Source organism: Hesperophylax consimilis, chromosome 17 (genome assembly GCF_061612785.1).
Source record: "Hesperophylax consimilis isolate HC1 chromosome 17, BYU_Hcon_1.0, whole genome shotgun sequence".
Taxonomy (NCBI): domain Eukaryota; kingdom Metazoa; phylum Arthropoda; class Insecta; order Trichoptera; family Limnephilidae; genus Hesperophylax; species Hesperophylax consimilis.
Window position 1 is genome coordinate 33,846,768 of NC_142852.1, and position 72,089 is coordinate 33,918,856.

Below are 72,089 nucleotides of genomic sequence, written 5' to 3' on the forward strand. Positions count from 1 at the left end.
CTAGATCTGCGAGCCATTTTAGGGCCTCAGGCGTCGCCATGTGGACCTCATCAATCCCGCCGGGGAATGAATGGAGCGGGCATTCGTTGACCACATGTTCGGTAGTCTGCACCGCACCACATTCACACATCGCCGACTCTTTAAGGCCCCATCTGTGCATCATGTGGGCACAGCGGCTATGAGAGCACCTTAACCTATTGATGGCGGACCAGGTTTTGCGAGGCAGTGAGAACCCAGGCTGTCTCTCGGTGGGGTCCTGTATGAGATGGGCATTTCCCACGTTGGCCGTTTGCCACTCAAGTTTCCACCTATCTTCTGGGGTGAGAGGTAGTCGGAGGAGCCTCTCTCCTTCCGCCCAGAAGGGCTTTCGGGACTTCAAGCGGCATGCCGGGTGGGAGACGACATCTTCGTGTAGAGGTATTGCGCTTTTTTGCAGCGCCTTCTTGTATTCCCTCAGTGTTGCAATTTCTCGCCTGATGTTTGGCGGGGTTATGTTTGCAAGTACGGGGAGCCAAGGGAGAGGAGTAGATTTTAAAGTCCCGCTGATGGTTCGAATTGTGGCATTAAGCTGAACGTCTACCATGGAAGTGTGGGCGCTTCTAGCCCATACTGGAGCACAGTATTCAGCCGTTGAGAAAACCAGGGCAATGGATGCTGTTCTGAGCGTGTTGGCGTCGCATCCCCAGCTAGTTCCAGCTAGCTTATTAACTAAGTTAAGCCTTGTCCTGGTTTTTTTACCCACTGTTTCCATGTGTTGCCGGTAGTTCAAGCTCCTGTCCAAAGTAACTCCGAGATAGCGGGGGTGGGGGTCATGGTAAATATTTTTTCCATCAAACTGAACACAGAGTTTGGCATCCGCTTGTGAATTGCTAAGATGAAAAGCTGTCGCAACTGTTTTCGACCCATTTGGCTTTAGTCGCCAATTGAGGAAATATTCTTCCAAAGCCTTTAGGTCAGAATTGAGGATATCTTCTGCTGCTTTAAGGGTTTTGGCTTGAGCTGTGACGGCGATGTCATCTGCGTAAGCAAATTTTCTGCCTTCAGTGTGAGGGAGGTCTCGAGTGTAGATGTTAAATAGCGATGGGGCCAGCACTGAGCCCTGGGCAAGGCCATTATTGAGGGGTATTTTTTTGCTTTTTCGCCCTCCTAGAAAAACCCTGAAGGTACGGCCAGTTAGCAGTTGCTCAATGAGTCGTACTGTGTTGCCATCCTCTATGGTGTCGTACAGTTTAACAAGGAGGCCTTTGTGCCACACCGTGTCGTAGGCCGCAGAGAGATCAATGAACGCTGCCGCAGTCTTCAGCCGTTTCTGGAAACCAGATTCAATGTGTGTTGTCAGTGCTAACACCTGATCGCAGCAGTTACGGCCTGGTCTGAAGCCAGCTTGCTCTTGTGGGACCACTTTCTACGCATTATTGCATAAAGTAAAACTTATATATTCGTAATCGGCTTTTGTTAATCTATATCAGTGTTTCCCACGGTGGGGCGTACGCCCCATCGGTGGGGCATAACGCCTCAGAGGTGGGGCATGTAGGCATTCTATATATTAAGGGGAATACTCTGCAGGATTTAGCTGTAATTGTTTTATACATAATCTATACGTATAATGAGGAAATCTATAATTGGTTTCTCAGTTAAGTAAATTCCTTAGTATGAATGCGAATGTTTCCCATTAAGCTTGACTTCTGCGAACATGGATAGTTACAGAAAGAACATGAGAAAAGAGACGGGCTTTTCTTAGTATGAGTATGAATGTGTCTTATTATGCTTGACCATGAATAATCACAGTAAGAAAATAAGAACAAAGTTTCCTTAGAATGAGTGAGAACGTGTTGCAATAACTGTGACTTCTGAGAAAATGAATAATGACAGTACGAAAATGAGAATAGTTTATCGTTAGTCCTCGTATGAGTAAACACGTATGGCCATTAAATTTGGCTTGCATTAACATGAATAATTACAGTAGCAACATGAGGATATATTTTGCTCAGTGTGAGTGCGAATGCTACATTAAGGCTTAAATAAGAAACTTACACTAAGGATTTGCGAAGAAACTAACACAAAATATCCTAATATTACTTCGCATGCCAGAAAATTATTATAACCCTTTCCCTCAACTTATTTGGTGGAATGTGGTTTTAGCGCCATAAGCGATTTACTCATTAAAAAACGAAATCGATTGGATATTACTAATAGAGGGGACCTAAGACTGAAATTAACTAAGTTAGATCCGGACATAAAATTTCTTTGTAGCAAGCGTAACTGAATTTAATTTCAGTTATAATATATGTATAAGAATAGGTTTTATTTAATTTTGTTAGGTTAACAAACATATTACAATATGATTTGAAAATTTACCTGCTGTTTAGTTAAAAAAGATGCCGGTGGGGCATCTGACTTTTGAAAAGACTACGGTGGGGCATGGCATAAAGAAGGCTGGGAAACACTGATCTATATGAACATATGTTTTTTTAGCCACAATTTACTGGAAAAATAAGTCTGAGTCACTTGGATATTCGCTTTTACCTAGATTGCGTACAGTTGGTAATACTTTTGCAGAAATAGTAGATGTATTCAACTGCACGGGATTATTAGTTACAAGAAGGCTATAATAATATACATCGATAATAGTAATACTAAATGTTAGCATAGCAATATTCTCCTGCATTAATTCTATATAATTTAAATTGCAAGTTTTACTTCATGGATTACTTGTAAATAATTTATTTAGTTTTTTCAGGCATTAATTACATTGTGAGCCGACTTCAATTTGCTACCTATCTAGCTGAAATTTGTTCTGCAAGTCGTGCCATGGATCTCCCTGCCACAGACAGTGTGACCATCAAGACGGAACCAGGGACAGGAGGGCCAGACCGAGGGGGAGTGCCGTACACGGATATGGATAGAGACATAAAGGATGATATAAAGAAGGAATGCAACGAGTCTTCCCAAAGCGTTGAGCAAACAACAGGTGCGTGGAAAATTCTATAATAAACATGTACATGTGAAAAAAAAATCTAACCAGCCCATCAGGGAAGGGGGAAAACATCTAGTTGCGGGGAGCGGGTAGGCAGCGTGACTGTCTCCCTTTCTGTGATTTGTCAATAAACCAATCTGGCAGTATACAGGCAACTCGCATTGTAATATGACTATTTTAATACTTGAAAGTAAAATCTGATAACGAATTACTAGTCCTTTTTCAATGGCGCGCAAATTGCTGGCTGCGTAAAAATTAATAAACTACAACACTGTAAATCCCAAATCGGGTAAAATACAATTAGGGCTTGTTTCCAAAATCGAATAGTTATTTTTGTGTTGAAAAAATGTATTTTAGTTTTGAAGATAATCTGTATTGAAATCGAAATAGTAATTAGATGAAATTCCCTCGATAGAAAAAAAATGCAAAGTATGATCCGCAAATTATAGAAAACTAATCTGGTTCTGTTGTTTCACATGTTATATGTATGTTTGGGGATCTGGTGAGAGGCACAAAATGAAAGAGGTGTTGATGTAACAGAGTTTTATTTGTGTCAGGTAGCCGTGATGAGAGATGACGTAGGACAGATGATGTACACTCCGGATGCAGGCGGTGATGTGTTGGTCAAGCGCGGGTCAGTGAGTCGACGCCGCTGCTGGTGACCGGACTCGTTGACGGTCAGGAATTGACGAAGAACGTGGGTCTTCAGGTACTCCAGTTCTGACGGGAAGGCCGAAGGTGCGGTGGACCTTGTAGGCGGTTGTACGGGAGGTGCGTAGACCAGAGAGGATGCTGCGTGGATGTAGCGCTGGTCAGATGTGCTGGAACCAGGGCGCTGAGATCCGGTGTAGCGCTGGCCAGGGACGGCGGCCGGGGCCAAGGCGCTATGATAATATCCCGATGGAGTCCATGGTTGATCCGTGCGGAGCCGGGAATATTGTCCTAACGCGCGGGAAGAGGAGCGGTGCGCGGGTTATCACTCGCGAGACTTGCAAATTGTTGACGGCTGATTGATGACTGACTGACTGCTCGCTGCGTCGGGCTTATTTATACAGAACGGCCGACGGCAACAGTAGGTAGGCGAGATCGCAGGTAAAACGGAGACACTCGCTCAGTCTGGGTCCTACTGGAACTTTCGTTGGCGCTGCTATTACGCATAGGCAATAGGCTAGAACCTTCTAGTGAGTTGGCGTAATGTGCCAACTCGCAACGTATTGTCGTAGGTAGCTCTAGACCTCGCGAGTAGGTAGTTCTCGATAGTAACTCGCAAGTAGATAGTTAGGTCGAGTTGTTTACTATTAGCGAGACAATCTGGATTATTCTCTCGCCACATATGTAAAAAGATCACGAGTGTTTCTTAAAATGCCACTTAACTCAGATGTCTAGAGATTTTCGTTCTATTTTAAATAAGTCATGTTTTATTAAATACAACATTGTGTTGAAATATATACATTCGATATTGAACAACTGTTTTTCTTTTGCAGTTCTTTGTAAAGATGTTGAAGAAAGTCAGAATGCGGCTCATCAGACCAGCCGCGAAGAAAAAATGCATAAAGAGAAGATTGAGGCTTCCGTTTCGTGTTCCCAATCTGTGAACCTTCATGTGATGAAACCCTCTGGAGAAAAACCATTCTCGTGTTCCGAATGCAGTTTTTCATGTTCTGCCAAGTCAAGTTTGAAGCAACATTATTGGACGCACTCTAGCGTTAAGCCATTCTCGTGTTCCGAGTGTAATTATGCCTGTTCAAGAAAGTCAACTTTAGAGCAACATATGAGGACGCACTCTGGCGTAAAACCATTCTTATGTACCGAATGTAGTTTTTCATGTTCTACTAAGTCAAGTCTGAAGCTACATTATTGGACACACTCTGAAGTTAAACCATTTTCGTGTTCCGAGTGTAGTTATGCATGTTCAAATAAGTCTGATTTAAAGAAACATTTCTATACGCATTCTGTCGTTAAGCCATTCTCGTGTTCCGAATGCAGTTACTCATGTTCCACTAAGTCATATTTAAAGCAACATTTTTTGACACACTCTCTCGTAAAACCATTCTCATGTTCCAAATGTAGTTTTTCATGTTCTGCTAAGTCAAGTTTAAATCAACATTTTTGGACGCACTCTAGCGTTAAACCATTCTCGTGTTCTGAGTGTAGTTATACATGTTCCAATAAGTCAGATTTGAAGAAACATTCCTTGACGCATTCTGTTGTCAAACCATTTACGTGTTCCGAATGTAGTTTTTCTTGTTCTCGCAAGGCAGGTTTGAAGCATCATTTTGCCACACACTCTGGCGTAAAACCATTATTGTGTCCCGAATGTAGTTTTTCGTGTTCTAGAATGTCAAATTTGAAGAAGCACATGCTGACGCACTCTGTCGAAAAACCGTTCGCGTGTTCCAAATGTAGTTATGCATCTTCAAATAAGTCATATTTAACAAAACATTTTTTGACGCACTCTAGCGTCAAACCATTCTCGTGTTCCGAGTGTAGTTTTACATGTTCTAATAAAACGAGTTTGAAGGAACATTATTGGACGCACTCAAGCGTAAAACCATTCTCGTGTACTGAGTGTAGTTATGCATGTTCAAGAAAGTCAAATTTGGAGCAACATATGATGATACACTCTGGCGTAAAACCATTCTCATGTCCCGAATGTAGTTACGTATGTTCAAATAAGTCAGATTTAAAGAAACACTTCTTGACGCATTCTGCCGTTAAACCATTCTCGTGTTCCGAATGTAGTTTTTCTTGTTCTCGCAAGTCAAATTTGAAGCATCATTCTGCCACGCACTCTGGCGTAAAACCACTATCGTGTCCCGAATGTAGTTTTTCATGTTCTAGAAAGTCAAATTTAAAGCAACACATGATGACGCACACTGTCGAAAAACCATTCTTGTGATCTGCATGTAGTTTTAGAGCTGTCGAAAAGCAATGATAAAGATTCATACATTGAAGCACATATACAAAAATTTAATAGTACACAATCGTTGACCCTGTACGCCCGCTGTTGAATTTGGCAGCCACCTCTGGTCTGAAGCCACAAAAACCCTCGAAACGGGCGGTCCGTTCGAGAGATTAAAGCACGGGATCAGATAGGAATGCTGTTCTACCGGTGTTTCAATGGAATATGCTCATAGAACTAGTGTCATTGATTCCTTCGCACCCAGTTGAAGAATGCTTTTGGTTCTCACTAGGAGTCGTGGATTGAATTCCTCGGTTAGCTAGGTCCTCTGTCATTCACAACTATCAGCTTCCGTTTTTAATGATGACGGTAGAAGTTATTCAAATATTGTCAGGTTATTCGTAACTCTTAGTAGCGAGTCTTCGTGATGTATAAGTAATTAGATAATTGTAACTAAATTAAGTCTCAGATAGCTGTCAATACTTTGGCAGAAATAGTAGATGTCTCAACTGCACGCAATAAAGTCACAAGAAGGATATAATGACATATCTCTTCAGTTTAATGTAGGTTCTAATTTGACGAATTATTGTACTATTTCACTTGGTTACATTTTATTAAGCTAATTATTTACTCTATTATTTTTACTGTAACACTCATATATTATATCATTAAAGACGCAAGAGCCCCTGATAGTACAGGCAAAATAGTACCAAAATGTAACAAATGATTTTAAGCATTAGTTAGTCGCCTGAAATATCCCTACAAATTGAAAATATCTCCCGCGTGAAAACAAATGTGCGTCGACGGGAATTTAACCCGCACCAACTGATGTCCGGGCAGGTGCTCTGGTCCACTGAGCTACGTCGCCTTATTCCCAACCCGCCAAATAATTAAATATTTGTACTTCAATCGACAATTACTGCTTATTATATATATATAGGGATGGTCTGATGCTCTGTAGGGAACCCGCTTGCACAGCGCGGGTGTAAACTGTGCAGCCTAAAGTTTAAGTTTAGACTTACGGAATTCAATATATATATATATATTTTTTTAAATTGTATTTACTCGGGAATTATTTTCAATTTGTAGGGATATTTCAAGCGAGTTATTAATGCTTATAATAATTTGTTATCCTTTTTGCTATGCATAAAAACCTTGTTTAATATACATTAGTTTATCATTAAAAAAACAATAATACCAAAATGGAAAAAAAATCGTGCATTCATGAAAGTTAACTCCTGAATTCTTCTTGGCAATATAAATGAAAATCTGCAGAGTCTGCCTAAAATAAAGTTACAAAAAATCCTTCTACTTCACCTGTAGTTATCTACTCGAGCGATTGGTTGTATACGTATATATATACATTTACCATATTATTTTATTAATATCGTTCCTCAAAATATTAATACTTAAACTGCTTACTACGGCTAGATGCCAATTAATTCACCTAAACTCCATATTTATAGTATCAATTATATGTCGAGACTTGTAAACTCAAGTCAGAGCATTGAATTTTTTGGTGCAAGTCTAAATGACTTTCAAAAAGCGATACGTAATGTGTAATTTTTCACAACTTAATCGTTATTGATGCTCTGACGTGTAGTTATTTTCTATATGTACATTTTCTATTTTACATCGTCTTTGCCCTTCACATTCATGTACTCTCCATTCACTGTCATCTATGTTTCTTATTCGTGTCAATATTATGGTTTTAATGGACATATTGTCCGTAAATTAATAAATAAATAAGACAGACGCGGAAAAGAAGAGATGATATGTCAACTAATAATAATTTAGACCGTTACCTTTGTATTTTTTCTGCGTCTTGTTCTGCTTTGTTTATATTTATTAGTATTATCTTCTTCTTCGATGATATGTTATATTAATAAGTAACCCAAATACTGCTCTCTGTCAAGAGACACTTTAAAAATATTCTGAAAAAAAAACTACTGTCACTTAATTAATCTCACAAATATCCTTAGTTTTCCATATCTTCCTTTCTTTTTTTTAAATTTAATAAATTAATATATTATCCTTCACTACTATCAAAAAAATACTACAGCAAACATACATTTATTACAATGAATTATTTAAGTACTAACTAACAACAAAATTTATGTACACTCCCCTTCCATACACAAGCAAATGCTTTCAATGGAAGAGTAGTAAAATGACCCAAGATGTAAAATGAATTAGTATCAAACAAATCAAAACAAAAAAAACAACTGAATTAAGAACATTAAATCTTGGCTTAAGGAATTACCGGAAAAAGAACTTACTAGCATATTTAAAACATCGTCGTAGAAGTTTCTGGAAACCCTTACCCAAAACATGGAGTCATACCATAGAAGTCGCTGAATAACTTATCCAAAACCTAGTCCCCCTCAGCACAGGATCTCCTAGTGAGGAGGACTATGAATATAATCAACATCTATTTTTTATATATATATTCTTATAAAAATGTAAAAAAAATGTATAATATAGCTACTAAATAAAAAAAAAAACAAAAAAAAATTATGTACCATGTAAACATATTATTATAAATAAAAAATAATTACAAAAAAAATATACATATTAAAACCATATTTCAAAAATAAAAAATAATCTTCAAAAGTTAATACAGCAAAAAAATTAAAATTAAAAGCATTTATAGGTCAATTTTTGTTAGGTATAGTTTTTAGTAAATTCTAGCTTTGTTGTACAATCCAGGTGATATCACTTAGGGGATATTTTACCATCCTATTGATAACCTATCCATTGGATAACGTATATTTTCATCTTAAAATATAAAAATTCATTTTATAAGCAATAACTATTAGCCTGAAACACTCATCCACATAAAAAATCTCCTGATAAAAGATACATGACGCCAACTGGATCGAGTTATCAAACAAAAAGTGGTCGATCGATATCGCCGAAAATTCAATGTTTGTTCTTGTTAGTGCCAGGAGTGCTGTTGATAGTGGTTGGTGATTTGAATGGTAGAAGTCGGGTACGCCCTGAGAATACTTAACGCAATCTCTGCACCGGAATCAGGTACGGAGTCGATTCAAAGTAGATGTAATGTAGTTTTTTAACAGTAACATTGTTAAAAAACTACATTACATCACAACTACATTACATTACAACTACATAGGATGATAGAAGTATGCGTGAAGAATGAGTTAATGATGAATGTAAGTAAGTCTAAAGTAATGGTGTTTGAAAGAGAGAGTACGAAAACAGTGTGCAATATAGTTGTGAATGAGGAATACTTGGAGTAGGTGGATGAATTTGTGTATTTAGGAAGTATGTTTACGAGAGAAAGGCTGACAGAGATATTGAAAGAAGAGTAAATGCAGGTAACTCCGTTAATGGAGGACTGAACGCAGTTGGCGCTAACAAAAATTTTTCCAAAGAAGCGAAGTTAGCAGTCCACAATGGAGTGCTGGTACCTACCCTGATGTATGGAAGTGAGGCATGGAACTGGCAAAGAAAGGATGAAAGTAGATTAAATGCTGTTGAAATGAGATCCCTGAGGCGTATGTGTGGTAAAACCATGTATGATCGTGTGAGGAATGTGGATATCCGCAAAGAGTGCAAGGCTGATGTAAGCGTAATGAGTAAGATGAAGAAAGGGACGCTTAGATGGTTTGGGCATGTAGAGCGAATGAGCGAAGATAGGAGTGTAAGGAGAATATACGATGCAAATGTGAATGGTAGCAGAAGTCGGGGACGCCCGAGGAAGACATGGCACGACCAAGTGAATCAGATACTTGAGTCGGGCCATGTCAAGAGTCAGAACAATAGAAGAGTATGTATGAGATTATGTATGAATGTGAATGAGGCAAGAAGTGTGTGGTGTGACCGAGTCGTTTGGCGGTCCGTCCTCTCTGCCTACCCCTGCGGTGAAACGGCGTGATGGTTAGTTAGTTAGTTAACATTGTGGTATACACAGTAGTGAATGGTGTAAGATGTCGGAGATGTCCAAGACATTGGCAACAGCGAAGCATTGCTAGGTCCACTAGTTTATTTTATATGATTGAAACTATGATTCCTTTAAATGTGATAAATGACAGCATCTTTTTGGATTTTCTGTTTCAAATTTTCGTTTAAGAATCGCTAATGTTGTCTTCAATAATTAAATATTACAATTTGAGATTTTACTCACTAAATTATTCATCCTAGAATGGCATAAAAGTCAACAGATGTAGAATAATAAAATAAAAATAGTATATATTCATCTAAGACAATGTTTAGATTTCATTTAGTTCGAGTTGAATCTTGCGATCATACATAAAGATAGCAGTCAATAAAAATGTACGATGAGAAAATAAATATAATGTTGGTAGCTTTTATTCGAAGTATAATACAGTTAAATACGACCGAAGGAGATTAGCTCAGTTGATAGAGCAGTGTCCCTCCAAGATGAGGGTCCTTGGTAAGTCCTAAATGTGACCATATCTTTTACGGATTTTTCTGTTTCGAATTTTCGTTTAAGAATTGTTAATATTTACTTCACAAATTAAATATTACAATTTGAGATTTTACTCTTTAAGTAAAATATTATATTTAAAAAAAAAAACAAGTACATTAGTCAATCAACATTATGTACGTGCATTATGTAGCAAAATAAATACAAAACAATACAAGAACAACACGTCAACTCACCAGAGATCAAATGGGAAAATAATTCACAGACTCCAGATATTTTCATATCAGAGGGTTCGGCTCGGTAGAACTTCTAACAGGGCCTATAAATCCTAATGATCCCTCAACGTAAATATTTAAAAAATCTTTCGTTATTCTACATGTATTCAAAATGACCGACTTTTGCATCTTTATATATAATTTTTTTGATAGATCTAATACGACTAAATTTTTAATGAAAGAGTAATAAATAATAAATAATTTATTAAAATATTATTATTTGTATATTTGTTTAATTATCTAGTACTATATAAGTGGTAAAATCTGAGCTTTATACCCATTGCGAATATTTATTTGTTTATTAATTAATATACGTTATCCTTTGAAGCTATCACGAATAAGGTGAATTATCTCCTTATTAATATTATGACACTGTATAAACTAGTTGTTTGGTTATCTGAAATCGTAATGTAAAGTAAAATAAATTGTTTCTGTATTTTAATATTTTTCTCTCGATTTTTTAAATATATAAACATTATTGAGATTTGTATTTATTTGCAATAAAAATGCATTTTATGAATAAAAAAGTCAGTTTTCTGATTTCCTTATGTTTATATATACATATATAATTTAAATACCATCCGTATTATAATTTTTACATTGAAAATTTACGGAAAAAACTATTAGTTCATATTAATATGTATCGTATGTACACTATGTACAGGCGCAAACAAACAATTTATCTTAATATTTTATCTCATAACTTGAAAAAAGTATTATTTTCTACAATAATTCATTTAGCGCCATCTATGAACCAGCGGTTTATGAACAATTTTATGTTTTCCCTTATCATTTTTTATGCAAACTTGGGTGGTGGGTAAGGAAAGGAGATGAGAAATGGGGAGGTTGGGGAGGAAGATCCACTCGAGCGATCGCTTGTCATAATGTGCCATATTTATAGAACCTACAAATATGGGATAGTGCGATATTGAAAGTATCTAGAACCATTATTGTTTTTCCCGTGCGTGAGATCTAGTATGAGAAACCAGTGCACTCTTGTGACGGCAAACGTATGGGCATTCCAAACACGAGAATGGTTTCTCCCCGGAATGGATTCTGCTGTGAGAAGTCAAATCGCTTTTCCGCGTACACCTGTACTTGCATTTCGTACACGAGAATGCCTTTTCACCCGAATGCGTTCTTGAGTGTGAAACCAAATCATTCTTACGCGTGAACCTGTATGGACATTGCGCACACTGAAATGGTTTATCTCCATAGTGGTTCTTTATATGAGTCGCCAGTGCACTTTCCTGGCTGCAGACGTAGGAGCATTCTGGACATGCAAAAGGTTTTTGTCCGGTGTGAGTGCGAATATGATAAACCAATGCACTTTTCTGACTGCAAACATAAGTGCAGTTGGGGCACGAGAATGGTTTCTCTTTGGTGTGCGTTCTAATGTGACGCTCCACGTCACATTTTCGACTGCTCCCATAAATGCATTCCGAACATGAGAATGGTTTTTCTCCGAAGGTTTTAATAATATGAGCCTCCATTGCACTTTTCACATTTGTGCAAATACCTTGCTTTATATATTTTTCAAATAGTGTAATCCTATATAGTCTATATAATGGTACATTTCCTTAATACTATATTGCCTATACAGCATTTTTTGTTCATTCATTACACACACAAGAATTGCTTCTCTTTAGTGTGGGAGTTTCTAGTTCTTGTGTGTCTTACTTCAAATTATTTTATTTTTAATAAGATTGACTACACCCAACCCAGCAAAGAAACATAGATTTCTCTGTAATAAAAAGGTAGCATAAAGTTATATAACAGAACGATGATAAGTATCAAAGCGAAGTAATCAGGGTATAACCCAATCTTTACAAACGGTGTCCAGAATGGTGAACGCGGAAGTGCGTTTCAGGAGACAGAAAATAGGACCGAATAAGAGGCTCCACGATCCTTGACGTATTAATCCCTTCTACTCCTTATGGAAAAGTCGCCAATGAGCGGGTTTAGACATGCAGTAAGAATGCCAGAACACTGCGGTAGAACTGGGGGTAGTTTCAGAGAGAAAACGTCCAGCTATCTGCTCCTAACTTTGTAAAGTAATTCCATTAGCTGGGTCTGCAATGGACGACTGCTTAAGTAGCCTTGGACAAGGACGCCTGGAGGCGCCTGAGCAGGGCAATTGGTCCTCATTCCTGGAAAATACAACAATATTATTGGCATCATCTCTTTTATCAATGTGAAGTAAAAAATAAGTGGTTTAAAAACTTTCCACCACTTATCCCTTGCCACACACTTGGATCGACCCCCCCCCCTCGTGTGATTGTTATAGCTACGTCACTGATACAAATGATAAAATGGTCTAGAAGTTAACACAAATAAAACGTAGTGTGATGATGCAATTACTTGCAGTCTAATTGTATGTATAATTTAATCAAATGGATTTTTGTTTCATAGATTAAATATACCGCTATAAGAAAAAAAATATAATCAAGGTTTTATAAACAGTTGGCCACAAAATTATGTTTATAGTTTATGAGAACGGTTCATATTTGCAAATAATGAACTCATTTCAGCAAAAAATATTTTTAGCAGTGATTTTAACGATATAATATATACCCATAATGCATGATCATAACACCAATATAATTTCTGTAAACATAACTTTTCTTAATGTATACAACGCATGTCTAAACAAGCATTTGCAACAAGCGAGACTATTGTAGTTGATAATAAGTAAGCTAATCTACGTACTTGTATTTCGATTTCAATTGTATGGCCTTTCCTGGGAATGTTCCGTCGGTTTTAGCAAAAATTTTCGATATATTTTTTACCTCAGTTTAGTACTTATGCATCATGCATCGACTTCCGCTTGTTACCAACTATTCATTTGGTAAAAAGTGAGATCAACTATCTTCGGTAACAAAAAAGTATTCATTTTACTGGCACTTCTTCTTCTTTTTTTTTAAATGGCTTTTCACCCCAGTGGAGTGTTCTGGCCAGTGTCAAGTAGAGAGTGTGCGGAGTATTTGTATTTGTGTATGTGTAGGTTAATATTTATTTACCAAAGAATTACAAATACACAACATAAATATATAATATACAGTTCACTAAACACACTAAATATAAATAAATAATAATAATAAAAAGATATATATGTTATATATACACACATATATTCATACAAATATACGCACATACATACACACATACATACATATACATATATATATATACACGTATGAATAATTCGGTAAGTAAATTTACAAGTTGATGCCATTAACTTTAATAACATAAGAAATGATTTTATATACTCGTTTGTCAATGGAAGATAACAAAAATGCAATGTCGTAGGGGGGCAATATACCTGTATTGATCAGATCAGGTATGAAATTTTTATAATTATTATTTAAAGGGCAACTGAAAAAAATATGGTTGAGGTCCTCCTCTTCAAGACGACACTCACACATGGCAGAATTCTTAACCTGAATTCTTGTCAGGTGAACATTGTGGCAGCAATGTCCTATTCGCATACGGCAAATGGAAGAAGTTGAAAATTTGTTCAAAGAGAGCCCAGAAAACCACGGTTTTGAAGGAATCGTAGGCTGTAATTTGTAAAAATGATTACCCTTTGTTTTACTCGACTCATTCCAATGATTCTGCCATGTGGAGATCATGTTTTCTTTCAGTTTGACTAGAAGGTCGTCGGGGTTTAAGAAATTATACAAAAACTCTCCGGTGTCGATGGCATCTTTCGCCAATAAATCTGCCTTTTCATTACCAGGGATACCGCAGTGGCTAGGAATCCAAGCCAACGCGATCTCTCTGCCAGAGATAGCTAACGTATGTAATAAGGAGCGGATTCCAATACACAAATACTGATTTAATTTACTGGCACAAAACGTCAGTTTAGTAGCCATAGATAAATATTATAATGTAGATGTGGAATAGAATGTAGAAAGGAAACGAGTGATCAGAACAATTTCACGTAGGAACCGTTTACAGAATGAACTACTGGCTGTTTTACATGACACATTTTTTCATCCAGTGTGTCTAATGTCTAATCGATATGAAAAATGGGACGTGTTCTATTTTGGTAGTCGGTACAGTGAAATACGTGTGTCGGTTTTGTCGATTTTCGTACTTTTAAGATGGTGGACATTATTTGACGACTGCAACTTTCACTGTTTTACGTAACTATATTAAGTGAAAATTTTAATTTAAAATATTGACAAAAATACTATAGTATCTATTTATTACTAACTGTGAATGTGCATTACTGTTAGTTGTTGGGAATTTCGCGTGTATATTTGATGATTGATATTTTATTTCTGATATCTCTCATTGTTTTACGTAACTATATTTTGTGAAAATATTGCATTTTATATTAAAAATATTAATTAAAAGTTTGAGTATCAACTACAATATGTATTTATCACGATTGTGAATGTGTATTACTGTTAGATATTGTAAATTTCGCGTGTATGTTTGATGATGTGACATTTTTTTGACGGTGTTCAAAACGAAATCAATTCATGCACCGCAAATAAGTTTAGTTTGCTGATTACGGCAACACAAAGGTGGTTCAGTGGTAAAATAATGTAACTTTATTTATTTAAACAAAGGGGGCGGCCAACGGCCGATTATGTTTTTAACATTAACCCCTTTAGGAGGCATAATTTGTCACATTATATGAAAATGGTACATTAAGGATACAGAACTCAAATTCGGAGAGGCCCCCGGAAAGGAGGCAAAACGATACATATTGATCACACAGAGCTAGGAAAAATTACGAAATTGAACATAAATAACAAATTACTCCGCGCGCAGAGTTAAGATAACATAACAAAAACGTACTCGATGAAAGACTAGGCATAATATAACAAATTTACTTGACGAAAGGCTAGGCATAATATGACAAACTTACTTGACGAAAGGCTAGGCATAATATGACAAACTTACTTGACGAAAGGCTAGGCATAATATGACAAACTTACTTGACGAAAGGCTAGGCATAATATGATAAACTTTTTTGACGAAGGATAGGCATAATATGACAAACGGTACAGTTCACCCACACAGTAGATTAGCTGACGTTCGAATCAGCTAAAATCGTTTTGTACCTAGGCAAGGAAAATACCGAACTGGATAGACCTGTAATATTGATATACAGATTCGAAATTAAAGCAAATTCAATGTACGGTAAAGATTTCAACTTCTAATTTAAAGTTGATACCTAAACGGAATGTGACTGCGTTCGAGTTACTGTAAGAACCGGTTTATTATCCAGATGTTTTTGGAACCGGTTCCTCAAAAATAAAAGATACGGTTGAGAAGGGGGAGGGGAGACTGGAGAATTTCTGTGAAAAATTGATATAAAAAAAATTATCGCTTTTTTGTTATTCTATTTTTCTAATTTTTTATAGATATTCCACAAGGAACCTGGCCCAAAAATACCGGGTTCTAAATAAATAATATCGACGGTGGTTCTAGTGACAGAAAAGAAACCGGTTCCTTGTAGCTGGGACAGCAGTAGACATTAGACATATCGACCAGCTCTAGTTTTTGCGAGCGGTAGTCACCCGGGCTGCCAGTTCGTGGGGAATTCTACCAAATGCGGGGAATTTGTATGATTTTTAAAGAATTGTTTTTTTTTGCGGGGAGAACCTTTTTGTGTGGAAAATACGGAGATTCTGTGAATTTCTCGTTTATTTATTTACTCCCGTTCGGCTTTTACATAATGTTTAATATACAACCATATTGAAAAATAGTGTTCACAATAATTGTGAGAAAGTTACTCCGATTTATTTCATTGTAGTTTTTTTTTAAAATTAGAATGGAATACTTTAAATATAATGGCACTATAGACAACACTGATTTACTGAGTCTAATCACCTTCAACATTCCAGCTAGAACTACTAGTAACAACAATAATATAAGATGCGAGTCGTTTATACACTTGCTTGTACCTAGATTGCATGCAGTTGGCAATACTTTCGCACACATTGTAGATGTGTCAATAAATGTGTTACAAAGAGGCTATAATAACATATCCTTTTATCTCGAAAATGTCGTCTGTACAATTATATTGAATGTAACAGAAAATATGTACTCGTAAATGCAAATAGTCTCGCTTATTTAGAGGAAGCTACAAGCCGAAAATATGCATATTCTTGGTTTACTTTATATTGAAGGTAATAGGCATTAAAATCGATTGAATAACTGGTTTTTATTTATTTTGTAAATAATTTTATAAGAAAGCAAAAAAGTCAATCAAATGAAACTATCACAGATAATCTTAACTATAATACTGTATTTTTTTAAGTTGTTGCCCTTACGCTTTCATACATTTCGATTGGAATTTTTTTTTTTTTAGTATGTTACATTTATATTTTTTTATTGAGTAATTTATTTTTTTATTTGTATTCTACTCAAGCGAAACGATAGGAAAATCTTCAATTTATCTAAAGCATATTTTTTGGTATTCATAATGTACACCAATTCCTTATAAAGATTAATCAAAATAGTGATTTAGCATTAAGCTTCGCCTTAAAAAGAAAATTAGCAATAGATTGTGAATGTTTTTTTGTTATTTACTCTATTTGTTTTTTTTTTTGCTTTTATTTTTTGGATCATATATTGATATGTATGTTTTGTTTTCAATATCTCTTTTGTTGCCTTTGTTCACGTTTTGCTGTTAATATTTTTTGTTAATACATTGAGTATAATGATACTTAAACTGTGCATGATGTGAACATTTTTAAGTAGACTGTTGACATCTACGCTTTTTGCAGCGCTTATCTAATAACTTTTTCATGTTAATAGTCTGTAAATGTTCATAAAAAATAAATAAATAAAAATAAAATACCTTTAAAATAATAATAATAACAATTAAGGTTAGCCTAATTAGGCTTAGTAAGCCTTTTTTTCTCCGTGGGTTCTATATAATTTTTTCTCCGTGGGTTCTATATAATTTTGAATGCAAATTAGGTGAATTATTATGTAGATTTTATCATATGTTTGTAAAAGCCCATATGACAGTAAAATAAAAAATAAAAAATAAAAAAATCTATTTTTGAAGCCTAAATAAAAAAAAAACGATACTTAATCCACCTCACATTGACCATGTAAATACGAGTAGGTACTTAGCTTGATCATAATCTGAAACGGTCCGAGAATCTTCATTTAACGACCGCTAAAATGCCAAAAATCAAAACAGCGCTGACCAAAGATATTAGAAGAACGAGATATGCTATGTTGGCCGCCGGACCGTAGCCGGAGTACTACCTAATTAGGGTACTTTGAACGGTATCGGGACGTGTACGCACATAAATCTGTTCTATGTATTAGTTAGGATACCTTAGCGTAAGAGAAGGTGTGCAGTAGTATTGGTGAACAAAACCGGCGACACTCGGCAAAACAATTCCACACAGTATGAACTGCTCATAGCACATCTCGTTCTTCTAATATCTTTGGCGCTGACCGATGGGTCACCAAATAATATGTTGGAGTTAGAACAACTTCAACCTAAATTTGTGTAGTATATCATATTGTGTAATCACCCTCTGCTGAATGCGACGTTTATAAGAAAAAGAGAAAGAGTTTACAACGGATCTATCAAAGAATGACTTAAATTGATACTTAATAAAAATAACATTTTATTTGTGGTCAACATAATAATTAGGTGCACAAAATAATAATATAACTCGTGGTACCTGCAACAAACGGTAACCCACAAAATTAGATAATAAAAAATGCGTATTCTATCAAATTTTATTTCATTTTTAGGTAAATGGACTTGTGGGGAATTTGAACATTTATTGTGGGTGTTTTAGAACAAATGCATTGGCAACCCGGTCGTTGTGAGGACTGTCACTTTTGTCACCGCTTGTCACTGTCGTTGGTAGAGTAATAATTCGAAGATTATTGTGTTTTGATAAAGTTTAGTGAAAATATTATGTTTCTGCAATGACTTCAGAACAGTTTATAGACAAGTTATATGAAAAGTTTTCGGAAAATGGCGTGTGTAGAACGTGTTGGCGAACTTCGGTTAAAATGAACACAATGAATGACGTTTCCATACGACATTTACATGAAATATGCAACATAAAGGTAATTTATTTGAAAAAATTGTAGAAAAGTAACAAAAACCTAACATAACCTAAAAATAACTACCTAACTGATAATCACGCAGTTTCCACGCAGGGATAGACAGAGATGAACGACCATTCTGTCATGGACTTGCTTCATTCACATTCTCAGTGTCTCCGATCAAAACATGGGACAATCGTGAGACTAACCTAACCACAACAAATCTAACCTAACCTACACTTTTATCTTGTCCTGTTTCATCTCGTTACGGCGGTCCGTTGGATTCTCCTATCCTAAAGCGGGCATTTTTTATCATGTTCGCGCGCAAAATTACGTTTCATGTAAAATAGTTATAACGGTAATTTTTGGATAGGGCCTGACACGCTTATTACGAATATTTTTTAGAAAAAAACTTTATATTCGCCTTAATTACTATAAAAGAAAACTTTTTGCATTTCGGGCGGCGGAAAAATATGAATTTAAATTTTCAATTGCGTTAACCAAAATTCACTTCGCGAATCGATGCGGCGGCAATCAGCTGCCATTAGGTACGTCACTGTTATGTTGGTATCCCTGATACATTGCGTAGATACGACTATGGCTAACTTCGTGGAATACAAATGGATTTGTATCACAAACCATGTTACACAAACCTAGCGTAGCCGGTAAACTACTTGAAAACTGGGATGTTTTTCTTGCCTTGACGCGAGCAGGCGTTATTAAGGGGCACTTTATGTTGTATCACAAACCATGTTACACAAACCTCGGTATCCCACGAAGATAGCAACGGTCGTATTTAGCTCTTGTTAATGCATCAGTGATACCAACATAACAGTGCGTTCCTAATGGCGGCGCGCTGTCGCCACATCGATTCGCGAAGTGAATTTTGGTTTTACGCAATTGAAAATCAAAATGTATAATTTTCCGCCGCCCGAAATGCAAAAAGTTTTCTTTTATAGTAATTAAGGCGAATATAAAGTTTTTTTCTAAAAATTATTCGTAATAAGCGTGTCAGGCCCTATCCAAAATTTACCGTTATAACTTCTGAACTATTGATCAAATTTAAATAAAATTTTCAGTATTTTACCTTATTCGAAATCTTTCATTATGATCTGGTCACAAATTTTTATATTTTTGGATAAACAATTATGATATTTAAGTTAAAATATAAATTTGAAAAAAACTGCACTTTTGTCGCATTGTCGATTTAGTCATTTTATGCACATTCAACATAGTATATATATTTTGTAAAATACACACCACTAAACACTAATATTGTTTGAAAGTATGAAATCATTAGAAACAATTCCCTTAAGGTACATCACAGAATTTACACATGTACCGGGTTTCGCTACGTATTTTGTGTACCGCGCACACACGACATCGCCTTCGTAGATTCTTAATTTTAACAGGGCCTTCAATCTTTTTCAATATATGTTTTCTCATATCCACCGATAGTCTTCCTGGAGGATCAGATTTTGAAGATTATTTTCAGATACCAGATGTTGATGGTGTTGGTTCCGGGTCTTGACTATTATCTGACGAAATCTGATCAGCCACCCAGTGCTCTGCGATTTTCTTAAAAAATTGTTTATATTTTATTTTACTTTCTTTTACGGAGTTGTACACAACAAACGAATTGAATAATGCACAATGTATTATATACATCGCTAGCCTTTTTGTCCATTTAATGGTTTTTCGTAAAATAGAATAATACGAAAGATATTTGTCTGCTTGGTCAACGCCTTTCATATATTTATTGTAATCGATTATCATTACCGTAGTCCATTTTTATAGGTTATTTTTATGAAAAAATATCCCTTTATTATGTAACAAATAACTAACAAATATGTAACAAATAACTTTTCTAGCACAGCACACAAATACTTTGTACGAAATTTTTAAAGCGGAATGTAGGCAGAAAAGAAAATAGAGAACGTCTTGAACGAAACAATATCGCTTTAACACTGAAGAAATGTAAAGATTTAAAAAAAAACGAATCATTTATCTTACAGTTATTTTATTTCAAGTGCATGTTTTATGACCACAGTCGGCCGGCCACCCGACCCTAATTCCACGAATTGCCAGGTACCTGGTACACGTCTCACGAGAGCTGACGCATTATTTTTACTTAACAGGGTAACCAACATCATAATATCATCGTAATATATTGTTACTCTAAGTGTACAACGTCTAAAAGATTACTGATTACGTCTAAAAGGGATCTAAATGATAATCTAGTCTCCTTCAACGGAAGCAATCTTCCGAACAGGCCTTCCATCGATGAATTGTCACCTCAGTCAACGATTTAAAATGTCGCTTGTCCAATTTGCTGGCATAACGACTCTTTCGTTTTTATTCATACATCGAAGCCAGAGTAAAGTTGGCCTCTCAGAAGCTGGGCGTACTGTACAGGGCCCGCAGATACTTTAATAGTACACAACTGCTGACCCTGTACAAATCGCAAGTGCGCCCTACTGTCGAATTTGGCAGCCATCTCTGGTCCGGAGCCCCTAAATACCTGAAAAAAACCCTTGACTCTGTGCAAAAACTGGCGGTCCGTTTGATAGATAACAAGCGGACTGCAATCTTTAGAGCACAGGCGTCAGGTAGGTATGCTGTCCTTGTTCTATCGGTATTACAATGGAAGATGCTCTGAGGAACTAGCGTCATTGATCCCTTCGGCACCGGTGCGTAGTCGGGATACACGCCAAACGCGCGCCCAACATTTGTACACGGTTGACATTTGTCACATGAGAATGGGTCGCTTCTACGATCCGTTCTTAAGTTCAACAGCTCGGCTGTGGAACGAACTGCCGGCCTCTGTGTTTCCTCCCTCCTACAACATGGGCTCTTTAAGATCCATGTTCACTCCTTCCTCTCCACAAAAAGACCCTCCACACAGCATCCCCAAAGATGACATAGGCCCTGAGGGAAATTATTTTCTTCAGGGCCTCCTGTGTAGAGTTAATATAAAAAAAAAAAAAAAAACAACGCATTTTGGCGTCTCCCGCGCTTTACCAATAGTGTACAAATACGAAAAACGCTTTTAAGCGTCTCCCGCTCTCTGCAAACAGTACGCAAAAGACGCGTTTAAGCGTCTCCCGCAAACAATGTGTTAACAAACGGATTGCAATATAGACATCAGGCGGGAATGCGTCTTTGTTTTACCGTTATTTCAAGGGAGGTGATGATGCTCCCTAAAACTAGTGACATTGATCCCTTCCACACCGGTGCATAGTCAGAAACGTTTCTACGACTTGTTCTAATGTTCGACAGAGTGGTTCGCTACATTTGGTGACTCAGCAGGGTTTCCCGGGTTCATCGGGTGAGGTGTGTTCAAGATACGCCTTCCCACCAGCTGCGTGACGTGCCAGATCGGGAGAGGCTGCTTTGTGGAGAGCCTTTGACCTCTCCAACTGATCTCTCGACCATTCGCCTTGCACCGCAATGAGAGGGATATATTCACTCGTCCGTCACTACTGAACGTACTCATCCCTAAATTCCTACCCACCCCTCATACCCTTTTCCTTCCCAGAACTTATAGGGCCCATGAATAGTGCGTTTACTCTGACAGTTGTAAATAAATACTATACATATATAGACCCATGCTCATTGAAGAGAGGAACTTTATCAGAAATCAACTCGTAAATTAAATCTGCATACAAATAGATTGCAATCATTGTCATTTTAAAGCACCGAAGACAGTAGTATGTTTTCGCAAACACAAAACAACCTATATACGTATTTAACCCGTCCAGCTTTTGTGGGTCATATATGACCGGACATCCGTATATAATAAAAGTATTTTTATCTTTTTTTCTATCATGCGCAAAAACTTAATGCTGGAATTTGTTAATAAAAATAGCCAAAATGTATATTTAATATTACGCGCCGCTATCGTAACAATCGGTTTAACTTGAAAATTTATTTCTTATTTTTTATTATATGAACGAGATAAAAGTGAAGGTACAGTTTTCTTACAAATTCTCCAAACAAAAAGAACGTGTTTTTGAAATATCAAGTTTTTTCAATTTTTCTGTTTGGAGTTAAAATTTAAGTAAAAATGTGGTTAGCGTTTATGACAACATTTTTGACGTTTGATATTAAAATTTTATTATTTAGAAATAGTAATGTTTATTTTAAATGCATACACCCGAAAGATAATTTTATCTAGTTTCTAAAACAGTATTTGTTTTTACGGAAAAATAAAATGTATATAGCGCATTTTAAATACACAAAAAACATTACAAAGTGTACAAAAGTGATGAAAGTTCTGAAGGGTTAAAGATATGTGCTGAGCCGACATTATAACCATGTCAACCATCAGATTCTTGTGGTGAGGTTTGTCCGGGTCTTGTGGCGGATGCGTCTGGCCACCAACTGCGTGGCAGGCCAGATCGCAAGAGACCAGTTGAGGGAGACCATTTGACCTCTCTAGCTGGACACTCTCCACTCAACGCCTTGGGAGGGATGAGTTCATACGTCCGGCACTCCTGGACAAACTGAACCCCAGATTCCTACCCACCCCTAATGCCTTTTTCATTCCCAGAACTTCGTCACCTTCCTTCCCTAAAAATTAAAAGACCCTCCACACAGCATCCCTAAAGATGACGTAGGCCCTGAAATTATTTTCCTCAGTGCGTCTTCTGTGGGATTAATGTAAAAAATATATACATTTTGTAGCCAGTTGAAAAAACAAGCAAAAAAAAAATTAAATGCTTCATAGAAATTCTAGTTATTTTCTGTCTTTTTCGTTTTAATACAAAACGTGTGAGAATGACGATTTTTATGGACGGCTTTTAGGTGGATCGTTAATGACGTGCAATCTCTGCCTGGGAATAGTATATCAGATTTGAAAAGTAAAAATAATAAAATTACGACTATAGTGGAACCCGCTTAAGAAGTTCCCGTTTAATATGTTTTCCCGTCTAAGAAGTTCAGTTTTTTCAACCCCGAAAAATTCCCATACAAAATACGCCTTTTTTTCCCGTTTAATATGTTTCCCGCCTTAAAGGATTTCCCGCCTAAAAAGGGCCAAAATATAATCCCCCAACAAAATAATTACCCTTTTAAAAAGTTTTACAGCACAAAATATAATTGTCAAAAATAACCATTTTTATGCTCCGACATGCGGCTCCTTTGTTGTCATTCTGCCTCTCAATAAAACCCATTTCACCGATTTGAAAAATGACCATTGCCCACTGGGAATAACCAAATGCAAGATACATTGTATAAGCATGGGATAGTGAGCTCTAAAATACCCTCCTCTAAAGACCATTATCGCATAACGTTGCTGTGTCAGATGGACGGAACTGTTATTCTGAATGTATGTATCTCCAACTCTCACATAAATCATAATGCGTGCGATAGAGATAGAAGCATAAACAATGTGGATGGTTATCCTTTGAAAAGAAAAAGGAGACATCTCATCTACCGTTGGCGTCATGTATCTTTTATCAGGAGATTTTTCAATGTGGATGAGTGTTTCAGGCGAATAATTATTGCTTGTAAAATAATTGTTACCCTTTGTGCTATGCATAAAAAAAAACCTTGTCTTAAAACATTAGTTTACCAAAAAAATAATAATTAGTATCATTTTGTTTTCAGAATTATGTTAATTTGTGTTTATATTAATTCAACAATGAACATTCCAACACCTAGTTGCAGAATACAAACAAAAACTTATAAATTCTTATGCGTACAACTACAAAAGAAACCAGTTTTTCTGAATAAATATTCAACGGAATACCCCCATAGTAAGACGGTTATTAAGCTGACTCAAGTTCCTGAGGTTTCTTGTTATAAACATAAAAAAATCATGCACTAAAATTACATTATAGGTGTATTTATATATTTAATATTTTTTCTTTTTAATTTTCAAATTGTATGAGAATTCATTCAACTGATTTTTTTGCAGTGGAAAACACGTGTTTAATGAACTATATAATATAAAAACCTATATAATATAAAAAGATTAAAAGTACCTTATATTCAGTTTTTTTAATTTTTGATTAAAGCAATATTTGATTTTAAATTTTGGAGAAACACCTTTTACTAAAAGAACATGTATCAACACCTACTATCTGTACCCAGCTGTCAAGTAGTAGTAGTAGTAGTAAGCAAACTCGACAGAGAGTCAAACCATTGCCTTTATCAAATTTTGAAATGAGCTGGTTGGTGAATACCTTTTCAAATACGTAAATTTTAACTGTGCTTTATTCGATTTCATCAGCTTTACAGAGGCCAGTCTTCTTAAATAAAATTAAGCGGGAGAATTTCTTATCTTTTTTTTTTTTTTTTTTTTTTTGTATAAAGATTACATACAATATTATTTATACCCGCTAAGCTACTGCAAGTAGCTTGTCAGCAGGAGATTAGTTGCACCTATAATATTAGCATAGTACATAAAATTAAAATAATCATCAACGCTTTAGCGAAGTAATACATACATTTCTACAAAAAAAAACAAAAAAAAAAAATAAATAAAAAATTGTGTAATACCTTAAATTTGAAAATACAGAAATAGTGTTGTGGGGAAAAAAACAGTCTTAATACATGAGGTTACTCCTTAGTAGCCATGATTTTAATATTAAAGAGAATTTACTAATGGAGCAATTTTCTTTTAATTCATATGGCAATTTGTTAAAAATTAAAGGTATTGTGTATTCAAGAGTTCCTTGACCATATTTGTTTTGAAACACAGGTACTTTCATTCCTTTATTTTGTATGAAACGTGTATTGTGTACATGATCCACCATTGTTTTATACGGACTGTCAGATATATGCTGTAATACAATTTTTTGCCACATAAGGGCACGAATCGGTAATACATTTATTGATTTATACATAATACTAATGTCTCTCCTCTGGTTATAAACGGTTTTGCTTACTAACAACTTTACCATGGCATTTTGAATCATTTGTACATGTTTTATGTTGGTTTTGCACGATTGACCCCATGAAGTTATCCCATATCTTACGGTAGATTCTGCAAGATACAGATAAATCAATTTCATAGTTTTTAAAGGCACATAATATTTTATTTTATACAGTCTACCTACAATAGACCGAAGGCGCTTACACAGTTTTGAAATGTGTACATCCCACTTCATGTTACAATCTACTGTAACTCCTAGATAGACATAGTGGTTAACCAGTTGGATATTTGTACACGCACAGGGCTGTGTGATATTGTTGTGAATGCAGTCAAAAGAGTGAGATATGATTAGAGGTGCCTCGCTATACTTGGCATGTGGTGATCTTATATGCATCAGTTTTGTTTTTTTAGAATTAATTAGTAAACCATAATCATGTGACCACCTTAATAAAGAAATAAAGTCTTGCTGCAACAATTTCATTGCAAAAGATAAATTTTCATGGGATATGACAAGTGCAGTATCATCAGCGTATACATAATATTTAACAAACGAAAAATTTTTTGTCATAAGAGATACAAAGATAATATAAAATGTTGGTCCCAAAATTGACCCCTGTGGAACTCCAGTTTTGACATTTTTTATTTCACTAAATTTATCTGATATTTTTACCTTGATTTGGCGGTTGGTTAAAAAGTTTTTGAAAAGTTTGAGTGTATTTCCTCTTACCCCTATTGCCTCCAAAATATTTAACAATTTCGTCGTATCTATAGTATCAAATGCCTTAGAATTGTCTATGAACAGTACCAAAACATGTCTTTTGTTATTCAATTCATTATTTATAAAATTAGAAAAATCCTGTAGTAACATTTCGGTACTTTTTTTTTTTTGGAAACCATACTGATTGGGATCTATTATAGAAAAACAGTCCAAGTATTTAGTTAGTTTTAAAGATAAGTATTTTTCGAGAATCTTTTCTATAGCTGGTAGTATACTAATCGGTCTATAGTTTCCTATATCGGTATGTTTTCCACTTTTGTAAATAGGTCTGACAATACTACACTTCAGCTCATCCGGTATTACAGCCTGAGTTAAAATTATGTTAATTAGATGTGTTAATATAGGGCCTAGGATATCTATGTGTCTTTTTATGTCAAACATTCGTATGTTGTCTATACCAGGAGACTTTGAATTTTTGAGGAGCTTCACTATGCTCACTATGTCTGCGAGTGACGCTCGTGGTATATATAAGCTATGTTGAAATTCTAGCGGGACGATATTTGATGCCCTAAAATCACATTTGTGTACCATTGAAGAAATGCTGTCTGAAAAATAGTTTACAAATTGGTTTGTCACAATTTCCACGGATTGATCTTTTAGCATATATCTAGATATAACATCATCACAGTTACTCTTTGTGTTACGTCCTAGAATTTTATTTATTTCATCCCAGGTTTTTTTGCTGTCTGTAAAATGATGCTTAAATCTATCATTATAAAATGCCGTTTTATTTTTGATTATTAATTTGGTGACATAATTACGAAATGATTTATATTGTTTTTCATAAATTGTATTTGTTGGTGAATTTTTCCATCGTTTAAATAAAAAATCTTTTTTTTTAATATGTGATAAAATATCTTCGGTCATCCATTCTTTTATTATCCAAGGTCGAGCTTTAGGTTTGACATCTATAATTAATCTACTATTTTCATATAATTCGTTAAAATTGGATTTTATTTGATTATATAAATTAGTGCAATCGTTTGTCTGTAGTAAAGCACTCCAGTTATAATTTCTAATAGAGCAATCTATACGTTTTTGGGATAAAATTGAGACCTGCCGTACTTCATTTACAATACGTTTATTCATTTTATAATATGGAATGCTCACACCTGTTGTAAAGTGATCAGCAATAATGAAGTCACATACACAAGCACGTAGCATGTCCGTGTCTTTGTGCTTATTAATATACCTAACAAATATATGATCCAGGCACGTACGTGTCACTTTACCTTTAGCTATGGCTTCCCTCGTAACGTCACTGATACATTTAGTAAAATAATTATTTGAAAGAGTGTTTTCATAGTTGATCGTTATAGCGTCAATATAATTTAGCAAATCAATATTTATATCACCAAATATTAACATATTTTCATTACGGTTCGAATGTTTGGTTAGTAATGAAGAAAGCTCATTTGTAAAAGATTGTTTACTAAGATTTGGTGATTATTTGATTTAAGCAAGAACATTAAGTGTTGTATTATTAGGTAATGTTATTAGGCATGAGATATTTTCGAAAAACATTGTTTCATATGTATTTTGTGTAAAAATTAAAGTATCCCGGATATATAAGCTTATACCCCCTCCCGATTTGGATGTGCGACAGTAACTAATGCTATTATAACCTGGAATTTCGAAAAGACAAGTTTGTTCACTTTTTATAGATGTTTCACATAACATTAATAAATCTATATTTTTCCAACAATTTTGGAGGTTAGCATGTAAAACATCCCAATATTTAGAGATTGATCGTATATTAACTTGCACACATATAAAACTTCCCACTTCACTGTTTTTTTCTACCATTTCTTCCGTCCATTGGTCTAACCTATTAGTTCTCTTAAAGTCAACATCATAGTCTTCATCTATGTAGTTAGACGCCATAGCTGATCTCTTTGTAAATACATAGGCATCTTCGCGTCCTGGCCATGCGGGTTTCTTTTGTTATGCAGTCTCAAAATAAAACCACTTTTGTCTAATATTGGCAAAATAAATGCCATTATCAACAAGCATTGTCCATTGTCCAACGGGAATTTCCAAATTCAGAATGTATGAAATAATGGACTCTAAATTGTCTTCCTTTACAGGCTTTAGAGCCCATTATCGCATAACTTTGCTGTGTCGGGGAAATCTCTAAAATACTAATATTTTTTGACTGTTGTAAATTTTTAACACTTTGTAAAATTGACTTAATCTGACACTCTACATTAAATGGGACCTAGCATTAGGACGAAACATTTGACTTTTGTCATCTTTTCCTATCCTTTTTGTCAATATTTTAGACATCTTTCCTTATTATGAAAATGAAAATAAACTTTTAGTTTGGGTTTACGTTTCGTGGTTGGTGGTTGCGCTGTTACATTTCACTTTCATCCCCCTTTTCGTAATAAACATTTTAGTTTTTTTTTTTGGTATTTTAAGTTAGTTTATCTTCTTTACATTTATTTGGTATAAGTAGGCAGTTTTTTTGTTGTCTAAAATCAACTTAAAGTGAACTTTTTGTAGCAAGCAGACGAAACATATGTTTTATTTCATCTACCTATTATACAATTACAATATTTATAAATCCTTCGATTGGATGTCAATTTGATACAAAATTAAGAGAAAATTGAAAACCCTCTTAAGATGTTTTCCTGCTTAAGAAGTTTTTTTTTGCCGGTCCCTTGGAAAACCTCTTAAGAGGGTTCCACTGTATTACGTTAAAAAGTTCCGGAAATCGTCAAACTCTCAAAAGATTTCAGTATTCTGAAAATTCGTTATACCAAAAAGGCTCGGTTTTTAACTGTCGTGATTATAGAGACTATTCTGCTGTTGCGAAGGTTGAAGATGTGTTCGGTGTTGAAAATAAACCATGTAATATTTTATAATAGATATATTACAGCAAGGATTATTTAAGTAATCGCGTGCGAAAGGAGTAAGTTATTTTGATTAGCGCGTATAGACTGACTGAGTACCTTCCCGCTGTCGCTTATATAAGGTGCCAATACGATTCAAGTTGCACCTAAGAATGTTCCCGAATATTATTGTTGCTATGGCTACAAACATTGCCACCCGTAACGCTGAGCAACGGTCGAAATTTCCAGTATGTTCTATGACGGCCTAGGTACCTTAGCTCTTGACACTGTGTACTAAGTAGTACTTGACACCGTCAGACTCGAGTAGTGGCGTACACTGTAATAATTAACAACGCTTATGTTTATGTTGTTCCAGCTCCCCCAAAGAACAGTTCCTTACAAGATGTGCTTTTCTTGCTGTACCAAACTCCGTCGTGCAGTTCAGTTTAAAAAGGATTGTCTGGAGACTGGCGGGGCGATACTAAAATGGGTGCGGAAGCACGCGGAGGTTAAGGAGATACAGGTAATATTTCTTTTATAAAAAAAAACCCAAGTGTGTCTGTTTTCGGCAAAGAGGGAGATCAATGACTGTCTGGTGCAATTTGATGGAAGCACCCTCCACAATAAAGAATCCGATGAAATGCTTGGAGGAAGTATATCAGACGGCTACGGTTATCGTGGCTATATAGAAGTATATCAGGCAGCTACAGCGAAGTATCGGGGCTATATAGAAGTATATCAGGCAGCTACAGCGAAGTATCGGGGCTATATAGAAGTATATCAGGCAGCTACAGCGAAGTATCGGGGCTATATAGAAGTATATCAGGCAGCTACAGCGAAGTATCGGGGCTATATAGAAGTATATCAGGCAGCTACAGCGAAGTATCGGGGCTATATAGAAGTATATCAGGCAGCTACAGCGAAGTATCGGGGCTATATAGAAGTATATCAGGCAGCTACAGCGAAGTATCGGGGCTATATAGAAGTATATCAGGCAGCTACAGCGAAGTATCGGGGCTATATAGAAGTATATCAGGCAGCTACAGCGAAGTATCGGGGCTATATAGAAGTATATCAGGCAGCTACAGCGAAGTATCGGGGCTATATAGAAGTATATCAGGCAGCTACAGCGAAGTATCGGGGCTATATAGAAGTATATCAGGCAGCTACAGCGAAGTATCGGGGCTATATAGAAGTATATCAGGCAGCTACAGCAAAGTATCGGGGCTATATAGAAGTATATCAGGCAGCTACAGCGAAGTATCGGGGCTATATAGAAGTATATCAGGCAGCTACAGCGAAGTATCGGGGCTATATAGAAGTATATCAGGCAGCTACAGCGAAGTATCGGGGCTATATAGAAGTATATCAGGCAGCTACAGCAAAGTATCGGGGCTATATAGAAGTATATCAGGCAGCTACAGCGAAGTATCGGGGCTATATAGAAGTATATCAGGCAGCTACAGCAAAGTATCGGGGCTATATAGAAGTATATCAGGCAGCTACAGCGAAGTATCGGGGCTATATAGAAGTATATCAGACAGCTAAAGCGAAGTATCGGGGCTGTATAATCATATATATATAATAAATCTGGATTTCAAGAAACGGGCATCTTGTATAGGGCTAACAGATTCTCCAATAGTAACCAGCTGCTAACCATGTACAAATCTGAAGTACGCCCATGAATTTGGGAGCCACCTCTGGGCTGGGGCCCCACAATACTTGATAAACCTATTTGATTCTTTGCAAAGGAGGGCACATCTGATTGACAATCCATTGTTAACAGACCGATTGCCATCTGTAATGCACAGACGAAATGTGGGCATGCTGAGTCTGTTCTACAGGTATTTTAATGGAGCCTGCTCTAAGAAGCTAAAAGCATTGATTCCCGGCGCAAGTGTGTGAAACTCGACATACACGAGCGGAACACACATTCACAGTTCTCTTCAAGACCCGCATTAATAAATCCCTTCCTACAGCCCCCACTTTAATCCGCCTCACAACGCCGCCCAACCTGATGGCGACATGGCTCCCCTGCCGGAACCAGTAAGACTATTAAGGCATCCCGAGGTCAAACGTGACGGTCTCCGCGGTCGAGGGGTACGGCTCTCGACTAGTAACCCGCAGGTCGTGGGTTCAAATCCCGGCGTTCACAATTATATTTTGACTGATGTATTTGTGTTATTTATTAATTAAAAATAATATGTAATATACTTGCGGCACGTTCCAGATTTGAAGATATTCTCAGTCACCTGAAATGGCTTTAGACATGTTTGTTAAACTGGTACTCCCCCACCTTACTCTTCCCCTACTACCTTCAGCCTCACAACATACCGCAGCGGGGGATGCCATAGTCTCACTGGATCCAAATGGTTGGGAGCAATTGGGACTCTCGTGCGGTATTCACATAAAAAAAATTGCATTTTGTTTATTTTTAGATGGATTCCAAGGCTTTGTTCGATCTTTATTCTTCTTTTCGCCAAACGGACATGCTTTTCAAAAGTGGAACATTGACCGTAGAATGCCTCGATAACTGCGCAAATTCCACTGGCCAACAATACCTGACGATATACTCCCACCGGTACAGAAAACCTCACAAAATATCCTGCGATAACGATCCACTTTTCGACATCAAATACATCGAACCAAATCACCCGAAATTGGATGAATCGGACTCAAATTATACCACGGTCAAAAGCGAGATCGTCTCAATAGAATATCAAAATGAAGAATGCAACCAACAAAAGAACGAATTAAAACTAAACAATGATTGTCGGACTGAAACAGACGTGAAAGCGGCAGGCAGTTGCGATTCTCAACAACCGATCGAAGTCAAGATGGAACACGATGATTGCAACGATATCACTAAAGAGGATAATTCAGATGGAGAAGTCAACAATGCTGCAGCTGTAACAAAAGCAAAGAAAACCGGGAGGAAAGCGGCGAAGAAGGATAAAAGTATAAGTTTGAAGAACGAAGATGAAAAAGAGATAAATTTGAAGAACGAACTAACAGACGTTGTGGATAAAGAAGGAAGCACGGCTGCGTCACGCACTAAAGGTATGTAACCTATTTAATAATATACAGATTTAGATAAAATGTTCTGTTTTTGCTCTAAAATATGTAACAACTAGCTAAAAAAAGTATACACAAAGTTTTTCGAAATCAGACTTAAGAGGAAGCTACAAGCCAAAAATGTGTATATTCTTGGTATACCTTATACTGTAGGTAATAGGTGTTAAAATCGCTTGACAAACGGAGTCTAGAAATGTTCGATTTCAAGCACAAAACTGGTTTTTATTTATTTTGTAAATAATTTTATAAGAAAGCAAAAAAGTTAATCAAGTGAAACTGTCACAGATAATCCGAGCTATAATACTGTATTTTTTTAAAGTTGTTTCCTTTACGCGTTCATACATTTGTATTGAAAAAAATTTTTTTTTAGTAGTTTACATTTATATTTTTTATTGAGTAATTTTTTATTTTTTTTGTATTTCCACTCAAGCGAAGCGATAGGAAAACCTTCAATTTATCTAAAGCAAATTTTTTGGTATTCATGATGTACACCAATTTGTTATAAAGATTAATCGAAATAGTGATTTAGCATTAAGCTTTGCCTTAAACAGTGTTCCTCATGTTTTACAGGTCAAGTGTGTAAAATTTCACAAATCAACCAAGGTGAATTGCTTTTGTTTATCGGGAATCGAGATTTTTTTTTATGGCAATAAATTGTTCCTTGGTTCCTTCCCTTGTCTCCAAATACGTTCAGCGCCGATGTTATTAGAAATTGAATGTCAAGCGGTGATATTATATCATCGAGGCCCGAATAATTAAACATTCCTGTTATTTGTTGCAGTGAAGCCTTCGCGAGTGGTGTATTACGCGTTTGACCCTACCAAAGCCGACATCATCAAGCTGTCGCCGGAGCAGCAGCGTGCCGAGCTCGAGCAGATCCGCCGCAGCGACAAGTATCTGGCCGCGCCGTATCGCTGCCAGCCCTGTGCCAAACACTACGTCACCGAGTTTGGTTGGCAACAGCACATGGACAAACACAAGGAGGTGCGGCCACACGTACTTTGTTATTGTATAGATTTATTAATTTAGTAGACCGTGCTCGAATCTCATTCTCGCTACAGAGATCGAATAAACCTTCCCGACACCAGGAACCTGTTACAAAAGTAACTGCATGAAGAATTTTTCTCCGATAACGGGAATCTGGAACCGTTTCCAGGTTAAAAAATACAAAAAAATACATTCTTGTAGAGATAACTCTAGTTGTCTGTGCAATCCACTAGAACGAGTAGATTCCATTAAATATTTGGGTGTAATAATTGACAATAAACTACGATGGGAAGATCACGTAATAAATGTTACAAACCGTATACGGAAACTGGCATATATCTTCAGGTCATTACGAAATATTCTAAATAAAAATACACTAAAAACGGTATACTTTTCTTTATGCCAATCAATTATATCTTACGGTATAGTAGTCTGGGGAGGATGCTCTAACACGATATTAGATCCATTAATTAAAGCTCAAAAATTGATAATGCGGACTATTTACAAAGTACACTATATTCACCCCACGAAGGACTTATTTAACGACTTCAAAGTACTCAACATAAAATCCTTATACGTCAAAAACATATCCTCCTACTATAAATTCAAACATACGCCAGAAAATATTTTTGAATCGACCCATAATACAAGATATTCCAACAAATCCAATTATACTATTCCCCCAATAAAAACCTCAATGGCACAAAGACAATTTAACTTTCTTGCTCCAAAAATATTCAATAATTTAACGTTAGAAATAAAATCAATAGCCAAATACGACAGTTTCAGGAAAGCGCTCGGGGATTTTTTGATGTGTTATTGTTATAGTGTTAGTAGCCTATTCCAAGTACTCAGATAGAGGTGTATATATTGTTTATATGCGTGAGGATGCGTCATGTGGGTGTATGTATACATGTATGTATGTATGTATAATAGGTATGTCTGCTGCTATATACACATGTGTGCTTGCATGCACACATATTAAAAATTATATATATAATTATGTACATTTTTACAATCTAATGCTAATTTACTTCTTTCTCCTTTCTAATTTCTATCTTCTACTTTTTATTACAATTTTTCCAAAATTTTAGCTTCATCTATAGTTACTAATTTCATATGTTTACACTAGATTTCATATTTCATACAAAGTAATTACACTCAATTGGTCACCATGAAACAGGCAGCCGTCTAGTATGGTGATTCATTATATCTACTTTAGTAAATTTCAAAAAATTTCAAAATGTAACATGTATTAAAAAAAATAAAATAAAAAAAGACTCGAGCCTGCCGGTCTACAGAATAGTTTTTTTTATTCTCTACGAAAATGACGAATAAATGATAAATAAATATTGTATTTAACTATTTAAAATGTCTCTTGTCCAATTTGCTGGCATAACGACTCTTTCGTTTTTGTTTATACATGTGGCAGCATCTTACCAGTCATTGGCGTTTTCTACTTCATAATGACGTTGTAGTCAATTGGAACCATTTGGAATGAGCGTTTTTAGATCAATACTTAATTATGAATAAAATAATATTTACACAACGATCAGTATCAAAAAAAGAAAAGAAGTAATTCTACCACACATTTTTTTTAAAGGTACTAGTTGTTGAAAATTCTTAAAAAGCCAAAATTCTGTGTGGCACCTCGCATTATAATATTACCATTTAGTGCGTGAAAATATAATCTGCTTACCAATTAACAGTTCTTTTTAAAATGGTGCGCAAATTGCTGGCTGCGTAAAAAACTTAACTACGTATCCCAAATTGAGTAAAGAAAAGTTTGAGTTTAGCGATAAGGCTCTCGACTAGCAAGCCAAAGGTCACGGGTTCGAATTCCGGCGCGCGCAAGTAAATTTTATTTATTTATTTTGTGTTACTCCACAATTTACAAATTAAAAATAATATATAATGTATTTATTTATTGTTTTTGTGTTTAATTCGTAGAACTCCATTTAATTTTTTTATAAATTTAATTTAGATTAAATTTGATAATATTATTATTAAGTTCTGCAAGTGTTTTAGTTTTTTATTATTGTGACAGCTGTTTCGGCTTACAAGGCCATTTTCAAACTGTGGTTAGTCCACATTGAGACGACGTTTTTATACTATTTCAAATGTAAATTTTGAAGGTGCATACATTGATTTATTACTGGTTACACCGATGACATGATCTATTGTTGGTTAAACCAATCTATGTTTTCCCCTCAGTAAATGGTAATGGGTTCTTAATTATTTACTAATGACTTTATTGCTATGAATTATTTGGGTGCATTATACTGCTTGGGTTTTGTGAAAATACTAAGAAGTGGTGAGTAAATTATTTTCCGTACTTTATTAATTAGTGTTAAATTTGGGTCATTCGTTCGTTTATTGATTTCTAATTGTTCAAGTAAATTTAATCTAATGCCCTTTTTTTCTATATGCAATGGTTTAGGACCCTTGTTGTTAAGTGGGGTATGATTATTCACCAAGAGATGTTCTGCGAATTTTGAGGATGTGTTTTTATTATTATAACATCGTATATGTTCTTGGAATCTAGTTGAGAATGCCCTCCCCGTTTGTCCGATGTAAGTGGCGTTACAATCGGCGTGGTCACATTTTAATTCATATATGCCACTGTTGTTGAGTATAGGGATTTTACTTTTAGAGTTTTTAAGGCTTGTTCCTAAATTATTGTTTGTTCGAAAAGCTATATTTAAACCACATTTTTTAATTTCTTTTGCAATTTTTTCAGATATCGGGCCGAGGAATTCGAGACATGCAAATTTTTCTATATTTTTGTTATTTACCGGAAATATTAAATTGATTTTATTTTTATATTTCTTATTTTTTATTATTTTTTCAATGTTATTTGCCTCATAGCCGTTATTAATCGCGATCGCGATCGAAAAGAAAAGGAAACGATAAAAACGATCGCGATTAATAACGGCTATGAGGCAAATAACATTGAAAAAATAATAAAAAATAAGAAATATAAAAATAAAATCAATTTAATATTTCCGGTAAATAACAAAAATATAGAAAAATTTGCATGTCTCGAATTCCTCGGCCCGATATCTGAAAAAATTGCAAAAGAAATTAAAAAATGTGGTTTAAATATAGCTTTTCGAACAAACAATAATTTAGGAACAAGCCTTAAAAACTCTAAAAGTAAAATCCCTATACTCAACAACAGTGGCATATATGAATTAAAATGTGACCACGCCGATTGTAACGCCACTTACATCGGACAAACGGGGAGGGCATTCTCAACTAGATTCCAAGAACATATACGATGTTATAATAATAAAAACACATCCTCAAAATTCGCAGAACATCTCTTGGTGAATAATCATACCCCACTTAACAACAAGGGTCCTAAACCATTGCATATAGAAAAAAAGGGCATTAGATTAAATTTACTTGAACAATTAGAAATCAATAAACGAACGAATGACCCAAATTTAACACTAATTAATAAAGTACGGAAAATAATTTACTCACCACTTCTTAGTATTTTCACAAAACCCAAGCAGTATAATGCACCCAAATAATTCATAGCAATAAAGTCATTAGTAAATAATTAAGAACCCATTACCATTTACTGAGGGGAAAACATAGATTGGTTTAACCAACAATAGATCATGTCATCGGTGTAACCAGTAATAAATCAATGTATGCACCTTCAAAATTTACATTTGAAATAGTATAAAAACGTCGTCTCAATGTGGACTAACCACAGTTTGAAAATGGCCTTGTAAGCCGAAACAGCTGTCACAATAATAAAAAAACTAAAACACTTGCAGAACTTAATAATAATATTATCAAATTTAATCTAAATTAAATTTATAAAAAAATATATAATGTGCTTGCGGCACGTTTCAGAGTAAAAGGTACTCTCAGTATTGCCCTGGTGTGAGACCATCGTTCAGAATTGAAACGTTGCTTGAGATGGCTTTAGACTTGTTTGTTGACCTGGTCTGAATAGCCAGGTACTCTCCCCCACCTTAGTTTTCTCCATCTTCTTCCCCTCTCCACTACCATCAGCCTCACACATACCCCAATCGGGGATGGCATAGTCTGATTGGATCCAAACGGTTGGGAGCAGTTGGGACTCTTGTGCAAATAAATATTATACTATTTGAGTTTTTCGCGGCGAAAAGTATTATAATGGTTTATTTTTGGGGTATTATGCCGTGTTGCACTACCTCCTTATTTCTAACGTTTGAGACAGCATTTTTGGCGTCACTACACCTGGCAATTCGTTCAAGAATAGACATTTATCATGCGTGGAAACGTCCCACAGTGGACCGTGCCGCAAACAAACCGTTCCACTTTAGCGAACTTTGCTTTTCTGCGAAGGTTCTGCTTATTTTAATATGCTCTCTTCGGCATTCAACGTACGACTGAAGTCGTAGATAATTCAAAGCATTCTTGAACGTTTCTGGCCCGAAAAATATGGCCACGTATTTTGTCTCCTTACCCGGATTCCATGTTGTTATCATTATATATAGTTGGTTTTGTTGTGTAGCTCCCAAGACTAGTATTTTATCTCCAGCTCGCCGAAATGATACCTGGATTTCATGTTATTATCATTTTATATAGTTGGTTTTGTTGTATAGCTGCCAAGACTAGTATTTTGTCTACAGCTCGTCGAAATGATACCTAGATTTCATGTTATTATCATTTTATATAGTTGGTTTTGTTGTATAGCTGCCAAAACTAGTATTTTATCTCCAGCTCGCCGAAATGATACCTGGATTTCATGTTATTATCATTATATATAGTTGGTTTTGTTGTATAGCTTCCAAGACTAGTATTTTGTCTCCAGCTCGCCGAAATGATACCTGGATTTCATGTTATTATCATAGTATATATAGTTGGTTTTGTTGTATAGCTGCCAAGACTAGTATTTTGTCTCCAGCTCGCCGAAATGATACCCGGATTTCATGTTATTATCATTATATAGTTGGTTTTGTTGTATAGCTGCCAAGACTAGTATTTTGTCTCCAGCTCGCCGAAATGATACCTGGATTTCATGTTATTATCATAGTATATATAGTTGGTTTTGTTGTATAGCTTCCAAGACTAGTATTTTGTCTCCAGCTCGCCGAAATGATACCTGGATTTCATGTTATTATCATAGTATATAGTTGGTTTTGTTGTATAGCTGCCAAGACTAGTATTTTGTCTCCAGCTCGCCGAAATGATACCCGGATTTCATGTTATTATCATTATATAGTTGGTTTTGTTGTATAGCTGCCAAGACTAGTATTTTGTCTCCAGCTCGCCGAAATGATACCTGGATTTCATGTTATTATCATTATATATATGTAGTTGGTTTTGTTGTATAGCTGCCAAGACTAGTATTTTATCTCCAGCTCGTCGAAATGATACCTGGATTTCATGTTTTTATCATTATATATAGTTGGTTTCTTTGTATGGCTACCAAGACTAGTATTTTGTCTCCAGCTCACCGAAATGATACCTGGATTTCATATTATTATCATTATATATAGTTGGTTTCTTTGTATGGCTACCAAGACTAGTATTTTGTCTCCAGCTCACCGAAATGATACCTGGATTTCATATTATTATCATTATATATAGTTGGTTTCTTTGTATGGCTACCAAGACTAGTATTTTGTCTCCAGCTCGCCGAAATGATACCTGGATTTCATGTTATTATCATTATATATATGTAGTTGGTTTTGTTGTATAGCTGCCAAGACTAGTATTTTGCATGGGTAACTTCCAGATGATGATCTAGTTGAAAACATAAACGTATGAAACAGTTTTAATAGCTATCGGTCAATTCCGGGTGTTTAATATAATCAAATATTTAACATTTTCAAAAACTTTATCAGAAAATAATAGTTTGTGACCCGTTATACATCCGTCCCAGTGACAAGTACCTTGCCGCACGTATAGTTAGCGCCGTAGCTGTCTTTCATACATACGACACTTGTTCAGTTGAATGTGAATATAAGTTTTGTTGTGTTCTGACAGGGAGGACTGCCGTGCACGCTGTGCGGCCTGGCCTACTCCACGGCGCGCACTCTGCGCAGACACTTGCTCACGCACTCGGAGCGCTACGCCTGCGCGCGCTGTCCCGGCGTGTTCAGCTCGCGCCCCGCTTTCGTCAAGCACTCGGCCTTGCACGATGACGACACCCTTACGTTTGTCTGCAGTGTCTGCGGCAAGATCAGCAAGTCAGCTATGTTCTTTCATCGATTAATTTATAAATTTTTTATTTAATCCCCTGTGTGCCAAGAAATTTACTGTGGGTTTGATTGTAAATATCCGCACCTACCTCGATTTTAAGGGTATTTTGAAGCTTAAAAAATGCTAATAGCTTTCTAAAATATATCTCTTTCACTTGGCAAGAAAATAACTTATCTTAATGTTATTCTAGCTTGTCATTTTATCACAAATTTCGTGCAAATATGTTTATAATGTTATAATTCCGAATTTCGAAAGTCAATGGAATGAATACGAATCTCACTCAGGCAATTGCGTCTCTGTATAAGAGAAGCGTTGCATCTGTTAGGGTGAATGGTGGTTTTACAGGGTGTTTCGAAATCACAAAAAAGGTTTTAAACAAGGCTGCGTAATGTAACTGTGGTTGTTCAATCTATACATCGATAATTGTATGCAAGAATTGAAAGAGATGGGATTGGGTGCGAATTCGAGTAATCTGAAAGCATGTTGCCTGTTGTATGCTGATGATGCGGTGCTGATTGCTAACATTACGAAAGATCTACAGTCTCTCGTGTCTAGGATGAACGAAGTAAGTATGAAGAATGAGTTAATGATGAATGCAAGCATGTCTAAAGAGAGAGAGTGTAAAGTTGTGAATGAGGAATACTTGGAGCAGGTAGATGAGTTTGTGTATTTAGGAAGTATGTTCTAGAGAGATGGGAAGGCTGACAGAGATATTGAAACAAGGGGAAATGCAGGTAACTCCATTAATGAAGGACGGAACGCAGTTGGTGCTAACAAAACATTGTCCAAAGAAGCGAAGCTAGCAGTTTACAATGGAGTGCTGGTACCTACCCTGATATATGGCAGTGAGGCATGGAGCTGGCAGAGAAAGGATGAAAGTAAAGTGAATGCTGTTGAAATGAGTTCCCTGAGGCGTATTTGCGGTGAAACGATGTATGCTCGTGTGAGAAATGTGGAGATTCGTAAAGAGTGCAAGGCTGATGTAAGCGTAATAAGTAAGATTAAGAAAGGTACGCTTAGATGGTTTGGTTAAGGAGAATCTATGATGCAAATGTGAATGTTAGAAGAAGTGAAAAATGTTAGCGAAACGCTAACCACATGTTTACTTAAATTTTTACTCCAACCATACAAAAATTGACAGAACTCGATATTTAAAAAACACATTCGTTTTGTTTGATTCGTAAAAAAACCTCACTTCACTTTTTTCTCGTTCGTGTAATAAAAAATCATTTTTAATGTTCACCTGTTTGTTACGATAGCGGGGCGAAATATACTTATTCATTTTAAATATGATTTAAGATTTTCATGGCCAAAAGTATTTTTGTTATTTGTTTTTGGGGTGTTATGCCGTGTTACGCTAACTCCTTCTTTAGCCAACGTTTCGGACAGCATTGCAGTTCTGTCCGAAACGTTGCCTTATTTATTTTGGCTATTTTTAGGATTTTATTAGTGGCATCCAGTAATTTTAGGCAAAATGGAAAGAATTATTATTTTTCTTTCTAACGTCAAAAAATTACATTTTTCCGCATGATAGAAAAAAAGATAAAATACTTTTTATGATACAAATAAACGTGGGTCTCAAAATTGATCCCTGAGGGACACCAGCACACTTTTTTTCCCACTCATTTTTTCTAACATTTATACACATATAAATAAATAATTTTTAAACAAATTTAGTAGGTTTCCTCTGATTCCAATTGCCTTTAAAATTATTAATAATTTTTAGCAGATAAATTGTATCAAACGCTCTGTAATTATCGATAAATAATACTAACTTATGCCTTTTATAGTTTAATTCATTATTTATATAATTCGAGAAGTCCTGTAGTAATGTTTCTGTGATTTTTTTTCTTTTGGAAGCCATTTTTTTTTGGTATATTATGCAAAGTATTTGTTTAATTAAGAAATGTATTTTTCAACTTGCATCTTTTTCAAGTGCAGGCAAGATAATAATATAATAATAATAATATTGTCTAATAAGTCTATTTAAATAAAATATTGTCAAGTGATAAGTGACAGGCAAAGATAAACATTAAAACTACTTTTGAATTTATCTTTAACCTTTCCTTATCTGTTGTGTGTATTTACTACACATTGCTTCTAATAACTTTAATAACTCTATAAATATAATAAATTCTGGGTTCAGATTTTAGGTATTCCTCCGTTATACATTTATGCACTGAATTAAAAAATAATATTTTTACATAGTTTTCAAATTCAATTAAAAATCAGAAACAAATACACCAATACAATCAACTGTGTGATAATGCTACGCGAAGAGTGTGCGAGGAAATGACACGCTATTGATGTCTCGCTTTAGTTCGCTATGCGGGAACATGAGAAATCCACATGTCCGCAGTTGTATTTTTATTTAGACCATCGATACCTACAACTGCATAGCTGTGTGTGTGCTAGCACTGCTAGCCGCCAGCCAGTTGGTCGCGGGCCGTCGTTAGATGTGGACTCCTCGCACGTTTTTTTAACATCTGCCGATGGTTTTTTCATGTTTTCAGCAATTAAATTACAATTATTATCACTTTTGATATAAAATATAATAAACATAAGCGAGTAGCTGTGAATATTCATATTTTTCCGATATTAAATCGCTTATTTTGAGATGTGTATTGACCACACAGCACCGGAACGCGTGGATTTTTTTAGCACAGTAAGGGAAAGGTTATTATTAACGGTTATAGCTATCTCGCGTACACACGCTGATAGCGAGTCCATTTGCTTTAGCCCGTTACTGTACCTAACGTATATATGATCTATACACGAACGTGTTACGCGTCCATTAACAATTGCTTCCCGTGTCACATCATCTATGCATTTGAGGAAATAATTGCAGGCAACAATATTTTCATAGGACGTAACTACAGGATTCTTAGAATTCATCAAGTTTAGATGAATGTCCCCAAATAACAAACCTTAATACGTTTTTGACTTTTCCTTTCCTAAGAGATTTTATAAAATTGTCCATAAACATTACAACGAATTCCTGTCTTTTCAGGTGCATGCACAGTCACAAGATGCACGAGAAATTGCATGCCAACCTGCGCCCCTACAAGTGCGATAGGTGTCCTCGTGACTTTGCGCAGTCCACCGCTAGGAACCTCCACATCATGTAAGCTAGCTGGCACTCAATCTGCTTCACCATCAGGAATCTCCATGTCATGTAAGCTAGCTGGCACTCAATCTGCTTCACCACCAGGAATCTCCATGTCATGTAAGCTAGCTGGCACTCAATCTGCTTCACCATCAGGAATCTCCATGTCATGTAAGCTAGCTGGCACTCAATCTGCTTCACCACCAGGAATCTCCATGTCATGTAAGCTAGCTGGCACTCAATCTGCTTCACCACCAGGAATCTCCATGTCATGTAAGCTAGCTGGCACTCAATCTGCTTCACCACCAGGAATCTCCATGTCATGTAAGCTAGCTGGCACTCAATCTGCTTCACCACCAGGAATCTCCATGTCATGTAAGCTAGCTGGCACTCAATCTGCTTGCAATCTGCGCCCCTACATGTGTGACTGGAGTCCCCGCCACTTGGCACAGTCCACTGCCTGGAACCTCCACGTCTTGTAAGCTAGCTGGCACTCTATCCACTTGTGTGATATTATAATTGCGATGTTTTTGGTTTTAGGCGTGTGCATACGAAAGTGCGCCCCTTTGCGTGCCCTGTGTGCCCAAGCGTGTTTGTGACCTCCACGGCCCTACAGGCGCACTCCCTGAAGCACTCTGCACACCAGGCGCACTACTGCGTGGAGTGCGACGTGCGCTTTAAGTCCGTCGCCTCGCTGACCACGCACTTGACCACTTCCAGTCGCCACGCACTGCCCAGCGCACTCAGGTACACCGTTATTATTATCCGATTTGAACTACATTAATAAGTACCGGTAATCCGTAAACTCGTTAAACTGAACAGTCTCTCTGTATTGTATATTTGTTTGTTTGCAGGTTTTCGTGTGACGAGTGCGATGCGCGCTACGCCACTCGGCCGCGCCTGGTGGAGCACGTGCAGTCGGCGCACGTGCGATCCGCATCGTACGCTTGTCCCGCGTGCCCCAAGTCCTTTCACACGGCCAGCGCTCTGCGCCACCACCGCACAAGCAGCCACGCACAGCGCGAGCGACCACGCTGCCACAAGTGTGAACATTGCGATAAGGCTTTCACGGTAAGGGCATACCCCCAGTCCATTCATCCATTCTCCTATCTTGACAAACGAATTGGAATCTTTAGAGGGCAGTTTATGCAATTTGGGAGGAGGCATAGATACCGCCACCCTGGAAACCATTAATTGGATTACCAACATCTCTGGCATAAGTTAACCCAAGTGGTAGATACAGCCGGTGACTTGAGGTGTGTTCAGATCTTGGCGGCTGATGCGCCGGCCCACCCGCTGCGTGGCGGGCCGGATCGAGAGAGGTTGATTGTGGCAGACCTTTTGACCTCTCTCAACCCAAGCCTTGCACGCCAAGTATCGCCCTGCTGTAAGACCACCATTCGGAATATTTTTATTTGTTACATTACATTAGATACATGTATATAGCAAAAATGACGAGATAGTAATATTGCAATATCTGTATAAGTATATGACAAATAAGTGCAAGTGTTATTATGAATTGTAGGTCGATATTAGTTCCTAGCTAGGCAGATTGCCTGTTCTAAGGAACCAAATGCTGTTAAAATTGCTAAAAAATTATTCTGTAAAATTAAATTGTTTTAAAAAAAAAAATTTTTTTTATCAAAATTGAATATATATTAAGTTTTTACTAAATGAGCCATTAATAGGTAACCATGTATAATTTTGAGTGACATTATTTAATAGTTTTTCAGACTCCACCCTCCCCAAGCCAGTCAACCATTTAGTTATTATTTATTTAAAAAAAACATACACTTAGTAAGACACCACTTTATTTTTGAATTAATAACAATAGCCAACCGGGTTTCGCTTGTCCCAAGCTTCATCAGGACTAAATATCAACTAAAGCAAATTAGATACAGGCACATATAAATATAGGTAAATGAAAACAATGAGTGAAAGAGATACAAAACAGATAGAAAGAGATGCAAATAGAAAATGTGGAGACAAATTATTAAGGATGATGAGGAGGGTGGGGGGGGAAGGAAATAACAGTTTCAGCGGCGGAATAAATTTAATATGGGACTATCAGATAAATTAATTTGGTTATTTATTATATTTAAATTATTATTAACTGCTTTTTTTATTTCAAGGGCTTCTAAGTTGTTTAATCTAATTCCAGATCCATTTTTATGCAATATTTTAGTTCCCGAGATTTTATCGAATGAATGATTAGATTCTATTAAATGATTCGCGAATTCTGAAAAGGCATTATTGTTTAAACATCGTAAATGTTCTTTTACTCTTAAGTTGACATTCCGGGCCGTTTTTCCGATATAAAAAGCAGAACAATCATTACAATTAAGTTTATATATGCCCGAGTGGCTTAGTTTGTCGTCTTTATCTTTAGTATTAATTAAGTATTTACTTAAATTATTATTAGTGTAAAAAGCGGGTTTTATTTCAGATGGGAATTTTTTAACGCTTAAAGAAGAAAAGTTATTTGTATACAGAACTCTACGCCATTGGAATGTTTGATTTATATTTATATTATTAGGGTTATAAGATTTGTTAAATAGGAATTTATTTGATGCTATTTGTTTCAATTTTTTATTAAGAATATTGTCTATTAATTTTGTATCATACCCGTTGTTTAAAGCGATTTGTTTAATGATGGATAATTCGTTGCAAAAATTATTATTATTCAACGGAACGGTAACCAATCTATGAATCATGGAGTGAAATGCTGAATGTTTGTGGGATATAGGATGGTTGGATGAATTGTGAATTGTAATATCAGTATACGTGGGCTTACGATAGATATTAAATTCAAATTTATTGTTAATTATACTTAAAGTTAGGTCTAGAAAATTCAAGGTTAAGTTAGTACCTAATTCTACAGTGAATTGAATTTGTTTGTGAAAGGAGTTTAATATTTTAAGAAAAGAGTTTAATTGTCTTTCAGTGCCTGTCCAAATGCAAAAAACATCGTCAACATATCTTCTCCATAGTAAAATGTTCTTTAAGAGAGGTGAATTTGAAGCAAAAATATTGTTTTCTAAGTTATTCATAAAGATGTCAGCGATAAGGGGGCTTGTAGGAGCGCCAATTGCTAGTCCCTCTCTCTGCTGGTAAATAACATTATTGTATTGGAAGTAATTTTGATTCAAACAAATATTAAAAAGACGAGATAAATCATTAGCTAAATCTTTAGACAAGTGAGAATTATTCAGTAAATTAGAAATTAGGGTTTTGCTTTCAGTGACAGGTACATTAGGGAATAAGTTGACTACATCGAAAGATATTAATTTGCAATTACTGGGAAGAACCAGGTCCTTTAGTTCATCGATTAATGCTAATGAGTTTTTGATAGTATATTTTGGGAAAAACACATTGGCATCGTTAAATACTTTTGTTATAAATGAAGATAATTTAAAATTGGGGGAATTACAACAAGACACTACAGGGCGAATGGGGCAATTACTTTTATGGATTCAAACATTCCAATGGCGTAGAGTTCTGTATACAAATAACTTTTCTTCTTTAAGCGTTAAAAAATTCCCATCTGAAATAAAACCCGCTTTTTACACTAATAATAATTTAAGTAAATACTTAATTAATACTAAAGATAAAGACGACAAACTAAGCCACTCGGGCATATATAAACTTAATTGTAATGATTGTTCTGCTTTTTATATCGGAAAAACGGCCCGGAATGTCAACTTAAGAGTAAAAGAACATTTACGATGTTTAAACAATAATGCCTTTTCAGAATTCGCGAATCATTTAATAGAATCTAATCATTCATTCGATAAAATCTCGGGAACTAAAATATTGCATAAAAATGGATCTGGAATTAGATTAAACAACTTAGAAGCCCTTGAAATAAAAAAAGCAGTTAATAATAATTTAAATATAATAAATAACCAAATTAATTTATCTGATAGTCCCATATTAAATTTATTCCGCCGCTGAAACTGTTATTTCCTTCCCCCCCACCCTCCTCATCATCCTTAATAATTTGTCTCCACATTTTCTATTTGCATCTCTTTCTATCTGTTTTGTATCTCTTTCACTCATTGTTTTCATTTACCTATATTTATATGTGCCTGTATCTAATTTGCTTTAGTTGATATTTAGTCCTGATGAAGCTTGGGACAAGCGAAACCCGGTTGGCTATTGTTATTAATTCAAAAATAAAGTGGTGTCTTACTAAGTGTATGTTTTTTTCATTCAATATGTCACACCCCAAAGTATTTGCTTCCTTCGAAAATATATTATTTATTTATTAATTTAAACACCCTGATGGGGTGGCTTTTACATAATAACAAAAGGTTTTTATTTTTAAAACATCAACACAAAAATAACAATTTTTTTAAAGTTCACAACATGTCTACACGAAAACAACAAATATACGCAATCGCTCTTTAAATATGCTACATAAAAATGTCATTCAGGTATCTCTTGAACACAAACGAACTTATATTAAATATGTCGATATTTGAGGTGAATTTGTTTCCAACTGTGTGAAAGTAAGAAATAGGTGCATGTATGTGATAGTTGGTACTAAAGTTATTGTTGCAGAATAATACATTTTGCCTAGTTGCTCGAGTAGGTACTCTGAAATCTATGAATTGCAGGAGTTCATAACAGTCTAGTTTGGAGTTAATAATCTTAACACTATATGGTCGGGCATTTTACCGCCAAATTGGGGGCGAAGCGCGGGTTTTTTTTTGATTTTAGCGCCAAAATTAGACTTTCCGCAAAATATTTATATCTTATGATCTATTTGATATTTTTCGATGAAACTTTCAGTGTTTTACTTTAAAAAGATGTCTCTATTTATTTACTTAGCAATGTATGTGTAATTCCTTTTTTTATGAACAAAAACTTTCTACTTTCTTGGAAATCATAGAAAAAACAGTATTTCACAATGGAAATAACATATCGAAATTTATTCATACAAAATTACAAGATTATTTAGAAATTTTCAATACATATAAAAAAAAACTATAACCTAATAGTGCTTCAATGTGTGATAGCGTTCGAAACACTTTCCTTTATGCAGGGGCACATTGCAAAACTTGCACATGTACCGCGTTTCCCTGCGTAGTTTGTGAGCGGAACATACGCGACAACGATTTTATTATTTTTATTTTTTTGTTGTGTTTCAAACTCATTGTATTGACAAGTAGTTAGATCGGGTACCGCCGACAATAGAAAACACATGACCCCGCACCCATTTAGAACCCCTTGTTTACAAGTTTCCCGATCCTTACCGCTTTGCGCAACAAAACGAGTAAACTCGTCTCCCGCGTCTTACTGTAAAAAGGCGAATGACGATTTTTCTCGTTTCCCGCAAAGAATGTGTTAAATAAAACAGTTAGGTCATTTATTTTTCTTCTGTTTTCTAGGGAATGTATTTAGTAAGAATGTATAGTTTATGCGTTGAATAGGTATGTGTAATTTGAAGTTAACAAATCGTAAAAATTTGTGCTGCACACATTCAATATTTTTTATATGAATCTGGTAGTATGGGGATCACACTATTGAATTGTATTCTAACAAGCTGCGTACTAGCGACAGATACACGATTTTTATAACCTCCAACGAGTCGAAGTCTTTGATGGTTCTGATTATAAATCCCAGTGTCTTCACACCTTTGTTAGTTATTTGTTGTGTGTGATTTACAAAATTTAATTGAGTGTCAAACATAACTTCAAGGTCCCGAATTTCGTAGACTTTTTCTAAGATTTCGCTTGCTATTGTGTATGTGAATAACAGTGGGGTCTTTGTTTGACAAAATGTTAATGTCTTACATTTATCAATATTGAGGAATAAGTTGTTAGCTACACACCAATTATGTAATTTGTCGATGTTTGACTGTAAGATTTGGCAATCGCTTATATTAAATATTTTTTTGTATAATTTGATGTCATCGGCAAAAAGCAGAACTTCTACATCGTAAAAACAATTTATAATATCATTTATAAATATAAGAAACAGAATGGGGCCGAAGTGACTCCCTTGAGGTAGGCCACTAGTTGCATAAAATAACTTAGACATGGAATATTTAATTTTGACAAATAAAATTCTGTTAGACAAAAAACCCATGAAGGACGTTTTGCTTTTTTTAATATTTAATTCTTGGGGGATTTTATTATATAATTTCGGTCCCAGACATGTATACGACTTTTGATACTTTGCCGTATTGCTCCCTGGGACTGGCTCCACGAGATCCTTTCGGGTGTGACTTCTTGTGATATATTTATGGTCAATTTTATCAAGATTTTTGTGTACGTGAATAATAACCCTTTTTATGTAATTTTGACGAACATCAAGTAAATTAAATTGAATGTAGAGTTGATCGCTAGAGTACCTATAGGGTTTATGCAAAATGACTCTAATAACGTATTTCCGGTCCTTCACAAGCGGATCTAACATTGTTCTACCTGACGCTCCCCAACCAATGCAACCATACATTAAGATGGGGTTGAACACATTGAAATATATTTTTCTTAGTTCTTGTAGTTTAATTTGTAATATTGTATTTAGTTTTTGTTATATTCAGTGTTAGTAGATTTTTGTCAAGCCACTGTTTTATCGAATTGATTCCACTTTCAGCATATTTATGAGTTTTAGTTCAAATTGAAATATTGCTTGAAATAGCTTTATAGTTATTAATTATATTAAAACTAAGTATTGCAAGATTTGCATAACGTCTAGTTTTTAGGTTAAATCTATTTGTTGCCTCAAGTAAGTCTATTTGGTGCATGAACCTTGGATAAATTACATATGTCTGCATATGTAGCATAGCTGAGGAATTTTTTCTGGATATATTTCAGCATATTTATTTATTTTGTTTGGTGTGTACCACTAACATAAATTATAAACCTAAAATAGGTTAATTAGTTTGGAACTAAAAAACCCATTTCAATTTGGCAAAAAAGCTGTAATAAGAGTGATGGATAAAAACCTTGTATATATCCATCGACACCCTTATTTAAGGAAACAAAATTACTAGACGTAAGACAGATTTATATACATGCACTCATAATGTACTATACGAACAATCCCAAGCTTCATAGTCTTGTAGATCAAAGTTACACAACAAGACTAAGATCAGAACAAAGGATGATAGTACCAAAAATGAACACATCGTTTGGATAACGTTTCCATGTATTCCTGTTTCGTAAAGTGTATAATGGGTTCAAGCAGCAATGCAGTAAGGTTAAAACAGACCCTCTTCAAAAGCAAATTACCGTATGGCTCATAGAAAGTGGCAGAACGAAATCGGAAAGCTTCCTGAATGAAATTATTGTCTGACTGAAGAAAGAACCTTAAGAGAATTCATTCCGACTTTATCCCTGTTATCGTGTATATACATATTTATTATTTATTTTTTTGAATTAACCTTTTGTATTACAATATATGTACAATATTGTATTATTGTTTTTATACTGGGTGGCGCAGATGGATCAGGTGGTTTAAAAATACTTGTCAAACTGTCAATTTTAAAGGTATTGGATTGAAATAAAGTGCAAAACGTGTAGTTACAATGGAAGTTTATTAACAAAAAATTAGTAAAGTTAGTTTTTAAAAATTACATCCATCAAATGCCCTCCTTCTCGAGCGACGCATTCTTGGAGTCGGTCCTTAACGTTCCGCATTGCCCGCTCAAGCACATCACCAGGAATTAATGCCGGCGAAAGGCACGCGTCACAGCAAAAATTGACTCGTTATTGCGTATAAACTCTTCCACTGATGTTCAACGGACCACGTAGCCATTGCGACTGACTGCCAGTCTGCAACTGAAACTTCCCGTCCCCCCCACCACAGCACGAAGACCGCCGAACACCTGGCTCCCCCACACCAGACGTACAGTCCACTTCAAAACCACCCGATCCATCTGCGCCACCCTGTATATTCATATTTATGTTACCACCATAATACGGGCATTTGCCTAGTTTGGGGTATTATTAATAATAAATAAATAAATATTATTACATCAAAACTTGGCATGAAGAATAAATAATGAAATAGATATTAATTTTCATTTCTGTTTACTAACATATTTGTATTTCATTGTTTTCTAACTGATGCAAAGTGTTTACTACTGCCAACGAGTTTGTTCTCTGTTGAACTCCAATATTGTACCGTAGAATTTAGTTTAAACTCCTGTTGAACTCAACCGCTTCATCAGCGAAATGCAGTGAATTCTATAAACCAGCATATTGGTGAACATCGGATAAGAAGGGAGTTTGATGAATTCATTATAAATGTAGCAATAGTGCATTTGCTGTGTTTTATTCACCTCCCCAAATGTATGTATGTTTGTGTGTTGCAGACGCGCACAATCCTGAAGCACCACCGCATGATCCACACCGGGGAGCGGCCGTACTCGTGCCCCACCTGCGCCAAGACCTTCCGCCACACGGCCGCCCTGTGGACGCACAACAAGCTAGTTCACAACCGCCCCAAGAAGGACACCACCAGCCAACAACAGCCTCCGCCTCCAACCAGCTGACCTGTCTAACTTACCTAACTAAACCACCGCATGATCCACACCGGGGAGCGGCCGTACTCGTGCCCCATTGGAGGGGACCCACCCTTTCCCGACGGCTGTGTGAGGAAACTGATTGTTTAACCTCCTTAGCCGCACACGTCAGGACTCTAATTTTGTAAAAAGAAGCTACATTTATTTTAAAATGAATCTAGACCCTCCAATGTCCCTGCATGCATGATTGTTAGTACGAAATAATGTATGCATACTTACATTAATAGTAACACAAAATAAGAACACATATGAAATGTGTTCGCCTGGTGGTTTGGCATCTAAAATTAAATAATAAATAAGGAGCACAAATTTTATAAGTGGAAGTATGATTGAAACATAAAAATATACAAGCCGCGTATCGAGGGCAGTTTACCCCACTATCACGGGGCGGTCCCGGCAAGAATGAGCGTGGCAAGCGGCCTGGCCACAACGATCCCAAGCACACGCGTCCCTTAGCCAGTTTTCCGAGAGTACCCTCGAAGAAATTTAAATGGGGGGAGGGGGGGGGGAGATACTCCCAAAGACCCTAGGGAATGAAGTGAGCCTCAGGTCACCGGAGGCAGGACGGAAGGGGACCGGGCTCGCGCAAACATTCCCCAGGCCCGCTCATGATGCCGGGGGAGGCACCCGTGGTTCGTGGGACAGCCGCCCCGGATTAATGTCATCTTACTGGATGCAGGAACAGGGTCTATCCGCCCCCGTGGTGGGGAAATGAACAATACAGTACGATAGAGTTCAGTTCGACAACCTATTCATAAACCAATTTGTTAGTAACAAATAAAAAGGCAAATAACAAACGTAGAAAATAAGTTGTGATCAACAACAAATTGACCGTTCATAATAGAAAAAAAAGAAGGGAAAAAAAAGATTAACATAGTATTAAAGAGCTAAAACACAAAAAGAAACAGTATTATCATTATCAACGCGTTCCTAATAAATAAATAAGGCCCAAATTCAAAAGTAAAAGGAAGAATGTGCATTAAAAAAAAAACAGTGTAAAGAATTGGCAAAAACGGTGTAAAAAGCCAGTATACACAATAAATGAATAAGAAATAATAAAACAAACAAATAAAATAATAAATGCATTGCGATCATGCCATAAGACAAAGAAAGTAAAACCAATGAGTATATAAAAATAAAAATAAAACATAAAGCAATCGCGCATAAACAATATTAAATTTGTTATAAGAGGAGTAACCGTGGAGTGACAGGAACAATACGCTTGGCACCTGAAACAAAGATGATTTTAATCTAAATCAGCAACTCTTAGCACAGGCCATCTCTCTACCCAGGACTTTACAAACTTTTTGAAGCATTCAAAATTTTCTCTGTTCAACACGAGATCGGCATTCCATGCCGGTCTTGTAATCCCTCTCAAGCCATCCAACATTTCCTCTCGGGCATCCTTCATCAACTCGCAGTGCCACAGAATGTGCTCGGCTGTCTGGTTAGTGTCACCACATGAACAGTTCGGATGAGGAGACAAGGCGAGACTATGTAGCCGCCCCCTGAGCTCCCCATGACCGGACACCAATTGCGTCATATAGTGATCCAGTTTTATGTGCGCCCCTTCCATTCTGCTTTTAACTGAAGGGAAGAAAGAGAAAGTCAATCTACCCTTCGTCGACCTATCCCATCGCTCTTGCCATACACTCAGCGTTCTATCTCGCATGGCTTTCAATAAGCCAGGAAGGGACACCGCTCCACCGGGTGTCAGTTCGACCCCCAGGTGGACAGGTGTCAGTTCGACCCCCAGGTGGACAGCGGCCTTACCTCTTGTCAATGCCTTTTTTGTCAAAACTTCCCTTATTTCCAAGTCAATCGGCAGTGTACCAGCCAGAACCGGTAATGCATCATTAGCCACAGTCCTATATGCGCCCGAAAGAGCCAACAGGGGAGTCCGTTGGCCCCGCTTGAGGGCCAAGTGGATCAATGCATTATCCAGCCGGTGCTCCCACACAGAAGCTGCATACGAGACATGCGTCACGTAAACACCCCTATATATGAGGCGAAGTGCCGGAGTCCGCAATCCCCACTCAGCCGTTGAGAGCCTTCTCAATTTCAAGAATAGGGCCTGGGCCCTGCTAGAAACGCTCTTGACGTGCGCTAGGAACGAAGAAGATCTATCTAAAGTGACGCCTAAATACCTGGTGCTTTCAACGAAACGAATAGTGGAGCCTCCCATTCTGATGGTAGGGTTTCTGGCACGACTGAGCATACCCTTCATCAAGAGTCCCACGGTCTTATGGGGAGCGAAGTTCAGCCTGTTTCTCTTACCCCATTCAAGAATTTCACGCAGACCCTCTTCTGCTTTACTCTCCACTTCCTTTCTGCTGTCCCCTGAGACCAAAAGAAACTTATCATCTGCGTAGTCGACCGATATGCATCCTTCAGGCAAGGGTAACCTAGAGGAGTCGTCAAAAAGGATGTTCCACAGGTCAGGCCCGAGGACTGACCCTTGTGGACAGCCCATGTTAACGTCACGTATGATGAAAAAATCACCATACATCACAATAACCTTTCTGTTACGTAAATAATCACTAATAATATTGAACAGTAAAGGCGGGCAATTACGACTTTTCAACTTAGTTAAAATCATCGGCCACCACGCATGATCGAAGGCACCCGAGATGTCCAAAAATATTCCAATTACATACTTCTTGGTACAAACCCTCACCCATTCAAGCGCATACTTAATGGCGTGCTCAGTGGACTTACCGGGGATGAACCCAAATTGGCGGCCGCAGGGTGGAGACAGGGTGAGACGGAGCCTATGTTTGATGATTTTTTCCAGTATTTTACCTAAGATTGGAAGTAAAGTGATGGGTCTGTAGGCTCCGATATCTGTTCTCGGCTTGTTGTTCCCCTTTGGTATAATCCGGAGCACGCCTTTCTTCCATTCTGTAGGGAATACTCCTCTACGCAAGCACGTTTCCAACACTTGATAAAGCTCCTCTTTAGCGTGGATCCAAACATTCTTCGCTATTATGCCGTTCAATCTGTCAAATCCCGGTGCCTTCTTCGGACCCAAACCCTTAATTATGATTTCAACCTCTGCTCGATTTAATGGTGGTACGCCGTCCCCCTGGGCGAGGTCTCTAGGTGGAAGCCGTGACAGGTTTCTTACCTGTTGATGGTGAACACTTTCCCCATTAACTGAGTCTAGAGGAACTAACTTGCCCAGAAGTGTCTCAAGAGTGGAGACTATGTCAACACTCTCTGCATTCCCTTCGCTATTACCGAGCAGAACGCTCGATAAGTATCGTTCTGATCCTTTTCCCGAGTTTTCAAGAGCGCTGTGGATTTCCCACGGGTTGGCGTTACCCACTTCATCTACCCAACTATGCCATGCAGCTCGTTTTGCTGAGAGGACGGCCGAACGATAGGCGCCACGGGAAGCCCTAAAACGGGCCTGAAGTGCAGCCGCTTCTTCAGGCGAGCATATACTCCGCCTAACCACTACCAGGCCCCTATAGGCTCTTTTGTAGGCCCCTTTCAGCAAAGTCAGCTCTTGTGTCCACCACGGCGTCCTAATTAATTTCTTTGGGTTTGATCTGCCCAAAGAAGTTTCAGCGGCTGATACCACCGCCGCGTTGAAGAAATTCCCCAAGTTGTCCGGTTCCCTAGCGGCTACGTCATGAAAACCCCTTAAAGATTGACGCAGCGCATCCCCAAAGCTATCCCAATTCGCCCTAGTGGTTCTAAAGTTCCAAGATGATTGTGGAGCTTCTGTCTTTGTAATTCCCACTGAAAAAGTTATCAATCTATGATCAGAAACTATCGCACACTCATGAACCGTCCACTTTGATATTTTTGACGCAACAGATCCAGAGCAAAGAGTGAGATCAATGTTGCTTTCGCCACCGGTTCCTGAAAATGTTGAAAACGTACCTGGTTCATTGAGGATGAACAGACCTTGCGCTGAGATAAGATCTTCGACGGCATAGGATCTTTCCGTTCGATTTCCGTTAAAGTCAAACCAGAGAGGCGAGCGCGCATTGAAGTCACCTCCAATAATTATGTTTCGGCCTTTTAATTTATGCAAGGCACGCGTGAGGCTCAAAATATGCGGTTCAACTAAATTACCATATTTAAAATATACTGATATCACGATGATCTCAGTATCGCCAAATTTAAAGGAAACACAGGTCGTGCCCCACCTGCGCCGAGACCTTCCGCCACACGGCCGCCCTGTGGACGCACAACAAGCTAGTTCACAACCGCCCCAAGAAGGACACCACCAGCCAACAACAGCCTCCGCCTCCAACCAGCTGACCTGTCTAACTTACCTAACTAAACCACCGCATGATCCACACCGGGGAGCGGCCGTACTCGTGCCCCACCTGCGCCAAGACCTTCCGCCACACGGCCGCCCTGTGGACGCACAACAAGCTAGTTCACAACCGCCCCAAGAAGGACACCACCAGCCAACAACAGCCTCCGCCTCCAACCAGCTGACCTGTCTAACTTACCTAACTAAACCACCGCATGATCCACACCGGGGAGCGGCCGTACTCGTGCCCCACCTGCGCCGAGACCTTCCGCCACACGGCCGCCCTGTGGACGCACAACAAGCTAGTTCACAACCGCCCCAAGAAGGACACCACCAGCCAACAACAGCCTCCGCCTCCAACCAGCTGACCTGTCTAACTTACCTAACTAAACCACCGCATGATCCACACCGGGGAGCGGCCGTACTCGTGCCCCACCTGCGCCAAGACCTTCCGCCACACGGCCGCCCTGTGGACGCACAACAAGCTAGTTCACAACCGCCCCAAGAAGGACACCACCAGCCAACAACAGCCTCCGCCTCCAACCAGCTGACCTGTCTAACTTACCTAACTAAACCACCGCATGATCCACACCGGGGAGCGGCCGTACTCGTGTCCCACCTGCGCCGAGACCTTCCGCCACACGGCCGCCCTGTGGACGCACAACAAGCTAGTTCACAACCGCCCCAAGAAGGACACCACCAGCCAACAACAGCCTCCGCCTCCAACCAGCTGACCTGTCTAACTTACCTAACTAAACCACCGCATGATCCACACCGGGGAGCGGCCGTACTCGTGCCCCACCTGCGCCGAGACCTTCCGCCACACGGCCGCCCTGTGGACGATCAACAAGCTAGTTCACAACCGCCCCAAGAAGGACACCACCAGCCAACAACAGCCTCCGCCTCCAACCAGCTGACCTGTCTAACTTACCTAACTAAACCACCGCATGATCCACACCGGGGAGCGGCCGTACTCGTGCCCCACCTGCGCCGAGACCTTCCGCCACACGGCCGCCCTGTGGACGCACAACAAGCTAGTTCACAACCGCCCCAAGAAGGACACCACCAGCCAACAACAGCCTCCGCCTCCAACCAGCTGACCTGTCTAACTTACCTAACTAAACCACCGCATGATCCACACCGGGGAGCGGCCGTACTCGTGCCTCACCTGCGCCGAGACCTTCCGCCACACGGCCGCCCTGTGGACGCACAACAAGCTAGTTCACAACCGCCCCAAGAAGGACACCACCAGCCAACAACAGCCTCCGCCTCCAACCAGCTGACCTGTCTAACTTACCTTACTAAACCACCGCATGATCCACACCGGGGAGCGGCCGTACTCGTGCCCCACCTGCGCCGAGACCTTCCGCCACACGGCCGCCCTGTGGACGCACAACAAGCTAGTTCACAACCGCCCCAAGAAGGACACCACCAGCCAACAACAGCCTCCGCCTCCAACCAGCTGACCTGTCTAACTTACCTAACTAAACCACCGCATGATCCACACCGGGGAGCGGCCGTACTCGTGCCCCACCTGCGCCAAGACCTTCCGCCACACGGCCGCCCTGTGGACGCACAACAAGCTAGTTCACAACCGCCCCAAGAAGGACACCACCAGCCAACAACAGCCTCCGCCTCCAACCAGCTGACCTGTCTAACTTACCTAACTAAACCACCGCATGATCCACACCGGGGAGCGGCCGTACTCGTGCCCCACCTGCGCCGAGACCTTCCGCCACACGGCCGCCCTGTGGACGCACAACAAGCTAGTTCACAACCGCCCCAAGAAGGACACCACCAGCCAACAACAGCCTCCGCCTCCAACCAGCTGACCTGTCTAACTTACCTAACTAAACCACCGCATGATCCACACCGGGGAGCGGCCGTACTCGTGCCCCACCTGCGCCAAGACCTTCCGCCACACGGCCGCCCTGTGGACGCACAACAAGCTAGTTCACAACCGCCCCAAGAAGGACACCACCAGCCAACAACAGCCTCCGCCTCCAACCAGCTGACCTGTCTAACTTACCTAACTAAACCACCGCATGATCCACACCGGGGAGCGGCCGTACTCGTGTCCCACCTGCGCCGAGACCTTCCGCCACACGGCCGCCCTGTGGACGCACAACAAGCTAGTTCACAACCGCCCCAAGAAGGACACCACCAGCCAACAACAGCCTCCGCCTCCAACCAGCTGACCTGTCTAACTTACCTAACTAAACCACCGCATGATCCACACCGGGGAGCGGCCGTACTCGTGCCCCACCTGCGCCGAGACCTTCCGCCACACGGCCGCCCTGTGGACGCACAACAAGCTAGTTCACAACCGCCCCAAGAAGGACACCACCAGCCAACAACAGCCTCCGCCTCCAACCAGCTGACCTGTCTAACTTACCTAACTAAACCACCGCATGATCCACACCGGGGAGCGGCCGTACTCGTGCCCCACCTGCGCCGAGACCTTCCGCCACACGGCCGCCCTGTGGACGCACAACAAGCTAGTTCACAACCGCCCCAAGAAGGACACCACCAGCCAACAACAGCCTCCGCCTCCAACCAGCTGACCTGTCTAACTTACCTAACTAAACCACCGCATGATCCACACCGGGGAGCGGCCGTACTCGTGCCCCACCTGCGCCGAGACCTTCCGCCACACGGCCGCCCTGTGGACGCACAACAAGCTAGTTCACAACCGCCCCAAGAAGGACACCACCAGCCAACAACAGCCTCCGCCTCCAACCAGCTGACTTGTCTAACTTACCTAACTAAACCACCGCATGATCCACACCGGGGAGCGGCCGTACTCGTGCCCCACCTGCGCCGAGACCTTCCGCCACACGGCCGCCCTGTGGACGCACAACAAGCTAGTTCACAACCGCCCCAAGAAGGACACCACCAGCCAACAACAGCCTCCGCCTCCAACCAGCTGACCTGTCTAACTTACCTAACTAAACCACCGCATGATCCACACCGGGGAGCGGCCGTACTCGTGCCCCACCTGCGCCGAGACCTTCCGCCACACGGCCGCCCTGTGGACGCACAACAAGCTAGTTCACAACCGCCCCAAGAAGGACACCACCAGCCAACAACAGCCTCCGCCTCCAACCAGCTGACCTGTCTAACTTACCTAACTAAACCACCGCATGATCCACACCGGGGAGCGGCCGTACTCGTGCCCCACCTGCGCCGAGACCTTCCGCCACACGGCCGCCCTGTGGACGCACAACAAGCTAGTTCACAACCGCCCCAAGAAGGACACCACCAGCCAACAACAGCCTCCGCCTCCAACCAGCTGACCTGTCTAACTTACCTAACTAAACCACCGCATGATCCACACCGGGGAGCGGCCGTACTCGTGCCCCACCTGCGCCGAGACCTTCCGCCACACGGCCGCCCTGTGGACGCACAACAAGCTAGTTCACAACCGCCCCAAGAAGGACACCACCAGCCAACAACAGCCTCCGCCTCCAACCAGCTGACCTGTCTAACTTACCTAACTAAACCACCGCATGATCCACACCGGGGAGCGGCCGTACTCGTGCCCCACCTGCGCCGAGACCTTCCGCCACACGGCCGCCCTGTGGACGCACAACAAGCTAGTTCACAACCGCCCCAAGAAGGACACCACCAGCCAACAACAGCCTCCGCCTCCAACCAGCTGACCTGTCTAACTTACCTAACTAAACCACCGCATGATCCACACCGGGGAGCGGCCGTACTCGTGCCCCACCTGCGCCGAGACCTTCCGCCACACGGCCGCCCTGTGGACGCACAACAAGCTAGTTCACAACCGCCCCAAGAAGGACACCACCAGCCAACAACAGCCTCCGCCTCCAACCAGCTGACCTGTCTAACTTACCTAACTAAACCACCGCATGATCCACACCGGGGAGCGGCCGTACTCGTGCCCCACCTGCGCCGAGACCTTCCGCCACACGGCCGCCCTGTGGACGCACAACAAGCTAGTTCACAACCGCCCCAAGAAGGACACCACCAGCCAACAACAGCCTCCGCCTCCAACCAGCTGACCTGTCTAACTTACCTAACTAAACCACCGCATGATCCACACCGGGGAGCGGCCGTACTCGTGCCCCACCTGCGCCGAGACCTTCCGCCACACGGCCGCCCTGTGGACGCACAACAAGCTAGTTCACAACCGCCCCAAGAAGGACACCACCAGCCAACAACAGCCTCCGCCTCCAACCAGCTGACCTGTCTAACTTACCTAACTAAACCACCGCATGATCCACACCGGGGAGCGGCCGTACTCGTGCCCCACCTGCGCCGAGACCTTCCGCCACACGGCCGCCCTGTGGACGCACAACAAGCTAGTTCACAACCGCCCCAAGAAGGACACCACCAGCCAACAACAGCCTCCGCCTCCAACCAGCTGACCTGTCTAACTTACCTAACTAAACCACCGCATGATCCACACCGGGGAGCGGCCGTACTCGTGCCCCACCTGCGCCAAGACCTTCCGCCACACGGCCGCCCTGTGGACGCACAACAAGCTAGTTCACAACCGCCCCAAGAAGGACACCACCAGCCAACAACAGCCTCCGCCTCCAACCAGCTGACCTGTCTAACTTACCTAACTAAACCACCGCATGATCCACACCGGGGAGCGGCCGTACTCGTGCCCCACCTGCGCCGAGACCTCCCGCCACACGGCCGCCCTGTGGACGCACAACAAGCTAGTTCACAACCGCCCCAAGAAGGACATCACCAGCCAACAACAGCCTCCGCCTCCAACCAGCTGACCTGTCTAACTTACCTAACTAATACCAACTTGGCAAGTTTTGTGGATCATTTAAAACATTTATTTCAACAATACTCCTAAACACATCATGTAAACCAACAAATAGCTGTAATTTTCTGTTTTTGTTTCTTGTGTTTGTATGACTTGTTGCATAGCTTTTATCAAATGTAATTTTATTCTTATTTTTTATGTTTGAAAGTATTTGTCAAATTAAAATTATACTACCAACAATGTAAAAGCCCTCTGGGCGTTAAATAAATAAATAAAAAAAAAAAAAATAAATAAATAAACCACCGCATGATCCACACCGGGGAGCGGCCGTACTCGTGCCCCACCTGCGCCGAGACCTTCCGCCACACGGCCGCCCTGTGGACGCACAACAAGCTAGTTCACAACCGCCCCAAGAAGGACACCACCAGCCAACAACAGCCTCCGCCTCCAACCAGCTGACCTGTCTAACTTACCTAACTAAACCACCGCATGATCCACACCGGGGAGCGGCCGTACTCGTGCCCCACCTGCGCCAAGACCTTCCGCCACACGGCCGCCCTGTGGACGCACAACAAGCTAGTTCACAACCGCCCCAAGAAGGACACCACCAGCCAACAACAGCCTCCGCCTCCAACCAGCTGACCTGTCTAACTTACCTAACTAAACCACCGCATGATCCACACCGGGGAGCGGCCGTACTCGTGCCCCACCTGCGCCGAGACCTTCCGCCACACGGCCGCCCTGTGGACGCACAACAAGCTAGTTCACAACCGCCCCAAGAAGGACACCACCAGCCAACAACAGCCTCCGCCTCCAACCAGCTGACCTGTCTAACTTACCTAACTAAACCACCGCATGATCCACACCGGGGAGCGGCCGTACTCGTGCCCCACCTGCGCCAAGACCTTCCGCCACACGGCCGCCCTGTGGACGCACAACAAGCTAGTTCACAACCGCCCCAAGAAGGACACCACCAGCCAACAACAGCCTCCGCCTCCAACCAGCTGACCTGTCTAACTTACCTAACTAAACCACCGCATGATCCACACCGGGGAGCGGCCGTACTCGTGCCCCACCTGCGCCGAGACCTTCCGCCACACGGCCGCCCTGTGGACGCACAACAAGCTAGTTCACAACCGCCCCAAGAAGGACACCACCAGCCAACAACAGCCTCCGCCTCCAACCAGCTGACCTGTCTAACTTACCTAACTAAACCACCGCATGATCCACACCGGGGAGCGGCCGTACTCGTGCCCCACCTGCGCCAAGACCTTCCGCCACACGGCCGCCCTGTGGACGCACAACAAGCTAGTTCACAACCGCCCCAAGAAGGACACCACCAGCCAACAACAGCCTCCGCCTCCAACCAGCTGACCTGTCTAACTTACCTAACTAAACCACCGCATGATCCACACCGGGGAGCGGCCGTACTCGTGCCCCACCTGCGCCGAGACCTTCCGCCACACGGCCGCCCTGTGGACGCACAACAAGCTAGTTCACAACCGCCCCAAGAAGGACACCACCAGCCAACAACAGCCTCCGCCTCCAACCAGCTGACCTGTCTAACTTATTTATTTATTTTTTATTTATTTATTTATTAGATACAAATAATTACACACATATTAAGGAAGCTTTGGCTGTCCAACTAGGAAATTTTCCCGTTTTAGGACAGCCAAATTGCCTGGTTTAGTTAACATTTGTACACGCTGCTGTTATGAATTATATTTCCATACTTAACATTAATAGTTACGCTAGTAATATAGTCTATACACATATATATTTATCAAAGTAATCAAAATAAAAACTTTTTCAGACATATTTGTACACCCGAATATTAGTTTTTTTTATGAAAACACCTAATAAATTTTATCAAGGTACATGTAATAATATGCAATTAAGGAACACTGTATCAGGGTACATGATAACATATTGGATTAATTCAATTTACAGTTACAATATAAGAAAAATATTAAGTGGGTTTCTTAATTTGATCGCTGTTACTGTGCTGTGTATTAATTTACATAATTAAGGTACATATAATATAATATACATAATCAAGAAAAATATAAACAAGGTACATGAAAACATATTGTATAAACATTAGCAATCACAAAAATTATCAATCGCATTGTATAAATCAGATGCATGGTAGGATTTTTTTTATTTAACTGCCAATAACAATGAATAAATGTGAGTACAGAACATTTTTGTTTATCTGTTGGTCATCATAAGTTCGCTTTCGACTCTTCCTAAGTCTAGAAGCCAATAATAAACTAATTTACGCAGAATGCTTATGCTTTTCGATTTCCATAAATCGGGTAAGAGGTTGAATAATTTTGGACCAAGGTAATAGAATTGTCTTTGGGCAAAGGATGTCAAAGTAGTAGGTGGAACAACTGGATTCCTCCTTGAATGTCTAGTGTCGTGATAATGATCAATGGAAGGGTAGTGGTGACGTTGTTTTTGAGTGTGTAATATAATTTTTTTTATGTATAGTTGCCTTACATCAAGAACTCGTATATCTTCGAATAATACATCACTGGGGTACCTAAATGGTTTTTTTAGGATGACCCTTAATAGTGATTTCTGTGCTTTTGCTAAGGGATCCAGTATTGTTTTGGTACATCCGCCCCATCCCAAAGATGCATATTCAAGTAATGAGTTACACAGAGCATAATATAAACATTTCAGATCTTTTATGCAGAGAATATTTCTAATGCCCAGGAAAAGATGAGTAAGTTTTCTGACTTTTGTGGAAATTGAGTCTATATGTAGGTCCCATCTCAGAAATTTGTCTATCATAATTCCTAGATATTTTATACTATCTACGCATTCTAGGGTGTTACAATTACAAGTAGTTGGGTTATTGCAGTGGTGTATAATAATGTTTTGTGTTTCTTTCGGCTGTCCCGCTTGAGTTGCACTGAAGCGGATGAATTTTGTTTTCTCCGTGTTGAGTGTGAGTAGATTATTATCAAGCCATTGTTTAACACTGTTTATACCAGCTTCTGCTTTACTGTGAACTTCATTCCAGTTTTTACCTTCAAATAACAAGACCGTATCATCTGCAAAGGTAATAATGTGGTCGGCAAGGGAACTGTTACATAGCTCATTAATATATATATTAAACAAAATTGGCCCTAGAGTACTTCCCTGAGGTACACCAAATTTAATATTTGCTGAATCGCTTAGAGTATCATTAATGTTCACTCTTTGGCTTCTGTTTTCTAAATAACTAACCATCCACTTTAATAGTTGACCCTGTATTCCAACGCACTGTAGTTTTTTCAACAGAATTTTATGTGATATAGTATCGAACGCTTTGGCTAGATCCAGGAATAGTGCAGTGCATTTAATTCCTCCATCGATATTATTAGAGATGATTTTTGTCAGGTTAGTGATAGCGTTTTCTGTGCTTAAACCTGGTCGGAAGCCGTATTGTCTATTAGAAAGAATGTTATTATCTTCCAGATATGAGCTAAGGCGATTTTTTACAATTTTTTCTATAATTTTCGAGACCGAATTTAGTAAAGAAACTGGCCGGTAATTATGTACATGCGATTTGTCACCATTTTTGTGAAGCAATATAACTACTGAATGTTTTAAATGATTGGGGAATATTCCTGATTTAAAACTTAGATTCGAGATGAACGCGATCGGTATTGCGATTGAGGATTTAATAAGTTTTAACAGATTTGATGAGACTTTATCAGGACCACAAGCATTTGATGACTTAAGATCGTCAATTATTTTCATGACTTCGTTTGTCGTTGTTTCTATATTGTCTATTTTATGACCGAAATTAGAGGTAGTAAACTTAGCGAGATCAATTTCAGTAGTATTAAGTTTATCAAGAATTTTTTTCGCAAGAGTGACTCCCACTGATGTGAAATAATTATTGGCAAAATTTGCCATAATTTTTGGGTCCGAACAGTTTATATTATTAATGTACAACGATTTAATTTCGGAAGATTTATTAATTTTTGTTTTAGATATATTACGAAAAGCTTCCCACAGACGTTTTGGCGTACAGTTATTTTCGTAAATAATTTTTTTATAATAATTTTCTTTGGTCGATTTAATTAAATGTTTACATAAATTCCTATACTTTTTATAATGAGCTTGTACTAAAATATTTTCAGGACATCTTTTCGCCTTTTCGTGTAATTGATTCCTTCTGTGAATAGATTTGACAAGGCCAGGGGAGATCCAAGGTGTGAGTTTTACTTGATTATTTGTTATGTGTATGTGACTAGTGTGTTTAGATATATATGAATGTAATTTTGTGATAAATTCATTCATTGCTGAGTCAGTATCAATTTGGTCTAGAACGTTTTGCCAGTTTTCTGATCGCAAGTCTTCGACCAAGTTATTGTAATTTGTTCGAGGGACATATTTAATTTTAGCATCAGTGGGAGGTTTGTTTTTAAGACAGAGAGCTGTGGTGTAGTGGTCTGAAATTGTAGTGTGAAAAACAAATGAGTCGATTAGGTTAACATTTTTAACATTGATATGGTCTAGGCAAGATTTACTCATGCCCTGTTCTCGAGTAGGGCTCTTAATTGTCTGAATGAATCCATTTTCAGTAAGCAGGCATAAATAATCGTTATATTGACGGTGGTATTCGGGAATAGTATTAATATTGAGATCGCCTATGATGATTTGACGTTCTATTTTTTTTGAAGTATTGATGATTGCTTGAAGTGAGCTCAAAAAAGTGTCGATGTTTTGGAAAGCGGGTGATCTGTAGATTGCAAAGATACATAAGTTGTTGTTCAAAACAATTTTCAGACAGTTTGCTTGTGATAATAAAATTTCATCTACTTGTGCTTGTATTCCGTCTCTGATGTAAACAACGATTCCACTTGATTTATTTAAACTTATGTTAGTGTGATATTCACAGTAATTGTGTATAATTTTGGAGGTGTATTCTTTATTTATCCAACATTCCGACAAAATTATAACATCGAATGAGTAATTAAATTGATCAAGAAATAATAAAAAATCATCGATTTTTGAAATGCTTCTGATATTCTGATGTATGATTTTTAGACTATATGAGCCCCAATTGTATTTGTTTAGATTATTTAGATCATAAATAACATTTGTGTTATAATTTATATCGGAATCATTATAATTATCATATGGTAAACGAAACATTTTTAGTATATTTTAGATAAGTGTAGTATTGCGTAACATAGTTATTATATTTTAGATTAACGTGGTGCTGTGATAAACTTTGGCATAATATAAGTTTTAATACAATATCTAATTTAGTTTTATTGACACCTAAAATTACTATGAATCTGGTGATAATACAAGTTCCTAGCAGGTAGTGGAAGGCAATAGACATGATGAAGCGGGAACAACGACTAAATATAACTTACCTAACTAAACCACCGCATGATCCACACCGGGGAGCGGCCGTACTCGTGCCCCACCTGCGCCAAGACCTTCCGCCACACGGCCGCCCTGTGGACGCACAACAAGCTAGTTCACAACCGCCCCAAGAAGGACACCACCAGCCAACAACAGCCTCCGCCTCCAACCAGCTGACCTGTCTAACTTACCTAACTAAACCACCGCATGATCCACACCGGGGAGCGGCCGTACTCGTGCCCCACCTGCGCCGAGACCTTCCGCCACACGGCCGCCCTGTGGACGCACAACAAGCTAGTTCACAACCGCCCCAAGAAGGACACCACCAGCCAACAACAGCCTCCGCCTCCAACCAGCTGACCTGTCTAACTTACCTAACTAAACCACCGCATGATCCACACCGGGGAGCGGCCGTACTCGTGCCCCACCTGCGCCAAGACCTTCCGCCACACGGCCGCCCTGTGGACGCACAACAAGCTAGTTCACAACCGCCCCAAGAAGGACACCACCAGCCAACAACAGCCTCCGCCTCCAACCAGCTGACCTGTCTAACTTACCTAACTAAACCACCGCATGATCCACACCGGGGAGCGGCCGTACTCGTGCCCCACCTGCGCCGAGACCTTCCGCCACACGGCCGCCCTGTGGACGCACAACAAGCTAGTTCACAACCGCCCCAAGAAGGACACCACCAGCCAACAACAGCCTCCGCCTCCAACCAGCTGACCTGTCTAACTTACCTTACTAAACCACCGCATAATAATAATAATAATAATAATTGGATGACTTGTATAGCGCCGTTTTTGTGTAAAATCACCTCAAGGGCGCTGTACAAACTTATAATACATTTCCGCAGTGATCCACGTTATTACTCAACCATTTATGGAGATAATATACAGTACAATACTTACCTGGTAGGTCACTTGAGATTAACACTTAATTAACATTATCTAATTGTTTATTGGCGAAATTTAGATACAGGATTTAGGACTTAATTGAAAAATTGAATATAGCTGGACTTTCTCTTAGGAATGGTATATTTAATTTAAGGGTACGACAGCTTAAAAAGGTAAGTTTTTAGTTTAGACATGATCCTGAACTTTCCAAAAAAGCCCTGTATTTATTAATTTATTAAGAATAGTAAAAATTATATAGTATCTATTTATTATATATAACTAAACTGCCTCAGTAACAATCATTTGTATTTGTTAAGTGATAAATTAAAGACGTCCACTTGATTTGGTGTAATTATTTCTCCCCACAAGTATTCTGGGTAATGAGGAATACATATGGTAGTTAGTCCCTGAATTTCTGCGCTGAAATAAATCCCGACTTCTAGTATTACGTAGTGGAATCCGAAAGCTTATCAATGTAAGTAATTCTGGACTATCAAATGCATTTTAGAATAATTATACATAGTTCAATTGATGCCTACTGCCACCAACCGATCCACGAAATATCTTTATTCTTAAATGCACACTTTATCTTTTTTTAATTTTTTCAATATTTCATAAAACGCTAAATCGGGCGTAATTAATGTTTGTGTTTATTAAAAATATATTATTATGTTTAACTAACCAACATAAAACATTCACAAAAAAGTAATTAACTACTCAAACTTGAAAGAAAAACTCCAAAAAATAGACTTTTTTTTTTTTTTATAGTTAATACCTTACAAGAGTCCCAACTGCTCCCGTCTGGAGCCAGTGAGACTATGGCATCCCCAATTGGGGGATGTTGTGAGGCTGAAGGTAAGTGGGGAAGGGAAAGAGGAAGGTGGGGAAGTACCTGGCTATTCAGATCTAGTCACTAAACACGGCTAAAGCCATTTGGAGCAACGTTTCAATTCTGAATGGTGGTCTTACACCAGGGCGATACTGGTAGTATCTTCCACTCTGGAACGTGCCGCAAATATACTATATATTATTTTAATTAATTAATTGTGAAATAACACAAATTAATCAAATAAAATTTATTTGCGCACGCCGGGTTCGAACCCGCGACCTTCGGAATGGCAGTCCAATGCGTTACCACTGGACTATGCCGGCCGTCAGTCCAGCCAGCCGGCTGGAGTACGATATACCAAATAGAGAATGTGGAAGTGGCCTGGGATAAATTTAATACCATGTTGGCACAAGAAATAAATAATAATACTAATAAGCTTAAACAAGTAAAACTCAAACACAAAGCAAACAATATTAAACTACGGATAACACAGGGAATAATTAACTGTATTCGTAAACGAGACTAAATTCACAATCAAATTAAAAATACACTGTACGACTTGGAACAATTTAATTACTATAAAAGATATAGAAACATCTGCATGGAAATTATTAGAGTAGTTAAAGAATTGTACTATAGAGAAAAACTTTAAAAAGAAAACAATAACCCAAAGGAAATATGGAAAATATTAAAAGAAGTTACATACACACAAAAATACAAACATAAAAATACTATAGAACATCTAAATAATAACTCAAAAAAGTAGATCCCAATACAAATACAGAAATTATAGCAAATCATGTGAACAACTTCTTCGCAAATATAGGAAAAGTTTTAGCGAAACGTAAAATACATAATACGAGCAAATAGATCAAACATCAATACAAAACTGACACAACACAGATTTACAATAAAACAACTTCGGACGAGGAAATTGACAAAATAATAAACACTTTAAAAAACCGAATTACTCCTGGATTAGATGAAAAAACAACGGATTACATAAGATATTAAAAAATGAAATTTTAAAACCTATAACACGCTTAATCAACCTTAGTATAACACACTCCTGCTTTCCTAGTACTCTTAAAAAAGGACTAGTTATCCCCATTTATAAATCCGGAGACAAAATGGAAATAACTAACTTTAGACCAATCACTCTGTTAAACTCGCTTTCAAAGATTTTCGAAAGAGTATTAAAAAACCAAATTATAAAATACTCGGTAGCAAACAAATTAATCTGAGATAAACAATATGGATTTAGAAAAAAATAGGCACAAAAGAAGCTTTGGCAAGTACAATAGGTTATATACATAGCAACTTAGATCAAGGGTATAAATGAATAGCGATATCTAGATTTAGCTAAAGCCTTTGACTCAATCTGCCACAAATCACTTTTAAAAAAATTAGAAAATATGGGTATCAAAGGCAAGGAACTCCAACTATTAAAATATCATATGAGTAACAGAACACAACAATTCAAAATAAACAACCATACTAGTATACCACTGCCGATTACACATGGAGTTCCACAAGGAAGCATACTAGGGACCGTTCTTTTTACTATTTACATAAATGAAATTTGTAACATGAAAATAGACGGTGAAATAGTTAGCTATGCTGACGACACAGTTTTACTCTACTCAATCGTTTTTACTCAATCTAAGGATTGGAATAATGTATATAACGTATTGAATTTAGGAATCTCGCAAGTCATGGCTAGACTCAAACACACTTATACTAAACATATCGAAAACAAAATTTACAACACACAGTATTAATAGAACGGGACAGCCAAAAAACAACACAAACACCATAAAAATACACAAATGTTTAAACACCAACATCTGCGATTGCCCTCCTCTAGAAAAAAACAGAACAAATTAAGTATTTAGGAATCGTAATTGACCATAACCTTAGATAGATACCTCACATCAAACAAATCATAAATAAACTCCTCAAAACAATACACATTTTCCTAAACATAAGAAACATATATAAAATAAAAATAATAGAATATGGAATTATTGGTTGGGGACTAGCAAGAAAGTCGGCTATCAATTACATAGAAATCGCACAGAAAACGATCTTAAAGGTAATACTAAAAAACATAGACCGACTGATACAGACCAAATATTCAACAGCTGTGCCGTACTAGATATACGCTAATATACATTAAAACACTACTAAAATACACTTTTGACTTTGGATAAAGACGCTATCAATACCATGCTATAAAAGCTTTCAACAGTCTAACACTTGAAAATAAAATTGAGAAAAACAAAAATAAATTCAGACACAAAATTACAAAACGGATTAAAGAAGAAAAAAGACAATATCATCAAATTTTCATAACACAAAATAATAAAACCTACACGTAACACACAAAACCAATATAAAACACACATCACTCACAAACAAACATCATGTAATATAAATATACCGATTTTAAATATATTTCTTTTTATTTAAATTTGATTTTACTTTAATTTGATATATATATTTTTAGTTTAAATTTATCTTAATCAGATGTTTTTTTTTCTTTACCAACATTACATATATATTTTTGTATTATAAGATGGAGGCCTCAGCACGGGTAAGCCACCCAGTGAGGCCAACATTACTGGATTGTACTATGAAATGTTATACATTGTACCAAAATAAAAAAATATATATATTGTGTATTATAACATTTAGTTACATAAAAACGTCAATTTTTGCAATCATCTTAATATTTACAGTGAGGAGAAATAAACAGGAACATATAATATTTGGTATTTCTAACTCGACGTATTTCCCACAAACTCTGAGGTTCCTCAAGGGTCTAATCTTGGACCTTTACTTTTTTCCCTTTTTATTAATGACATTCTTCATGCTATAAAGTTTGCGAAATTTTTGTTATTTGCAGATGACTTGACGCTATTTTTAAGAATCCGGACCTTAGAAAACTGCGCACAGCTCCAGAGAGACATAAATGCTATCGTGGTATGGAGTGAAATTAACAAATTAGGTTTTAATTTTAAGAAATGCCCCATAATGTGCCATACTAGAGCAAACACTGTGATTTACTTCAACTATAGGATGTCCCAATGTTCTCTTAAACATATTTCTGAACCGAAAGATTTAGGAATAACCTTTGACCCACACTTAACATTTCACGTTCATATTGAAACGATATGCAGCAGGGCTTTGAGAATGCTTGGATTTGTGCTATGTAACTCCAGGCATTTCTGCAGCTCTGCCGTGGTTCGCTTGCTATATTTTAGCCTAGTACGTAGTATTTCGGAAAGTGGCTCAATAATATGGGGACCAGGGGATGCAACGTACACTTCTATGGAAAGTACAAAAGAAGTTTCTACGTTTTCTTTATCTTAGAGATTTCGGGTATTATCCCTATTTATACCCATCTGCCTTCCTTTCCGGAATGCTAGGTATCGATAGTCTTGTCAACAGGCGGAAAGCTGCGTTGCTGATGATGGCCTATAACTTGTTGAACGGTCACATCAACAATCCACAAATTTTGAATAAAATTTTATTTTACGTCCCTGATAACTTCGCAAGAGCGCGTAGACACAAACCATTCATTCTTCCGAGATGTAGGACTAACTTACCATTAGCAATGCCTCTCGGAAGAATGATAGGCCTTCTAAACTCACTAGCCTCTGACATCGACATTTTCCACCTGAGCATTATTAAATTTAAATCGCTAATTAGGCAATTATGATTGTATAATGTATTTTTGTTATTGGAATTTTTTATTCTGTAAATATACATTTAAAATATAAATAAATAAATAAAATAGTTAATTAATGATACCTACATTACGCTGCAGCTGCAGCCCAGTTATCTCGCTGCTCGGATCGTCGTGTGGTGAAAATACAACATTAATGGTGATTGTATAAGGTATAAATTGTAGTTATATGGAATCTTCAAGAAAGCAACAATACACAAAACAAACCAACATCATCCTAAGGTAAGACATTTCTTCTCTTATTCCTCCTAGTGATTGTAACACGATCGATTAAACTTCTCTATAATCATTCACATACATTAAGCCATTTGGCATCAAACAGCAAGCTTTGTATAAAAAGGTGGTTGGTTACCTTATCACACAACTGATATCTGTTAGTATTATCGCAGGTGCATGTGTTTAATATATGTATGCACCTGCTTTTGCCCTCGTAATAATAATAATGCGAGCACGTGTTCCGTTGTCGCGATTATACATTTCTTTTTTACTAAAAGTTTAAAATCAATTCTTTAGTTAAAGGCCTGCAGTCCAGTTTTTATCAGGTTTACGAGTAATTTGAAGAGATTCTTAATACTCACATATTCTCCTTACACTTTTTTTTCATTTTTTTAATATTACTCATTACTCTTACATTAAAATATATTGTGAATCTTCACATTACTTACACGATCATACACGATACATGGTATTACCACAAATGTGCCTCAGGGATCTCATTACTACAGTGTTATTTGACCCTTTCTCTGCCAGTTTCACGCCTCACTGCTATACATCAGGGTAGGTACCCATTGTGGACCGCTTCTTTACAGGTATTACCACAAATGTGCCTTAGGGATCTCATTACTACAGTGTTATTTGACCCTTTCTCTGCCAGTTTCACGCATCACTGTTATACATCAGGGTAGGTACCCATTGTGGACCGCTTCTTTACAGGTATTACCACAAATGTGCCTTAGGGATCTCATTACTACAGTGTTATTTGACCCTTTCTCTGCCAGTTTCACGCCTCACTGCTATACATCAGGGTAGGTACCCATTGTGGACCGCTTCTTTACAGGTATTACCACAAATGTGCCTTAGGGATCTCATTACTACAGTGTTATTTGACCCTTTCTCTGCCAGTTTCACGCCTCACTGCTATACATCAGGGTAGGTACCCATTGTGGACCGCTTCTTTACAGGTATTACCAC

General features: G+C 38.3%; 1 protein-coding gene across 1 annotated transcript; it reads left to right on the plus strand.

Moving 5' to 3' along the window:
• Positions 1-18,408: 18,408 nt before the first annotated feature.
• LOC149416472 (uncharacterized) lies at positions 18,409-51,508 on the plus strand. The gene is made up of 9 exons (XM_089641712.1): positions 18,409-18,635; positions 29,483-29,629; positions 31,545-32,166; positions 32,963-33,165; positions 39,163-39,365; positions 42,389-42,502; positions 43,025-43,231; positions 43,339-43,555; positions 50,811-51,508. Exons 1-9 carry the CDS (start codon positions 18,492-18,494, stop codon positions 50,988-50,990), a joined length of 2,037 nt encoding a protein of 678 aa, XP_089497838.1. The 5' UTR covers positions 18,409-18,491; the 3' UTR covers positions 50,991-51,508.
• The last annotated feature ends 20,581 nt before the right edge of the window (positions 51,509-72,089 follow it).

What these genes read in the sequence shown, in the direction of transcription:
- LOC149416472 (XM_089641712.1), top strand. Translation starts at nt 18,492, where the DNA reads ATGACTTCAGAACAGTTTATAGACAAGTTATATGAAAAGTTTTCGGAA. An exon ending in ACATGGACAAACACAAGGAG is followed by an intron (nt 33,166 to 39,162) that starts GTGCGGCCACAC and finishes GTGTTCTGACAG; the next exon opens with GGAGGACTGCCGTGCACGCT. An exon ending in ATTGCGATAAGGCTTTCACG is followed by an intron (nt 43,556 to 50,810) that starts GTAAGGGCATAC and finishes TGTGTGTTGCAG; the next exon opens with ACGCGCACAATCCTGAAGCA.